Below are 72,089 nucleotides of genomic sequence, written 5' to 3'. Positions count from 1 at the left end.
GTGGGGCTTACCGCACTTTGTATTTCCAGCGATGTATTAAGAGTTTGGAAATGTTGTAAACAAATCTGTTCGCACTTTCAATGTTTTCCCACCGATTTATTAAGAGTTTGAAAGTGTTTTAAAAAATGGTGTTCGCACTTACTTTGGCCCCTTCAGCTGTGAAGACGTCTTCCAACCGTTTATTGGCCGTGGTATCCAAAAACCCTTTACAAGCGGTGTATTGGTTTGCTCCGTTTAAGTGACGTCGCTAATAATGGGGTCTACTCCCACTTTTTCCATGTGCCCCGTGTAACAACCCGGGGCGCTTCTCGGTGCGGCGGCAGGACTCGCGAATCTGGCAAGAAGCCCTCACCCCCCCCAGCCCAGCCAGCCACCCTTCTTTGGGGCGCTTCTCGGCACGGCGGCGGGCCCCAGGAGTCTGGCGAGAAGCCCTCCCGCCGCCCCCCTCATCCCAGCCAGCCGTGCTGGAGTAGAAGAGTGCAGTAGGGAACACATCGGAAACAATTTATTATATAATGTTGTCCAACTTTAAAAAATCCCCTAGAAGGCTGAGTGCGGTAAGGCCCAGTGTCTACAAACAATAAAGATATAATACACCTAGAGAAAATTATGGAAGAGCGAAACTGTAAATACTTTAATAAGAAGACCAAAGAATTATGTTCTCCAAGAGAAGGGCAAAGCTACAGAATGCAAGACCCAAATCTTGATTCTGAACTGAAAAGTACCTTTTAAACTACTTTAGTTTGTGCCAGGAAAGGCTGCTGTAAAAAAAACAAAACCACTGCCATTGTCTGATGAGCTCAGTTTATTTTAAAACTTCACTTTCAAAAAAAAAATTCTGCATGTCATTCATTAACAATTAGTTCTTTTGGCAAATATTTCATTCATTGCTTGATGCAAGAGAACAAATTTGTCAAAAGACACAATGGATTATTCTTAACACCCAAAGTCAAGTGAGATGCATTTTGTTAGTCATTCCCCCTAGTATACTATACATAAACAGAACTCCTGTCAGGTCATTTCTTCTGTGGTTAATTGGCTGTTTTGTTTGTACTAAGAAAAGCTTATTGTACAGGCTGTACCGAGACATTTGTTCATCAGAGACATTTCCAACATGAGGAAACAGAGTGTGGCCAATGAAATGGAAACTGATAAACCACATGTCTCAGGATTTTTAAATTGGGGGAGCAACCCTAGAAACTCTGGGACATTGAGATATTTTCTTTTTATATATTGTTTATAATGTTTATTTATTATCTCTGGCTGCTTTCCTCAATCTTCCTAGCTGACTTCATTTTTAGGTTGGCGTTAATTTTAGAAAAAAAGAGACGCTGGGCATCATTAATCTCTGGATCCTTATCTGTCTCTGAGACCAAGTGTGGTATAATGGCTGGAGTGTTGTCTTAGGATCAAGGGAACCTGGAGTCTGGACTGAAGCATCAGATTAGGGTTGGTGGGTGAGCTGGGAAGAGTTGCATCCTCTCAGTCTCATCCACTTCAAAAGGTTGTGAGGATAAAATAAGGAAGGGAGAGCCATGTAGCCATCGTAGTTACTTGGAGGATGGGTGGAATAAATTTAGAAGCCCTTCTTCCTCATCCCTGATACGTGTGGATTCTCTATACTGAGTTGTGTCAGAAATGCTCTCTGAAATGCTCTCTGTATCAATATCAGTTTCACCTGTTCCATTCCTATGTTCTAGGAATGAGATCCAACATTACAGATTAAGCCCTGGAGTCACACTAACAGAGCCAGTTGTATATGAGCTCCAAAACACAGATAATGTCTGGAATCCCAGTCCTGCCATGATCCACTCCTCCTAATTTTGTGCCAACACAACAGTTTTGCACAATGCTGCTCTCCTGCATCTAACTGTTTTGGCTGCTGCATCGGAACAGCACCAACATGCCCTGTTACTCTGACACAATAATCTCTCTCAGATTGCAGCACCACAGTGTACGATGGCAGCGCAGTGCAGAAGCAACTCCACACCCCATTTTCGGCACAAGGCTCACAGGATCGGGGTCTGGCACCTTCAGGGAGTCACATACTTTTGACACTGCTGATGGCTACTCCATCAATTGCTATCTAAATAAAAGAGTATCACAGTGGACTATCATTGTACTGGCTGCTGGTTTCTCTAACAAAAGCATTTGTACATTATATCTCAGGAAGGAGGCAAAGCATAAAATTAATCAGCAACATAACAGGCACATTGTCTAACAGGGATTCATTGGAAAGAGGTTTCAAGGGTGTTGGTTGTTTTGATGTTAATCAATTTTATAATTCATTAGCAACATAATAAATCTCATGGGCTCTTAAATGGGCCGCGTTCCTATTTCCATATCTTCGAATTAAATATAACAATGCCATTGCTACCAGTGTTTTTTGTTTCCAGACTAATCTAGAGTCTCTGCTGAAATGAGCAAATACTAGAACAATAGTTGATTGGCAGTACAATCCTAAACCATTACAGTCTAATAAGCCCATTGACTTCCGCATAGACTTTGAAGGGTGTAACTCTGCTTAGGACTGCACTATTGTCAGCTCCCTTTGTAACATATTTACTGTTGCGCTTGTATGCTCCAATCCAGTGAGAGATGTGCATGGAGAAGTGGGCTTCTTCCGTGTGCACACCCGTTCATAAAAAACCAAAAGCACACGTTTGAATCAGTATTGAGATGAATAACATTAAGCAGAAAATCAGAAATTAAAAGCAGTAATAATCAGGATTAAAACAGCACTAGAGATTTTTTTATTATAGTATTTGTAAAAGGGATTCTGTTAATATCTAAGAGGTTACTGTTTGATAACAGAATGGGTATAGGCACACTTTGGAAGAGTGGAATAGCAGTATGTATGGGTTGTAGGTATGTGGTATTTGTTTTGTTGTTTCTTTGTAAAAATAATAAAAAATATTTTAAAAAATAGCACACGTTAAATGCGGTGCTCACAGTTCCCTGCACTGGACCTCTGAACTTAGCTCTCGTTGTTCTTTGTGTGTGCACCTCCTGTTTCTGGACTGAACGCTGTTGTGTTCTATGGCAAACAGATGGACCATGCTCTTTGCTTTGACACTCACCTCAAAGGATAGAGGACTGAATCCATCATTCTACCCTTCCTTCACAGTGAGGTATAATAGGGAACAAGGTCTGGAGTTAAGACATCCTAAGCAAGGGCTGGTAGGGTAGTAAAACCTAGCACCAATCACATTTAGAAAACAATTGCGTACAACAGCACACGGACAGCCTGTTTCTCCATGTGCATATTTATGGATGAGATTCATAATTTTAGTAACCAGAAGGTCCTGTGAGAAATGTTTATTTGTTTTCATTTGCTGTACATTGTTTACAGCTAATACATCTGTTGCAAAGACATTTCCCTGTCACTATATTTTATACTTGGAAATGTGGTTCTATGCCAAGTGAATAGCTGTTATGATTTCTGAGTGCAGTGTGGTTGTGTGACTATCATGGAACCTGCCACATGTTCAGGGATGAGCGACACTACCTTTCTCAGATCCTGATTTATTGTACAAACTTTAAAGGAATTATTATAGTTAAAAGCCAGTGTGGTATATTGGTTAGAGAATCTGATTAGGATCTGGGAGACCCAGGTTCAAATCCCCATTCTGCCACGGAAGCTTGCTGGGGGACTGTAGGCCAGTCGCACATTAATCTAACCTACCTCACAGGGTTGTTGTGATGATAAAATGGAGAAGAGAATGACATAGGCCACTTTGACTCCGCACTGGAGAGAAAGACAGGGTGTAAATGACATAAATGAATAAATAAATAATGTGGAGGATGTGAATTTCCACTTCTGTTTGTCTTCAACCAGCTCCTCCCAACTTGGATGGCCACCCTGCTTCCAAAGCCTCTGCAGTGATACAGAGGATAGAAATGCATTGGAGCAATAGTATTTGCAGTTGTCTTCCTCTGCAGGGGGTGCTTGAATCTGGATGTGGGTCCCGTCTACCGCACTGATGCAGTGTGGGAAACTTAGCTTTGTGAATCCATCTACGATCTGTAGAAAAATGAGAAGGAAATCAGTGAGTGATGACAGACAGACAGATTGTCTATAACGGATGCTTGATATCACAGGGGAATCCTGTGCCCAGCAGATGATCCAGCTCAAATTGCTGCCTGCCACAAAAAAACCCCAGCGTGTGGTGATCATTATGGTCAATGGGCTCACTGGGGTGTTAAACTGCTGAAGAGTATCAAAGAGAAAAGGCAAGCATGGGTGAAAAAATTAACAGAAAATTTACTGTTCCAACTGCTTCACTAAAGCACACCATCTTCTGGAGCAGATCCAATTCCAGTGCAAAGCATATCCCCATGACAATTTCTCCCATGGTGGATAGGCCAACTCCAAACCGTTCTTGCACTTCATGGTAGAGATCCTTATTGTCAAGAGACCTAATTGCTATTGCTACACACTTGTCCGCCAGGATTAGTTTCCTCAAATGGGTAGTGATGACATCCTCAATTTCGTATAATGTGCCACAGGTCATTCAAAGGTGTTGTAGCCCCTCTTCACTGGGCCAAGCAAGCCAAACAAGCTCCCAGCACTCTGTGCTGCATGGAATGATCCCACATTGATGGTACCCACCAACTCTGCCAGGACAACCCACTGGTCAAGCAAAGAGCTCCTTTGGGATTAAATTTGCCTCCAAGGGACACCTTTGCGAGCCTGTCTTTTGCAGAAACCAAGATTCACATTAGAGTTATTTGCCCACAGTGCATGCCTTTTTGGTCTGGTTCTCCAGGGCAATTGGTTGGCAGCTATGTAAAACAGTACGCTGGAGGCGATGAACCACTGGTTCTAGCAGGCTCTATTTATTTTATTGTGTCACTGCAAGGAGTCCTATTCTCCACCAAGCAGTTTAATATTAAATTCTGATTGAGTTGCAGGATCAACTTTAAATTCTGTTCTTCTCAGTTACTGCTGTCGTCTGTTCCAAATTGCGAACTACTGATCTGGAAACCTTGCCTGTATCTTGTACAAGCCTGTATCTTGTGCAAGCTAGCTCACTAGCTACAACCCTGATCAAATGCAACATCAATATCAATAATTCTGAACACTTCCCCATGTGGTTTTATAGACCCAGTGAATGGGGCCAGGTTCAGAAGGGAGACATTCTTGTATGAACCCAGGGGACTCCCAGGTTTGCAGAGAAACCTGAACACTTTGCCATTTATGCACAGGAGGTTTTGCCTTGGATTTGCTGCTCTGTAGATGCACATTTTCCCCATCTGAATTCTCAAAACTCTGCATGGGGTGTCAGGCCTGCTCGTTGCTGAGACAGCCAGACTATGCATGTTTTGATTTCGCCAGGTGCAGCCCAAGGTCGGGCCTGTTAACTGTCAAATTCCTCTCACTAACTCTGTGGGAACTGCTCTCATGGGGGGGGGGTGATTTTTGCCATGGCTGCCACCGCTATCTGATATGACCAATGCTCTTCCATATAGGCCTTAGGCTGTGCCTTTAGTTCTCATTCGTGCCAACTTACTTTTTGCTGCTGTAAACCTGTAGACTTTTCCTAATAAATCAACTCTATTTTGGACTCCTTGTCTGTGGATGTTGTTTCAGGGATTGTCACGGGACAAGTGCTCACATTTTGGCACGAATCCCTCTCTATTTTTTACCTGCCTGGCTGGAGCCCTGGAGGGATCGCCAGGATCTCGGATTGGAGCAGGGGATGTGCTCTCCGAGTAAGTTGCCTGTGGCTGGAGCCCCAGAGGGTTCGCCTGGGTCCCGGGTGGGAGCAAGGAAAGTGCTCCCCGGGGAGAGGGTTCCTGGCTGGAGCCCTGGAGGGTCCTGAACATTGGTACCTTCCTTTGGGACCGTCGGACGAGTTCCCCGACGACCCTACCCTGCTGTGTGACATTCTTGCTGAGGCGCTGCGGACTGATGTGGAGATCAATTGCCTAGTTGTACTTGTTCGAGTTCAGTGGTGTTGCCTTGCTGAAACGACCCCCTGGACGACCCACGACCCAGCACGACCTCCGGACACTGGACAGGTTGTTGGAGGAAGTTCAGCTGGCGCAGGAGGATTTAGCAACATTGACCAGCTTGTTAGGGAGATTAACAGTACGTGAGGCACAACAGGAACCGCCGGCGGCCCCGATCCGCCCCGTATGTGACTCTCCCATGGCGGGATTACGGGAGGAGGAGGCCCCGATGTCAACCGTTCCCGATCCCAATGTGTGCCTGAAGGAGGCACAGGATGTGGCGGCCTGGACGGCTTTACAATTTGTGGGACTGACCTCAGCCACGGCCACGGTGGCCGAGATCGCGAAATGACTAACCCCGGAGGTTGGACCAGACGCAGCTGCTCTGGCAGTCCGGGTTCAATTGTTGTTGGACCAAAATTCCTTTGAGCTCCTTCTGCTTCTGGAACAAGAGGCCCTCCCGATCGTCACAATGGTGATTGCCGTTAAGCTCGAGGCCGACCAAGCGCTCGCCGATCGGAAGCGAGCCGAGGAACAGTTGCGGGCCGCAGATGCGGCTGCAGCTCAGACGCTGGCCGATCTGAACAAGGCTGAGGAACTACGTTTGGCTCAAGCAGCCGCCGCTTGAAGAAGCGACGACAGCAGCGGACGTGCATCCCAAAGAAAGCACAGGGTTCGGATTATTCCCCTCGTTTTCCCCGACCTATGGCCCGCCTCGAGACGTGCAACGCGCACGTCGGATCGCTGGTCACTTGATCGAACCGGATTACTCGGATGAGGAGGACTTGTTCTGTGAGGAGTCTCACTGGGCTACTGGCCTCCGAATCAGCCAGGCCCGACGCACTGGGGGAACTGGGGACGAAATGCGTCTCTTACGGGGCCAGAACTGGGACTTGACTGATCGTGTGGCCCGTCTGCAGGACCAAATGGAGCTCCTAATGTGAGAAAATGAATGTTTACAGTGAACTCAAACGCCCCCAGTTCAACCGATGCCAGGGCATCCAACTCAGCCGGCTCCACAACCACAGTTTCCGCCACTGAGACCACCAATTCTGCCCCTCCGGGCCAACCAGGCCAACCGCCTCTGGTATGTCCGGCCCAGCCGGTCCCGGGAGCACCGGTTCTGCTGCCCCCGGGGCAACCGCTAGCGCTACCCCCAGAGCGCCCTCTTATGCAGTGGAAGCAACCACGGTTAAGGGTGACTTACGACGGCTCAGTTGAGGCTCTGCCCTGTTTCCTACACCAAGTGGACAGTTACATGAGAGAACAGGGACAGCACTTCCCCACTGAAGACAGCCGTGTACATTTCGTTGCCTCACTATAGATTGGAAAAGCCGCCGACTGGATGGTCCTCCAGTTTGACACTCGGGCCCGATCCATACGCTCGCTCAACGATTTTATGCGAGCATTGCGGCGACGTTTTGAGGACCCCTTCCTGGGCGAGAAGGCCAAAGCAGCTCTTCTGCAGCTCCGAAAAGGCTCTGCACCTGTGCGAGAGTTCGCAGACGAATTTCAAAGACTTGCCAATAAAATAGTGCATTGGACTGAGGCTACCTGAATACATTATTTCCGGGAAGCCTTACACCCTGACATATTGAACTGGGCTTATATGCAACGAGACCCAGACACTCTGGAAGAATGGATTTTACTAGCTGAAGAAGTGGAAAGCCGCCGCCAATTCATTTCGCTGGCCCGACGTCGAGCCAAGGAAGGGGGCCACCACAAACCCCCATCTAAGGCTGCAGCTCCTACTCCGTGGAGACCGGCTCAACCCCCCAAGACCAAGAGTCTCGATTTCAAAGGGGAGCCTGTCTCGTTTGCGGTGCCATGGGCCATTTTGCTGCCGCCTGTCCGCTTCGACCAGATCGGTTAATCCCCTCTCGACCTGATGGGCCGCCCCGGAATTGGGGGCGAACTCAGCGAAGAGGCACCGTGGCCAACCGTAGCGCTGCACCGGGACGGACTGCACCGTCAGCGCTTCATGTCGGAGATGCACCCAACGAGCCTGCACCAACGGACCCATCGGGGTCCCGGATTACAAGTGCCCCGAGAGGGGACAGCTCACCTTCCTCGGATGAGGACAGAAGCTGGGACCCCCCAGCTTTAAATCTAGTCTCCTTTGGATCTGTCAAAAAATGGGCGGGGTCTGCGGTGAGTGGAGCGACACCGCGGACCCTCGCAGCTGTTCCTGCAAAACCCAAGGCTCCCGTAATGGTGAGTGAGATCGAAGATACTGTGTATGTGGACGTAGTGTTACAACACTACAAAAAGGGCCCCCAATTACAAGTCAAAGCACTAATAGATTCCGGGTGTGCCTGCTCCCTAATCAATGAGGCCACTTTCAAAGCGCTCAAAGTCAAGTCAGAGACTCTGTCAGCTCCCATTCAATTTGCCCAAATGGATGGCAGTGACTTTAAGGGTGGGCCAGTAGATCGTCGTACTCGCGAGGTAGCGATGGGCATTGGCCACCATTGGGAGCAAATAAACTTCACCATAGCCCCAATCAAATACGAAGTGGTGTTGGGAATAAACTGGCTCAAGGGACACAGCCCGTATATTGACTGGGGGGCTGGGACTATAAAGTTCTCTGGTCCTGGTTGCGACCAACACCGTCACGAGGTAGCTGTTGTACCTCCATCAACCCCGGCTTTAGTCTCAGACACCCCCTCTTCCTCTCCACTGCCTGCTGAATATCAGGACTTTGCAGACGTTTTTGATGTACGGGAATGTGATGTACTACCCCCCCCACCGCAAAACCGATTGTGCTATTGAGGTGGTGGGGGATGGGAAACTGCCCAAGAGTAAGATCTACCCCATGAGCGCTTCCGAACGTACAGTGTTACGTGAATTCTTGGACAAGAACTTGGCTCAACGTTTCATCTAACCATCTACCGCCCTTTCTTCGGCCCCCACTTTCTTTGTGCGCAAGAAGACGGGTGACTTGCGGTTATGCATCGACTTTCGGAAACTCAATGCAGTCACCCAGTCCAATGCCTATCCCATTCCTCTGATCTCAGATCTCTTGGGGCAACTAAAGGAGGGGCGTATCTTTACTAAATTAGACTTGGTAGAAGCTTATTACAGAATCAAGATCCGGGATGGGGATGTACCCCTAACAGCCTTTTCCAGTTGCTTTGGCATGTATGAATTCTTAGTAATGCCGTTTGGATTAAAAGGGGCCCCAGGGGTCTTCATGCAATTCATTAATGAGATCCTACATGACTTGTTATATAAAGGAGTGGTGGTTTATTTGGATGATATTCTCATTTACTCCAAAACTATGGATGAACAGGTTGCCCTGGTGAGGGAAGTATTGCAACGTCTCAGAGACAATCAGCTCTATGCTAAGGTGTCCAAGTGCGAGTTTCACCAAAAACAGTTGACTTTCTTGGGCTATATAATTTCACACCACAATCTCACTATGAACCCTGAGAAGGTGCAGTCTGTAACTAGTTGGGAGCCACCCTCAACCCGCAAACAGGTTCAACGATTTCTTGGGTTCGCTAACTTCTACAGAGGTTTCATCCCCAACTTTGCTCGAGTCGCACTCCCCATCACTGATCTCCTTAAGACTAAGGGAAAGGGAAGTGCAGCCACGTTGCCTTCGACTAAAATCAATTGGACCCCCCAGTGCCAAACCGCTTTTGATACTCTCAAGCGACTATTTACCTCCGAACCGGTGTTGAAACACCCTGATCCTGAGCAAATGTTTATAGTCCAGGTTGACGCCTCGGACGTGGCAATGGGGGGTGCACTTCTACAGTGAGGGAGGGACGGTCTTCTGCATCCGTGCGCTTACTTCTCTAAGACGTTCGCGCAGTCTCAGCTCAACTGGCCGATCTGGGAAAAAGAAGCGGCCGCCGTCCACCATGCCCTCATGGTACGGAGACAATTTTTGGAAGGTTCTAAAGTCCCTTTTGAGGTGTGGAACGATCACAAAAACCTGGAGGCGCTCACGGGAGCCCGTAAACTGTTCGCGAAACAGGTACACTGGGCGGACTTCTTTGCTCAATTCCGCTTCGTATTAAAACATGTACCAGAGAAGCAGAATGTCCTGGTGGATGCTCTATCCAGACTACCCCAATACCCTACCAAGGTTGAATGCCCCACAGAGTCCCTGTTCACTCCTGCTCAGAGAGGTCTCCTGCCCACCCTGTTCACTCCTGCCCACTCAAACCCGATCACAAGCCCGGCTCCCGCCATAGTCATCGTGTGGGGGGGGGGACTCCAAGCCGCACCACATCGGTCGGCCCGACCACTCCACCCCCCTCGCCTCCTTCGCCAGCTTTGCCTGCGCCCGGGTGATCCAGCCGTCCGACCCCCCTCAGAGGCGCCAGCTTCCCCTCCGGCAGTGGAGCCCGCCAACACGGTACCCACGACGCCAGATGGGGTGGGTCTGACAGACTCCTTTATGAACTCTCTTCATTCTGGGTACCAAGCCGAACTCTGCGCAAACCCTCCCCGCTTCTCTGATTGAACATAGGGGTTACTGGTATAAAGACTCTAAGCTGTATGTGCCTAAGGGACTGCGAAGGGAGGTTCTGCAGCTAGTCCATGGAGCCAAGACTGTGGGGCACTTTGGATTATTATTGAGTTCTGAGAATTTGGATGGGGAAAATGTGCATCCAGGGAGTGGCAAATCCAAGGCAAAACCTCCCATGAATAAATGGCAAAAATGGAGGGGAGTTAAAAAAAAACCAACCAACAAAGGAAGACAATTGGGAAGGGGAGGAGTCAGGCGACCCCCATGCACCCTGACTCAGCCCACTCCTGTCTCTTCTCTAGAAATTGGCAGGATGGCATGGGGGGGGGGAGGAGCTGGATCCCTCCATGAGAGGGCAGGCAGGGAGGAGCAGGAGCCACTGCTGCCTACCCACTCCCTGCTTTAGGCAGGTGGGTGGGTGGAGCAAGAGCTGCTGCTGCCCCCCCTTCTCCAATGAGGCCAAGTGGCAAGGACAACAGATGTCTGGGCAGGGGAGGAGTGGGTTCAACCCCCCCCACTGTGTGAGCTGTGGAAGGGCTGATCAGTGGGTGAGTGAACCAGAGTGGAAAGGGAGGGGAGGGTTGCCAACCTCCAGGTGGTGGCTGGAGATCTCCAGCTATTACAGCTGATCGAGATCAGCAAGTGAGCTGTGGCTCCCGAAAGCTCACACCCTGCCAGAAAATATTTGTGTTCGTCTTGAAGGTGCGACTGGGCTCTCGCCCTTTTCTGCTACGACCTCCCAAGGTTGGTGGGGGACGGGCAGGTTGGCCCGCAGCCCTGCTGGAAGGTCAGGGTAGGATGATGATTTTTTGGGGGAAAACCCAACCTGCGAATTGACAAACGAGGACAACCGCGCGGCTGCTAAGCGAGCTGCCCAGCGGCGGCGGAGCGGACTTTCTGGCGGAGTCCTGCCCCTGCCAGCAGCGAGAGCCCCCTTCCACACACCCCCCCCCCGACAGGATTCCCGCCGTCGGGCGGGGGGCGGCTGCGCGCTCTCCGGCCCGGCCGGGGCCGCTCAGTCCGCCCTGGCTGACCCGCCTCCAGCCGGCCTCGTGGCGTCTCCGCCGCTGCCCGCCCGCCGGAGTGGGAGGCCCGTCGGGTCGCGCGGGCAGCGGCGGCCGGGCTGGTTCGGCGGGACGCGGCTCGCCCGAAGGGACCGCGAGCCTCGCGCTCGGAGCCCGGGAGGGGGCGAAGGTAAGGGGGAGAGCGAGCGCGGGGGGGCGGGGGCGCGGCGCGGGCGGGGGCGTCCCCTGCGCCGGAGGGCAAGGCGAGCGGTCTCCCTCCCTCCCTCTGGTGCGGTTGCTGCCGGAGCCGGGGCCAGAGTCATTTTTGCGCCCTGGGCGAGGCGAACTACTTGCGCGCCCCCCCCCCCGCCCATTGCTAACCAGTTCTCAAAAACAGATGCCTTGTGGGAAAAAGAAAAGCACAAAACTTTTCATAAGAGATTATAATTAATTATGTTCCATAGAGCACTGGTGTGGTACTTATATATATATGTGTGTGTGTGTGTGTGTGTGTGTAATATTATATATATTATATTATATATTATATTATTTATATTATATATAATTATATATATATATAATATAAATAAATAATAAATATATATATATTATATATTTATATTATATATAAATATTATATTTATTATATTTATTATATATATATATATAATTTTAAGATTAATTTTAAGATTAAAATTTGAAAAATAATATGTGTGTGTGTGTGTGTGTGTGTGTGTATGTATAAAAATCGTCAGTTGCATTTCCCCCCCCAAGAAACTAATCGGTTTAAACGTCTTAAATTAAATAATTTTTAATTAAATTTAAATTAAAAATAATTAAAATAGACATGCAATGATACATATGCAGTATATATGCAAAAATGTATAAATGCAACTAACGACATATCTATCTCGTCAGTTGCATCCCCCCCCCCGCCAGGAAACTAATCGGTTTAAATGTTTTAAATTAAATAATTTTTAATTACATTAAATTCAAATTAAAAAATAATTTAAAGAATAATATACATACATACATACATACATACATACATATATACATAGATGTATCCATCTATCCATCCATCCATCTATCCATCCATCCCAGGCGACCGCCGGGTTCGCCCAATGGCAGCGCCGGTTCCCTCGGGGGGCGCGAGGGCGGCTGTCCCGCGGCTTCCCTGGGCGGTGCTCTGCCCCGCGGACGCTCCCCGGCCAGTTCCCCCCCCCCCCTGTGGTTGTGAAAAAGCACCAGCGCCCCTGGGAGCCCCGACCGTGGCCATCTCGGGTCCGCTGGGGGGGGGGGGGAATCCCTCGAGCCAAAGTAGTCCCTCCGTGGCGCAAGAGGGGGATTGGCCGAATCCCCCCCCCCCATGCCGAATTAGGCTCCCCTTCGCCTCCCGCAGCCGCCTGGCGCCGGCGGGAAACCGCTCGTGCTGGCCCTTTCCTTCTGCCGCCGGGAGATAACCGGCTTGGGGCAGCTGTGCAGGGCGGGCTGAGTCCGTGCTGAGTCCTTCCAGCCCGCAGGCAAGGGAGAGGCGGGAGGAGTGGGAATATGATCAAGGGATTCGGTTTTTTGCCTGGGCCTAGCAAGACTTTTTTTTAGGGAATAACACCTGGCAAGCACGATGTTGGCATATTCATTTGTCTTCTATAAGGAAGGGGAAAAAATGGTCAAAAAGAAAAGGTGCCGAAAAGAGCAACCACAATGATTAGGGGACTAGAGCAACTGCCCTATGGGGAGCGGTTAAGACGCTTAAGGCTGTTTAGCTTGGAAAGAAGGCGGCTGAGGGGAGACATGATAGAGGTCTATAAAATTATGCATGGTTTGGGGAGAGTGGACAGGGAGAGGTTTTTCTCCCTCTCCCATAATACTAGAACACGGGGTCATCTGCTGAAGCTGGAGGGCGAGAGATTCAAAACAGATAAAAGGAAGTATTTTTTTTCACACAACGCGTAGTTAAATGGTGGAACTCCCTGCCCCAGGATGTGGTGATGGCTGCCAACTTGGAAGGCTTTAAGAGGGGAGTGGCCGTGTTCCTGGAGGAAAGGGGTATTCATGGCTACTAGTCAAAATGGATACTAGTCAGGATGCATGCCTATTCTCTCTAGTATCAGAGGAGCATGCCTATTATTTTGGGTGCGGTGGAACACAGGCAGGACAGTGCTGCTGCACTCGTCTTGTTAGTGGCTTCCTAGAGGCACCTGGTTGGCCACGGTGTGAACAGACTGCTGGACTTGATGGGCCTTGGTCTGATCCAGCAGGGCTTTTCTTATGTTCTTAAAATTTATGAAATTTTTAGTTGATTAGGTGCCTTTACTTTTTTTTCAACTCCTCTTGCATTGTTTAATTTAGAATGAATGAGATGTCCTGGAGAGCTGAAGTCTTCTAAAGAATTGTATTTTCTGACCTCAATGCTCTTTTTTCTAGAAAGACAAGGTGGAGAGGACAGGTAACTTTAGTGTGTGCTGCAGATCTGCAGTGGGTTTCAGTTTGTTACCTGCAGTTCTTAATTCTGCATTTGATTTAAAGGTGAATATTTGTAAATGTTAGATTGGATCCTTTGTGTCATCCAAAGTGTGGTGTAGGGTTACCTGGAATTACAGCTGATTTCCAGACTACAGAGATCATTTCCTGTGGAGGAAAGAGCAGCTTTGGAGGGTGGGATCTATGGCATGACCCCCTCTGAGTTCTGTCCAACTCTCCGCTCCCCAAGGACCGCTCCCCAATCTCCAGGAATTTCCCAAGCCAGAGTTGGCAACCTGAGTGTGATGGAGTAGGGATTGGAGTAAAAATATTAATTTCTGGAGTATTTTTTAATATTGCTTAGTTTACTAGAGGGGAGTTCATCACTAATTGCCAGAACTTAGATCTGCCTGGGAGCTGCATCATCTGTCCCACTGGCTACGGCCCCAATGACCCTGACATCCACCATATGTGGAATTGACTTGTCACCGCCTGAAGAGGGAAATGCTCTCTTCATGATTCAAGTTATTATTTTCTTCATATAGCCTTGGCTGAGCATTGGCAATTAGAGGCAGTGTTGTTTAAGTTTTCATGAACTTGGAAAGCCTTTACTGAGGGAGGAAACAAAATGAGGAAAAGGAGACAGTATAGTTGCATTTCAGAAACTTTTCAGGCAGTGTTTGGAAAAAAAACTAGAGTTAATCAAAGTGGCTTGTGTATGTGTATACACTTAGTAAAAGGGATGTGTCTGTAGACAGACAGACAGAGATATAAATGCAGGAACTTTTTTTAAAGAGTATTTGAAATTGCAAAGGTTTAAGTTGAGGAAAGAAGGCAAGGCTTATTAAATGACTATTAAAAATACATTCACAATGACTTGTTTAGAAATATTTTCTGAGTCACCTTTAAACAACAACCCTCTCAGAATAGTTTATTATTGATTATTGGTGGTAACGGCATTGTAAATGTTGAAGTCAAGCACAGTTCATCATCAGTTAAGGTTTGTAAGCAAGGTCCTCATTTTGCCACAGAATTCACCTTTGTGATTCTGCATATTAGAGCTTGATTAGGGACATGACAATCTTATTCTGGAGCTATCTCTAACCCATTAATAACATCTTTCAAATAGGTCCACATAGAAGGATGCATGCATACCAGTGCTGAATATTAGGTGCTTTGGAACACAGGCAGGATGGTGCTGCTGCAGTTGTCTTGTTTGGGGGCTTCCTAGAGGCACCTGATTGGCCACTGTGTGAACAGACTGCTGGACTTTATGGACCTTGCTCTGATCCAGCATGGCCTTTCTTATGTTCTTAATATGCCCTGTGGTGGTGGTTGCCACCATCCATGCTATGAACGATGGAGAATTTGAAGGCATCAGGGTACAGAATATGTACACAGGGAAGTTCGCAGGTAGTCAGTCCATCCAAGCAGTCCCAGTTCAGTTGTGCCCTTAATTAGAAGTACCTTACAAAATTATTAGTCCAGCCTTGCTGCACGTATCTTTTTGCTTACTTTGTTATGGTGATCTGGCAAGGAGGGATTATGACAGAATAATACATGCACAATACTGATGATTCACAATTATGCTGCAATGCAATGGATCTAAAATACATTTTTAAACAGCATATTTATTGAGAGCTTCTGTAAGCAAAAAATAAGTTTATTTTCTGCAGAAGTTGCCTTACAAACTAAGCTGTTCTTTTTACATTTCTGAATACTGCAGATCTGTATGCTAGCATTTTACTTAGTAAAGCTCTGACAACATCAAATTGCACAGCCACCTGGTAATGTCATAAAGATGTCACTAAGGAATTCTGGTTTCCAGAATTTGGACTTCTTATATGCAAACTAGATAGGAGTTGACATGTCTCAACCTATTTGGGAAAAATAATTTAACTAGGTTACTGTAGGAGCAAGCCTCTTCCTTGGAAAGCTTATATCATGATCAGAAAGACTGAACTATTGCTGTCTTCTGTGGCAACAGCGCATGTAATGACAAATCTCTAATTGGATTGTTTTCAAGCAAGTACTTTATGAATGGTGCATTCAGGCTGTTAACAACAGGACAGGGTGAATGGTTGTTTTTATCCTTCATTTCAGGTACCTTTTCCTCAAAGACTGGAGGGCTTGAAAGAATCTTTCAAGGGACAAAAATGGAATTGTGTAAAGGAAGCAACATTCCACATTATATTTGTTTGTGACACAGATGTGTCCCTCCTTCAAATTGCTCTTGAATGTTGGAAACACCACACAGGAAAGGTCATTGTCATTGCGAAATCCATGTGTGTTGCCTAGTCATTCCATGGTCTGTCTTTCTCATGGAATGCTGTAGACCTGTGGTCTTCAACTTTTCTTGTCCTGGGATCCACCTTCCAGGTGGCCACATTGAGCTACATGTGACAGGGAGAGGAGTAGCCGGTTCCTTTCCCTTGTCAAGTACAGATTGGTGAGCAACAGACCAAGAGAACTGGGAACAAGAAATACAATTAGCACCAGGAGGGGTACTGTCATGAGAAACAAGCTGAGGGTCAGAGTTGTGGAGGAAGTAACTACTGAGTGGCCTTGCCTCTGTCCTACTGCTCTTCTCAGCACATGTGCAAAGACAGTCATCAGGAAGTGCCTACGGCCATACCACCCTGAACATGCCTGATCTCGGACAGACAGGAAGCATGGTGCCATTGTCTCTGTGCTTGTAGACTATGCACGTAGATTGTTCTCTGTGCATGTAGATTCTCTATGCATGTAGACTAGCAGCAGCCAGTTCTTCCAAAAATTAGAATGGGTTATATATAAGGGAAATATATTGTATGGCTGATTTAATTTGACAAATAATGAATGAATCCCAAGATTTTTCCTTAGATTTTTTTGAGGGGGAGTGTATATAGTTATGCAGGAAATGAGTTGTGAAGGTGCATGGCACCGATTTTCCCCCATGGATGTTTTTAGGATGAAATATTTATAACTAAGCCCTGACCTGGATGGCCCAGGCTAGCCTGATCTCATCAGATCTCAGAAGCTAAGCAGGGTCAGCCCTGGTTAGTATTTGGATTAGAGACCACCAAGGAAGTCCAGGGTTGCTATACAGAGGAAGGCACTGGCAAACCACCTCTGTTAGTCTCTTGCCTTGAAAACCCCATAAGGGGTCGCCATAAGTCGGCTGCAACTTGACGGCACTTCACACACACACATTTATAACTAAACTATACATAAACAATACATAGATGAGGCAATTCTCAAACCTGTTGTTCGAAAACTGGTTGCTGTAATAAACCAGGTACTTCAACTGGGTATGTGACTGCTGCATCAATGCAGCTATAAGCATGGTGGGCATGACTGCATATTTTGTGGAAGTCCTAAACTACTCCCCCACCCCCGTTCCTGCAAAATTGGTGACATCTCAGAAACTAGAAGGCTGAATGGATATTATTTCCTTTGGTCCCAGATCACAGTATGTGCTCTTTGAATTTATGATCTCAAAGAAATTAGGATAAAAAGAGACAGAAATAGCTATGGGATGAAGGACAACATTCTGTTACTGTGATCTTTTAGAAAGTAAAATGAGCTGTGTGCAGTAAAATTAAAAATATGATTTAAAAAAATTAAAAGGTATACAAGTATTTCCACAATAAGACTATAGGACTCATTGCCACGAAGTTACTGTGAGAAGCTCATAACGTTGTAATATTTATGAACTGTATGTGAGCATCGGACACATACTATACTTTTGTATCTGGTTAGACCCGAGTTCGATCCCGACGGAAGTTTGTTTCAGGTAGCCGGCTCAAGGTTGACTCAGCCTTCCATCCTTCCGAGGTCAGTAAAACGAGTACCCAGCTTGCTGGAGGTAAAGGGAAGATTACTGGGGAAGGAACTGGCAAACCACCCAGTAAACAAAGTCTGCCTAGTAAATGTCAGGATGTGACATCACCCCATGGGTCAGGAATGACCCGGTGCTTGCACCTTTACCTTTTAAGTATAAGATTAAATACCACCAATTTCTAAACTGTGTGCTGGAGTCATGAGAAAACAGCTGATGACCTGTGAGAAATAAATTTAATTCAAGGTTCCTAATGAGCCCCAAGGAGGGAAGGCAGCATGGTACAGCCCGATCTCATCAGATCTCGGAAGCTAAGCAGGGTCAGCCCTGGTTAGTATTTGGATGGGAGACCACCAAGGAAGTCCAGGATTGCTATGCAGAGGAAGGCACTGGCAAACCACCTCTGTTAATCTCCTGCCATGAAAACCCCATAAGTGGTCGCCATAAGTCGGCTGTGACTTGACGGCACTTTTCACACACACAATGAGCCCCAAATTGTTATATACGGCTGCCCTCTGTACCTCTGATTATTTATTCTGTTTACATTTGCATTTTGCCATTCTTCCAGTCATGGGATAGAAGGTGCAGTATCCCCCAGAAGGTCGTAACCTCTGATAGTAAGCACACTTAGGCATCTCTGTTAGGCCTGTGTTTTTTCAAAAAACAAAACAGTTTCATTCCTTCCCAGTGGAGAGACTCGAAAGAATGAATTGCATGTTACTGGTCTGAAGTAGCCTTTCTTTGTTCAAAATGTGTAGCTACAACATTGAGGCCATTTATACAGGGTAAATTTGTACTGGGTTTGCCGCTCTGCAGCCACACAGTTTTCTGATCCAAATTCTCAAAACAGTATGCACAGTGGCTTTTAGCCCCGAAGATATTCATTGAGTATTCACAGAAATTGCCTTGATAAGCTTCACTTTGGGATCAAGGCAAAATTTAAATTCGTGATAAAACAGGTTCCTGAAACCGCGGGACAAGTGAGCGGCGGTTCCAAAGTGACTTCTGATGGTCAGGAAGGTCATTAATAATCCAAAAGAAGCCCCGAAGCAGTCCCTCGGGGATCACGAGGCAAACTTCCCCTGCATAAATGGCCTGACTCACACAGGGTTCCTCCTATGATGGCTAATTTCTTACTTTTCCCCACTGTAGAAGGTATGGATTCTTGCAGGTGTAAAAGGAAAATGTGTTACCCAATTATCATTCTAAAAAAAGATTTGCTTCTGTTTTCAAGAAATTTGGGAAGCCCTAATTGAATATTTTTATAGTTGTCTGAATGCTAAATTGACTCACTACATAGACATGGGATTTCTGTTTGTTTAGTATGCTAAGAAATGTTCAGTAAACTGATGGATATGTGGCAGTTGCATGGAAGGGATTCACGCAACTTAATTGGCACACAGCATTATTTTCTCTGTTCTTGGTAAACCACTACAAACGTGCATTTTTTCAAATATACAAATAATCAATGCTTGATGAACTGCTTAATACAAATCCCATGGAAATCAATAGCTCTACTGTGGACCAAGCAGCCAGAGAATTGCTGCATTGCTTCTTTTGCTGTTTCATTTAACTGAAGGAAAAGTGGCACTAGCATTAAGCGTACCCTTCATGCCTTTTCAGAAGTTATTTTACTCAAAATTATTCCAGGTGGGTAATCAGCTCCAGAGAGATAATCAGAACTGGAGTATTTTTTCTCAGGATATGGCTGTGCTTCAAATATGAAAATGGTAATTTACATTGAACACTGACATGACTTATAGATTCTGTGTGTTACAGAAGAAATATAATATGTATATAATTTGTGTGTGTGTGTATGTAAGTGTGCTTACTAGGGACCTTTTTTAATACCGGGGTGGGGGGAATGAAGTAATTGGCTAGAGATGTGTTTATGCATGTTGCTCGTCAAAATTAGAAATCTCCCTGCTTGTTCACTGTTAGGTAGGGTTGCCAGGTCCCTCTTCGCCACCGACGGGAGATTTTGGAGGTGGAACCTGAGGAGGGCAGGGTTTGGGGAGGGGATGGACTTCAGTGCCATAGAATCCAATTGCCAAAGCGGCCATTTTCTCCAGGTGAACTGATCTCTATCGGCTGGAAATCAGTTGTTATAGCAGGAGATCTCCAGACAGAACCTGGAGGTTGGCAACCCTAGTGTTAGGAGAGAGTAATGTACTTGGGTTTTTCCCCACCTATTAAGCTTAATCCTTTCAACCCTTGGAAGGAAGGCATAAACTAGCTTGCAACAAATTAATTGAGAGTTTAGTTGAAAAAGGGTTTTTTTCTTATATTCATTCCTTTACAATGTTTTTTAAAAATATATATATATATACTGGCCCCATTCCTGAGCATTTAATCATACTTAAATCCTATTGAAGACAGGAGAACAGTGAACATTGACTAGTATGTTCTATTGATTTCAGCAAGTTTTAGGCGCAGCTAACTTCTTCTGGAATCGGGTCACCTTGTATAGCAAGCAGCTCTTTAGCGAACAGTGTCTCATATGCTGATTTTGTAGGGCATAGTCCGTGTTGAAAGCAGTTATGTTTAAATAGTGGTTTTGACTGAAGCAAGACAGAGTTCTTGGCTTGTAAATTAAGTTCTAGGAACTGTGTTTTTTCCCCTTTATGTGCCTTGGCATACATCTGAAAATAATAATTGATTAGAGTAGGTGATGACTTTTTCAACACAGACAAGACAGTTAAATCAATATTTCTATCAGCTTTGCATAACTTGGTGCTCTTCTTCTATTTTATTGGCTTTCCTCAATTACTGCTGCCTTTTTTATATTCTGGAAGATGATTTGAATGTGTTCTGATTCATGGACTTTTAAGTTCTTGGGTATTTCCCCAAAATTGTAATGAGCTTGTTAAGGTTTAATAAATCATCTGTTTGTTCTTGAACACACAGGTTAGTTCATACATTTCTTAAGAAGGCATTGCATGGAAAAACCAGTTTAGCAAACATAGAGGTATCCAAGCAGCAAAGGACACAATCATGTTTGCTGATCCCTCTTCCCACACCCCATATTTCAGCTGAGAAGATAACCTCTGCTGCTTGCTTCTGCTCACGCTAATTTAGTGCCTCTCTTAGAGATGTGAAGACCTGGACAAGCATGGAAAAATTAGGGGGAAACACAAAGGGATAGGGTTGACAGGTGCAGGTTGGGAAATACTTGGAGATTTGGAGGAGGGGAGCTTGGGGAGGGTGGGTTTTGGGAGGGGAGAGACTTCAGTGGGGTATAATACCAAAAATCCACCTTCCAAAGTGGCTGTTTTGTCCAGGTGAACTGATCGCTATCGCCTGGAGATCAGTTGTCAGCCTAGGAGATCTTCAGCCACTACCTGGAGGTTGGCAACCCTAGGCGGAGAGGAAGAAGGATTTTCCCCCAGAGGAAAAATTAGACGTTTTGAGATCAGTGGATGGGAGGGGGGGAATCCTATGCAATATTTATGCTTTTTGAATAAGTGAAATGCTTTTCAGATATTTTATCCCTCAGGGTTAGGGTTACCTGCTCCGGGCTGGGAAGTACCTGGTGATTTGGGGGGTGAAGCCTGAGGAGGGCAGGGTTTGAGGTATAATGCCATAGTCCACCTTCCAAAGCAGCCATTTTCCCCAGGTGAACTGATCTCTGTCGCCTGGAGATCAGTTGTAATAGTGGGAGATCTCCAGCTACCACCTGAAGGTTGCTACAAAAAATCAGTACACGGCCGGCTGTCAAAATGCTCTTCATCATAACATACACAAGTGAAGAAGTGACAACCCAAGTATATACAGTGGTAGGTGTACATGAATAAACGAATTACAAACAGTAGCAACAAGCAAAGAAACCTTACAAATATATATACAAACCCTCAACAGGGGAAAATGAATCTTTGTAAACTAGACTGACAAGCCTCCACAAAGTTCAAAACACAAGCTTAAACAAGCGATGAGTCCAAAGTTCGAAACAATGTAAGAACTTGAGGCAAGGCAAAGGGTGGATGCTCGAACGTTGCACAAAGTGCCCCGACGAAGCACAGGAACACCATCTAGATTAGTAGCGTTTTCGCCAATAAAATTGGCTTCTTCAGCCTTATACTTGGTGCAATTCCAAATAGACCTGACCGTAGCAGGATGAATTCCTTTGTCTCTGTGTGGGATCTGGATCTGTTTTAGGGATGCCAGCCTCCAGGTGGGGCCTAGGGATCTCCTGGGATTACAACTGATCCCCAAACCCCGCCCTCCTCAGGCTCCGCCCCAAAAATCTCCCGCCGTTGGCGAAGAAGGACCTGGCAACCCTACTCATGGTGGTTCTAACTGCAGTTCCACCCCATGTGGCTTTTTGTTCCTACAGGGACCACCACCACCCCCGTTCCCAACACAGCCTATACAGGGATCTCTGCACTCGCATAAAAATACCCTGACAGAATTCATCCAGTCCATAGAATTTTTTTCCTGAATTGAGATGTCAGGCAGATATTGTTTTTAATGTAACAAAAGACAATACATCCTGCTAATGCTTTATGTTACCAGCTTGAATTTCTTTGGACTAGTGACTTGTAACCATTTTGGAGACCTCTGAAATGTGTGTACTGAACCAGCAAAGACTGTAGAAGGAAGGTTATCAAGTAAAAGGGGCAATTAAAACAGAATGCCACAGATGCGCTAACCATTTATGTCGTGAATAGGTTTTCTTCATACAGTGCCTTGTGGCAAAGCAAAATATTTTCTGATCCCTCAAAACATAATAAAAGTTTAAGCCACAGTCCAATGGAACAAAGTGGCAAGGAAGATATCAAAATGATATCCTGCCTTCATAAAAAAATTAGGAATGGTAGAAATGTTGGGTCAGAGCCTAGACTATCTATTGTAAAGCCATTTGGAAGCTAATTATGCTTGTAGTTCCAGTATTGCTCACCATATGAATTATCTTAAAGAGTAACATGGAATGATGCCCATGAAATGAGCTTTAAGTGTTTTAAAGACAACGTTTACTTAGAATGTATAGAATTGTCTTACATGAAAATTCTATATATTCTAAGTAAACATTGCCTTAAAAAACACTTAAAACTCATTACAAAAGAGCCCCCCCCCGGTTTCTCAAAAATCACCCCCAAAATTAGAAAAAATTGGGACAAGGAGTCCTCACCAAAATAATAAAAAAATGTTTCTTCCTCCTGAATGTTTTTGTTTTTTTATCCCAGGGCATTGGGAAAGGAAAGTCATCATGCAACCAATGGCAGGGGAGAAGAACAGTATTGAGTTTGTTCAGTAGTTGGGACTGATAAAGTGGGTTAACCAGAAAGAAAGATGGGAGGAATGAGCCCCCCTAAAAGGGAAAAGAACAAAAAGCAGGTTTTGAGAGGTCAAACACGTAGGCTGAAAATATCATACAACACATAAAGAAAATGACTTTTAGCTATAAATAGGATGAAACAAAGAAGGACAAAACAAGGAAGCCACAATAACTGAATTACACAAATTATTTTCTTTTCAACTTCAGATAATAAAGTGGGCTGGTGTACATAGAGTGACTAAGAAATCATGAGCAGCCACCAGATGCCAAGGTATGCATTGGCATAGTGCAAATCATGGGGAATTTTCTCTACAGACAGGCAGTAAGGAGTAAACTTCAATTCTGGGGTATATTCCCTATCTCTTAATTATGTTTAAGAGATCATCCCATATTTAGTTGTATATGAAGTTAAGAAAAACAGTCTCTCTAGCACACTCCCAAGTAATTCTGGAACAAAGTCCTATGACTGCCCTGCCATTTATTTAGTGTTAATAGCTATTTTCATGAGTCAGAACTCACTTCATCAGGTGCCAAGGGAATGATGATTTCATCTGATGAAATCAGCTCAAACATGAAAAGTACATGCTGGACCAAATTTATGAAAAGTTCTTGCTGACCCATGGAATTATGTCACATCCCGACATTTACTAGGCAGACTTTGTTTACAGGGTGGTTTGCCATTGCCTTCCCCAGTTGTCTACACTTTACCCCCAGCAAGCTGAGTACTCATTTTACCGATCTCAGAAGGATGGCAAGCTGAGTCATCCTTGAGCCAGTTACCTGACTTCCGTCGGGATTGAACTCAGGTCATGTTCAGCCTTGGACTGCAGTACTGCAGTTTACCACTCTGTACAATGGGGCTCCTTACCCTGGGTTAGGACTAGTTAAATCACAGCAACCAAACACCATAAAGCTAAATAGGCTTTGTTATAAAGAAAATGAAGAAAAAGTTTTAAAACAATTCAGTTCCAGTGAGGGTTCAAAGCACATAAAAACAACAATGCTAACTTCCTAAATAAACTTACTAAAGGTTCTTACAGCATAGGTATTAGGTTCTTGAAGCATTGGCAGATTCAGTTGAAAGGTAGTGTAATCCAAAGTGGAAGCCATGGTCAGGTAACACAACAGAGGCATAAAACGAAGAAGAAGAAGAGTTGGTTTTCATATGCCGACTTTCTCTGCCACTTAAGGGAGAATCAAACCAGCTAACAATCACCTTCCCTTCCCCTCCCCACAACAGACACCCTGTGAGGTAGGTGAGGCTGAGAATGACTTGCCCAAGGTCACCCAGCTGGCTTCGTGTGGAGGAGTGGGGAAACCAACGCGGTTCACCAGATTAGCCTCCGCCGCTCATGTGGAGGAGAGGGGAATTAAACCCGGTTCTCCAGATCAGACTCCACCGCTCCAAACCACCGTTCTTAACCACTACACTATGCTGGCTCTCTACACTACACATAGGCACTGAAAGAAAATGTAAGAAGGAAGTGGTAAGGTCTATCAGGATAGTCTACATTTATATGAAGCTTAGGCCACTGGTCTGCTGACCTACAACCAATCAATCAATACATTGTCCAGGGAGCCTTCTGGAAGATGATGAAAGCTTGCCCGCTCCCAACTCTCACAGCTGTGATCAGTGAGTTAGTCGACAGTGCTGTTGGATGCCTGTGAAATGACATTGAGTTCATGATGGCTAGTGCTGAGGAGGGCTGTTCTCACCAGTTGATGACACCTGGTAATTCACTGAGCTGAAAACAGATTTAAAATTCTTGGACATGGAATTTTACTCAAAGAAAGCTCATTCCTTTGACATAAGGAGGCACATTAAACAGTTTGTGTCTTTTTATCATTCTTTCGTATTGGATGTATTCCATTTTGCATGTAGAAAATTAGAAGTGTACAAAATGTTATACCCTTTTAAATCCATTGATTTCAGTGGACTTGGAAGGGTTTAATTCTCCCCCCTCCCTTCCCTTTATTAACAGTAAGCTCCTTTGACTGAAGGTCAACCACCACACAATAAAATCACAGTACAAACCTCAATAACAATTACAGAATGATGATTAAAAAAAATCATACCACTAGTAAAATCGCAAGACTGTGAAATTAATACTTAGTTGAAGAGTGTCTCAAAGATAGCAAAGTAGACAAGAAATTTAGCCGCAGAGTGTGTAACCCCAGGACTAACGTCAGCCAACAAAAAGGAAACTACCTGCAGTTCAGCAGCAAGTGGCTATGCTGGGGAGGGCAGGGTATAAATCTAATGAATAAATAACTAAAGTTGCTACTTTCTCAAAATGGGGTAAATCCAATGCTCTTGCAATGAATACCATTGGTCACAGAATAACAAAACATGGTCAATCGTCTCAGTCATGCCAGAGGCACAACAACAGAGGTGTTCATAGAATGGAGAATTTGCTAATATGATCTGCAAATTTAATAAGCATTTAATAAGTTGTAAGCTTGTTTGTTTTAAGTAAAAAACCAATATCATTAATTGACTTTGCCTGTTTCTTTTATGAACCTTGCATCTAGTATCTGGCATTACATTTTATGGTATTTATTTATTTGGCGCACATGGCCCGACCAAGTGATATTTATGTCCTATCCGCCCCCTCCTAACAAATGAGTTCGACACCCCTGGGCTAAACCAATCATTGCAAAGGGGTAGCCATGTTAGTTTGTTGTAGCAAAATAAAGCAAAAAATCCAGAGGCACCTTAAAGTCTAAAAACATTTATTTCAGTATGAGCTCTTGTGAGTCACAGCCCCACTTCTTCAGACGGATATGTGCCAAGGCTTGGCTCCCATCCCCCAACCTTTGCCGTAAGATTTCCCAGTGTGATTACCCTTCACATTTTGCTCTGAAGAAGTGGGCTGTGACTCACAAAAGCTCACATTGAAATAAATGTTGTTAGTCTGCATGAGGGCTTATTTTTGAGTTGTGAGAATTTGGATGGGAAAAAATGTGCATCTGGAGAGCGGCAAATCCATGGCAAAACCTCCCGTGCAGAAATGGCCTTTAAGGTTCCTCTGGACTTTTGTTCTGTTCTTAAACAGTCATATATGACTGTCATAATTTCTGGAACTCACCTAAAAGCAAGAACGATTAGGAGATGAGAGGATAAACTATCGTTTTTGTTGCTTGGTATTCTATAATAGCTTGTGTGTGTTTTATTATTTGCTACTTACTTGAAAATGGTTGTGAAACTCAGAATGGACCCCACGTTCTAACAAGTCAATGGTGATATGAAGCCAGTGTTTCCTGACATATTAAGTACCTAGATAAATATTAAGTACCTAGATAAATAATTGTGATATTATTACTGCACACACTACCTTAACTGTTAACATAGAGAAGGCATGCCAGGCATTTGCTCCCTTCAGCAGGAGATACATTTATTTTTTATTAGCACTGTTTCATTATTTCATTTTTATCTGTGCTGTATTTTTAGGATATAATCTAGGGTTGCCAGCCTCCAGGTAATAGCTGGAGATCTCCTCATGTTACAACTGATCTCCAGCCGATAGAGATCAGTTCACCTGGAGAAATTGGCCGCTTTGGCAATTGGACTCTATGGCATTGAATTCTCTCCCCAAACCCCTCCTCATGCTCCATCCCAAAAACCTCTTGCCGGTGGTGAAGAGGGACCTGGCAGCCGTAGTATAATCACATGAACAAAGACCAAAAATGAGTTAAATACACTTGTCTGGCTATTCAAATGTACCTGATGCTTTGTAGTTCAAACATGATTAATGCAAATGAACTGAGGGTTTGTGTGTGTGTGTGTGTTGCATTTTTAATTCCACCTTTAAAGAACTGATGGTGGCATATAAGGTTCTTCCCTCCTCCACTTTATCTTCAGAATAACCCTGTAAATTTCAAATACCTTTATTGGCATAGTATTCTTTCTAAGAGTTAACCCTGTAATGGAGGTTATGCTGAGAGTGGCTGGTGCAAAGTGGTCACCACTGAAAATCATGGCTGAGTAGGGATTTGATCCTACTTTCCCCCATCTCTAATTACTCCATATAATTGTGGCTTTAACAGTAATGAAATGAAAATTCTAGTTGTACTTCTTTTTAGATCTGCTTTTTGTGAGGGATTCTAGATACGCTTCAATTAGATTTTTGGGGAAAAACACATTTTAATATTGTAAAAAGTACCTCTTAAGCAAATGTTCTCTTTCCTCCTTAATCTGTTGGTGGTTGCTTTTTAAAAATAATAATCTTTCTTTATATTTTCTTCATATTTGCCACAAGGCTGCCTAGATGCTTACGTGTCATTCTGTCCCTCCCCAGTTGAGCTGCATCGTGAACTGCAGCAGAACTAAAATTCTTCATTACAGAGGTTCTATATGTGAGAGCATCTTCAGATCCTGCTGTTCACGGTCACTTTGGGAAACCCAATAAAATTAAAATGCATCACCTAAGAAATTCAGTACTGATACTTTCCATGCATTTGCCTTGAGCTTCTATAATTTGTGCCTCTTAAATGTGCTGGCTTGAGTAGCTTTTGAAAAATATGCTTCATTGATTGCCCATAATATATAATAGCCGGAAAAAAATACTTTTTAAAAAATAAGCGCTGAAGTGGGCAGCTCAATTCTCTGTTTTGGGCACAGTGCAGCAGTGACATGGGTACAGTGTGATCGTAACTAATCAGTATCCTCTACTCTCAGCAGAAGAAAGGAAATGGCATAAATGAGTCAAGGAACGGAGAGCATAGAAATGCACTGGAGTCCATAGCAACACTGTCTGCACACACCAAGCATGGAGTTGCATGCTGATGACGTCCCTGCAGAAACTATAAATTGAAACAACCAACCAGCACATGGGGATGTCACTAGGGTTGCCAACCTCTAGGTAGGGCCTTAAGATCTCCCAGAATTACAACTAATCTCCAGACTACAGAGATCAGTTCCCCTAGGGAAATGGCTGCTTTGGAGGGAGGACTCTATGGCATTATATCCTGCTGAGGTCTGTCCCCTCCCCAAAAGCTGCCCTCTCCAGGCTTCACCCCCAAATCTCCAGGAATTTCCCAACCCAAAGTTGACAACTCTAGATGTCACTGTAGCTCCGCCCATTGATAGAACACCACAAGGGCAGGAATGAATGCAATCCAAAATGCTCTTTATATGCTCGTATGATTTTTTTCCCCCACACCATAGTGCAAACAGGGAATGCTGTTTGAGAAACATAAACTGACAACTCCTTAGTCATGCAAGACTAGCTGTCCAGTTCATTGAATGCTAAAATATTCTTTGGCTTCTAGAAGACAATACAATTGTATGCACGGTTGTTCTGGAACAAGTCCGACTGGAGTTTGGAAGCCTTTCTTTGGAGAAAACATGCCCATTATCAGGCTTCAAAAGTACTTTAACAATTAGTAATAATAATTGTGTGTGCTGGTCTGCCTGCCTTTTTGGGAGTACACAATAATGCTGTTTAATACCAAAATGTTGTGTAAACATGCCTTTTTGAATCATTTCCCCCTCCCTCTTTTGAACAGATCAGATAATGTTATGGAATCAAGCAAAAGATACAACAGCCACCGAGGGACAATATGGACTTCTGAGAACACCATCTTCTTAGCTGATGATTACAGCCAAGAGCCAAAAGAAGTATGACATTATTGTCACCAGCTGGCTTTGGAAACACGGATGGATAGGAAGAAGATGAGCCTCTTTTTTATCTGTATTGCATTTATATAACACAGGTTTTGGAAGTCAGAGAGGGAGAACAATACCAATCCAGCCATGGGAGACAACTCAAGCTTTTGGGACGGTCTGATATATCCACATCCTGTCTGTATAAACTGGAAGTCAGAAGCAGAAGGATCAATCTACCACTTAGCTAGCATTTTATTTGTGGTTGGATACATGGGTGGAAGTGGGTTTTCTGGCCTGCTCTATGTCTTCTGTTTGCTTGGACTGGGTTTCCTATGCTCTTCTGTCTGGGCGTGGCTGGATGTCTGCGCAGCTGATATTTTCTCTTGGAATTTCATACTGTTTGTTATATGCTTCGTACAGTTTATTTATGTAACCTACCAAGTTCGGAGTGTTGCCTTCGACAGAGAATTCCAAGAGCTTTATAGTGCTCTGTTCCAGCCCCTGGGGATCTCGCTGACTGTTTTTAGAAAGATTGTCCGCTGCTGCGATGAAGAAATTGTTACACTGGAGAAGGAGCACTGCTATGCAATGCAAGGCAAAACACCAATTGATAAGCTCTCCTTGCTTGTGTCAGGAAGGTTTGTACCTGTGCTTATTCTTTACTCTCTCTCTCTCTCTCACACACACACACACAACACCTGTCTGCATTTAAAAGCAGGAAAAGAATACCCAAGAACATAAAGGGTGTTGGCTTTAGTAGGTATTGTTTGCTCCTGATTAATTTAGTGACAGTAGACCCGACATTTCCACACTTTCAGCCTCTGTGTGAAATCTCTAGCAACAAGATGTAACAATTTTACAGCAACAACAAAAAGGGGTTATTTTAATTATCACTTGTTCTCTACAAATTCATTCAAATGCTCAAAAGCATAAAAATGCCAGAACTTGTGGCAAGATTTGTCTTCCTGAGAAAAAACAGCATTTGTCTTCTTTTAAATTTAAAAGGGGGGAAATACACACTGTAAGTACTGTTAGTAATGGGACAACTTCTGAAAATGTATAGGCTACTGAAAGTTCAGGAAACTGAGTAAGAAGAGATGTAAGCAAGGGCTTTCAGAGACCAGGATTTCCTTGCACCGTAGCATCAGGAGAGACAGATATACATCAAAACAATTTACAGTGCCATCTGCTAACTCTATTCTGTGGCTTATTCCCAGGCAAGTGTTCTTAGGATTGCATTGTTAAATCAGTAAGAAAAACATCCTTGGAGGTCAGGAACAGGCTGCCCGTGATCCTTTCTTATTTTATCTGCTCCTCTTCCATTGCCCTGCCTCGTCCAACTAAAAGTAACTAATCTTAACCAGAGGAAAAGGCTGCTGGTACTAGAGAAATAAGGAATGAAAGAATATCCACTTGTGGATGACCACGGTGGTGGTGCTGATCCTCCCCCCCACACACACACTGTGAAGCACAATACATAAACTATTGTGATGTATAACAGATGAAGATGTGTTCCACACAATTCCTTCCTTAATAAAAACTGATTTTTATACGTTTGTAATACAGCCCCGTGGCGCAGAGTGGTAAGCTGCAGTACTGCAGTCCAAGCTCTGCTCATGACCGGAGTTCGATCCCGACGGAAGTCGGTTTCAGGTAGCCAGCTCAAGGTTGACTCCGCCTTCCATCCTTCCAAGGTCTGTAAAATGAATACCCAGATTGCTGGGGGTAAAGGGAAGACAACTGGGGAAGGCACTGGCAAACCACCCCGTAAACAAAGTCTGCCTTGGAAATGTCAGGATGTGACGTCACCCCATGGGTCAGGAATGACCCAGTGCTTGCACAGGGGACCTTAACCTTTTTAATAGTCACAGGTTCTGTTTTAAATAATGATAAATTTCCACTATGTTCAGATTTCATATTAAACCAGGTTGTTTTAAAAAGAAATGTATCTGAAACTTTTTTTAAAAAGTTGTAAGTTTTAGCAACTCTGTTTCCTTATTCCTGTCTGCTCCCATCAAGCTGTGCCTTCTGCTGTCATGATATGTTATGCAAATCCATATGTACCAATTTACATAATTCTGGATATACATTGTGGGTTTCCTGAATGCCAAAATGGCATCTTTTGAAAACATACTTTTATTTATTTTTTTAGAAAAGGTATGTCATGCCTCTCTGTTATGACATAAAGTGCAAGCAGCATAAATAATATCCAATCATAACAGAAAAAATTAAAACAAAACTAATATTTATAGTAAGCAAAAAATGTTAACAAAGCAGTAAAAGATCCCTAAATTTAGACATTTGTCATTATTAATTGTACCCCCGATTCAAAAGTCAACAAAGGCCAAGGGATAAAAACATTAAAATAGGATTCTGGTGTCTGTTCATGGCTACAGCTTCTGTTGTTACTGGTAATACCTTTGATGTGTTTGGCACTTTAACAAAGAAGACAGGTCCTTGCCCCAAGGAGCTCAAATTTGGGAGGGAGATGGAGGCAGAGATGAAAGAAAAATATCCATTCATTTCATCAGGCCTATTCCTGTGCACATAAGAAGAACCCTGCTGCATCAGATATTTAGGTTTTGCTGAGCTGTCATATTCCTTCATGGGCCACTTTTTTAAAAAGCCATTGAAGCTAGTGGCCATCACAACATTTTGTGGTAGAGGATTTAATTCATTATGCAAAACCTATTAAATCTAAAGTACAAGTTGGAGGCCCAGTGTGGTCCAGTGATTAGGAGCAGTGGACTCTAATCTGGTGAACCGGGTTGGTTTCCCCACTCCTACCCATGAAGCCAGCTGGGTGATCTTGGGCTAGTCACAGTTCTCTTGGAACGCTCTCAGTCCCACCTACCTCCCAGAGTGTTTGTTGTGGGGAGGGGAAGAGAAGGAGATTGTAAGCTGGTTTGATTCTCCTTAAAAGGTAAAGCAAGTCGGCATATAATAGCCAACTCTTCTTCTTCTGCAATGTATTTTTTTAACTTTTCAGATTGTTCTGCAAACCTGGGGAGTACTCCAAGTTTGCAGAAAGATCTGTTTAGCATCAGTGTGGCCCCGATCTTCAGATTTAGGTATCCACAGTTAGGGGCCAGACATCACTATTAGATATATAAAGGTAAAGGTCCCCTGAGCAAGCACCGGGTCATTCCTGACCCATGGGGAGACGTCACATCCTGACGTTTTCTAGGCAGACTTTGTTTGCGGGGTGGTTTGCCAGTGCCTTCCCCCAGTCATCTTCCCTTTACTGCCAGCAAGCTGGGTCCTCATTTGACCGACCTCAGAAGGATGGAAGGCTGTCAACCTTGAGCCAGTTACCTGAAACCGACTTCCGTTGGGATCGAACTCAGGCCGTGAGCAGAGCTTGGACTGCAGTACTGCAGCTTACCACTCTGCGCCACGGGGCAGATATATAGATGTCCAGAATTTCATGGGACAACCCAGTGCCTCAGTGCAATTTTTTTGCCCATATCCTTTGTCCTTCTGGCATGGCAGTTTATGAGTCAGGCTTCTCTTGCAGGATGAATGTCTCTGACAACTGCCTACTCATTTTTCTGTCTTGTGCCAGGGCTCTGTTTGGTCCCTTTGTGTTCTGAAACACTTATCTGAGGACTGCAAGGGAAATTCAGGAACTCTTAACAGAAGACATCAGTTGGAATTCTTTTCTGCCTCTTGCATCACAAACGGCATTCTTCTTGCCACTATGCAAGGACTGAAAGATGTGAATTTTTAAAGGCTTCCTTTTGTATGTGCAGTCTGTTATCCAACTGCATACAATAATTGGGCCTAATGATAGAAGCTTGTGAACTGTGAAAGATGCTTACTCTTAGTGAGGTTTTGCTGAACACCTGTATAAACCTTAACAATCTAAAAAGCTCCTTAGTTTAAAATCTTTAAGAGACACACACACAAATTTCTCTGTCTTTTTCTTTCACAAGAAAAAAAATGGCCATATCTTCCATTCCTGTACAGATTTCTTTTCCTGTATGTCCATACTAATGACACCACTATTCTGTTTGTTAGGATCAGAGTGACAGTAGATGGGGAGTTTCTGCATTATATTTTCCCGCTTCAGTTTCTGGACTCTCCTGAATGGGATTCCCTAAGACCCACTGAAGAAGGAATTTTTCAGGTAAGTGAGACTGTTGTGCAGTTCGCATATTTCTTTGAAATGAACACCTTCCCAGAATTTCAGACACTGCAGTTCTTTGAGCATTGCTTAACTTGGCAAGGAGGTGGGGAGAAGACCTGTATCATTCGAGGGGTATTTTAGCAGTGCTCATTTAAGAAAACTCTTTTAACGCTGTAGTTCCTTCAAATGACAGAACAGTTACTCTGGGCTGAAACCTTTGAGGGAATTATGGCATTAGGTACAAACCATTACTTCTGGCTCCTTCCTTGTTTCACCCTCAGTCTCCCTCACCTTTCCTTTTACATGCAGCCACTAAAATCACTTGTGCACACAGGGAAAAGAACCCTCAATATGAAGTTGATATAAAAATCAGGCTGAGTCCTGGAATGGCTTGTATTGATAATTTATGGTGTTCTCTCAGCAAAGGAAGAAGATCTACGTTCCCCTCCCCAACACTCCCCTAATTTATGACTTCTTTCGAAAAGTGAGATAATTTTTGTTGTTGAATGAAATGGTAAAGGATTCTACAGCTAATTTCTCTGATGGGTCTTATAGTCAGATACCCTCTTTTTTTGTTGAAGAAACAAAAAAAAATGTTGTTTCCAGAACTTTGAAAGTTTTGAATTGCTTCCTGTCTGCCATTCACTCTATCAGCCTAACCTACCTCATAGTTGTTGTTAACAGCCAATAGCCAGTATAACCTCATAGTGTCATTGTGAGGATAAAATGGAGAATTATGTTGTAAAAGCTACATTGGGGGAAAAAGTAGGGTATAAATATCTAAATGAATAAAAATAACATAGCTTTGAAGGTGCACAAGAAGAACTGTAATTAGCACTGCTGTTATTCCACTGAGCTCTTTTTAAAAGAAACGAAGTTTTGCTGAGTTGTCATGAGACATAAATCCTTGTTAGTAAACAGGGCATTGTGCATGCAGATATACTGGAGTAGGAATGGGTCCCTGCTGATATGGGAATGAGAAGACTTTCAAAACAACCATATTGTGAAATATTTTTGTGAGAAAAAAATTCTTTAAAAAAATTGAGCTGTTAGGCTGTGTATTTAAGTGCCTTGAACCACAAGGAAAGGCAGGATATAACTATTTTAATTAATAACTAAAATAAATGAAAAATTGCAGAATTCTTAGGTATTTATATAAGCTTCTGTTGAAAGCAATGCAGTGTTGCTAGGCTGCACTCAAGGCGCATATCTAATGTACACATATTCAGATCTCCTTAGAGTGATCAGAGAGAGGAAAATCACTTTTCCTTCCCTCTGAAATTTGTTTGTGGGTGCTAAACAATACTGTAGCTACAACAACAAAAATTAGAGTAACTATACAGCATTGATACTTAGTCCATGGCCACATTCGCCATTATCGTCAGCCAAAAGAGCCACATTAACTTCCATCCCTGGCCTGAGGCCTGCCCTTCAGGGAGCCTCACAGCTTACCAGTTCCTTTGCCAACCACAAGCCCCACCATACAAGGGCCTTTCCCTCTTTTCCTGAAACATGGGTCAGGTACTACACCTGGGAACAGTTCTCAGAAGAGCCACATATGACTCCCAAGCTACAGAGTGAATAGCATTGCTATATGTAAATCATATTTTTTTTTATAGCTCAAATTTAGAGAATGTGAATACAAGATCAAATTTTACCCATCTTTTTTTCCTTCAATTTGTTTTTCAGGTAACCCTCACAGCAGAAACAGACTGCCGATATGTGGCATGGAGGAGAAAAAAATTATATTTGCTCTTTGCTAAGCACCGATTCATCTCGCGCCTGTTTTCAATTCTAGTTGGAAGTGACATTGCTGATAAGCTATATGCTTTGAATGACAGAGTAAGCCTAGGGAAAGGGTTTCGATATGACATCCGCTTACCTAACTTCTATCACGTGTCTGTTCCAGAGATGCCCAAAAAGCGGCTGGGAGATCAGCTTCAGAACAGTTCAACACAAATAGTAACATATGTTCTAAACTGCAACTCTTCTACAAAATGATAACATTACTTGCCTTTGTTGATTCCACAATAAAGGGCAGAAAGACATGAAGCTGATGTCGTGAACATCAATCAGAAGAGTTTATAAAAACAACTTTAAAATAAAAGAGCAAATTCTTTATCTAGCAGGAATTTTTTTTTTTTTAGCCAGGCTTCTTTCACTGTGTTCAGAAACAGTTCATGATTGATTGTGCATCACGGTGCATTTCTATTGACTCCCTTCTGCTCAACTTATTGTTTTGGGTAGGGAGGGGAGGGGAGATGAATCATTACCACATAAAGCTTTATTGTAATTGAGTTGCCTTCTGTATTTTGTGTGTGTGTATAGCTATTTTTCACAGAGCTCTTCATGTTTATTGAGGTTTCCTTTTCATCATGAATTATGCAGCCAATTTTATAGAAAAGCAACAAGGAAACCATCTTTAATCTTGACTCCCTGATACTTCATAATCACAATGCTTAAATTTGGTCTGCAGTATCTTATAGAAGATTACTCTTAAAGCAGGGACCTGCGCAAACTGCATAGTGTGGAAAAAGAAAGCAAACAATTTTTTTTGCATACATTCATGAAATGCTGACTTGAGATTTCTCTCAGGCTGTAGCAGTGGAGTTGTACATGAAAACACAAAGCACGAGAGTAATTGCTTTGACTTCAGAGAATGTAGCAATCACCTTTATTGCTGCACCATATGTAACCGAGAGATTGTTTAGTGATTCTGACAAAGCAGGGTAACAACACTGTCCTTCAGTGTTACTCCTCTGAAGATGCCGGCCACAGCTGCTGGCGAAACGTCAGGAAAGAAAATACCAAGACCACGGTCACACAGCTCGGATAACCTACAAGAACCAATGAACTCTGACCGTGAAAGCCTTCGACAATATTCAGGGTAACAATACTTGAGCTGGAGACAAATTACAATTTTAAGAGAGTTGAAGGTAGTCTGAATGAAGGATTATTGACTGATTTACCATCACTTATATTGCCCCATTGCTGTATCTGGATCAAACAGGTTTTGCAGCTTTCCAAGCACACCACACAGAGAGAGAGATCGATGTGCCTGGGTTCCATTTCCATTGACCTAGCGTTAGATGAAACCCTGGCCTGGATAGCTCCAGGCTAGCCTGATCTTGACAGATCTCAGAAGCTAAGCAGGGTCGGCCTTGGTTAGTATTTAGGTGGGCAACCTCCAAGGAACACCAGAGTCGTGACATGGAGACAGGCAATAGCAAATCACCCCCAAATGTCTCTTGCCTTGAAATCCCTACATGTTTGCCATTAGTCAGCTGTGACTTGATGGCACATAGACACACACAGCATTAGGTGGAGCCACTTTAGAAAAATGACGGTGGTAGGATGGTTTGAATTCACCTTGGAAGTATTGCTGAAGAGCTGAGAAAAATATTGAATTACTTGTGCTGGAATATTTGAAGTCTTTTTAGTTCAAGATACCCTTTCTCCCAATTAATTATCTCGTGGAAGCCAGAGATCAAGATCCAGACAGCTTTATTTATTTCATTTATTTCATCTGTACCCCATCCTGCCCCCCATTGGAGACCCAAAGCTGCTTACATCATTCTCCTCCATCCTCACAGCAACCCTGTGAAGTACCCTACCAGAAAATATTTTTGTTAGTCTTTAAGGTGCTACTGGACTCTTGCCCTTTTTGACTACTGCAAACAGACTAACACGGCTACCCACTGTGAATTACCTGTGAAGTAGTTTAGGCTGAAGTCAGCTTAAGCTGACCGGCCCAATGTCACCTAGCAAACTTCCATGGCAGAGTGAAGATTTGAACCTCAGATTCCCAGATCCTAGTCCGACACTTTATGTATTATATTGTACTGGCTCCAGCTTCAAAAAAATCCACTTGAAAAACAAATGTGTAGTAGTCTATCATTAGAAGGACCTTTGGAAAAGTTTGGGGAGGGTTAACAGCTTTTCTAGAAAGTTGAAGAGATTTTGGCACATGGCTAGCTGCATGGTGTTCCTTTTCACCCATTTTTGTAAGGGGTGGGTGGGTCAACAGGCTACTACTCCAACTTGTGGGCTCAGAAAGAGTAGCAATGTGTACAGCTGCCTATTCCAGGCCCTACTCTGTTACAGAGAAACTTTTTCCAGCTTATCTATCCTCAACCGCAGTTCATGCTAAACATGCAAAGTTCCTGTCCCTCAAACGATAGCCATATATACAAGCAATGTTGGTACAACATGATGTAAGTGATGGGTGTGTTTGATACAGTTAGAAATAGCTGTCTTCAGTAAGGGCAACAAGACACAAACATCAAATGCACCTTGATCCCAAAAAAGTACTTTAGGTATACTTATGTGTTAAGGCAGGGGTCCTCAACCTTTTTGAGCCTGCAGGCGTATTTGCAATTCTGATATAGCATGGTGGGGGCAGCAACGAAATGGCTGCCATAGGAGGCAGAGCCAACCGCAGCTTAACTTAAGTAACAGTGGAGATCCTTATGTTGTGGCAGCTGCTGCCAAAGCAACTTTTTTTAAAAAATCTGCACAGCCAACCAAATCTTCAGTAGTCAAGTCACAAGCCATGCTGGGCAAAAGCCCTACCTGGCCCTGCCTACTTCCTAAAAACACTTTGCAGGTGCCAGAAAAGGTGTCAACGAGTGCCATGGCACCCACGGGCACCACGTTATGGACCCCTGTGTTAAGGATTCTAGTGGGGAGTTTTTTTTCACTTAGAAAAGAATGACCTACCGGTAGTTGCCGTGTCCCAGTCAGCTTGGCTTCAGTTTTAAAACTTACGTTGGACAGTAGAAATATAACCTGAAAAAGTCAAAGTCCAAAGCATTCTCTTTATTTTTATTTATTTGAGTATGCGTACCCTACTTTTCTCCCTGAAGGGACCCAAAGTGGATTACAACGATAAAATAATTATCAGCAAAACAACATAAGATTCAGTGCTTGGCTTATCTGAAGGCAGAGGCTGAGAGCCATGAGCCAGCACCCCCTTTGGCTATGCCCAACCAGTACAGTACCTGTAACAGGCAGGAGAATGGAAACACTCATCAGGATGTTACCGTTGGCAAAGAGGCTTCTCTCAATCTCTCCCTTGGGCATGCTGAGCTAGTTGCCTAGTTCTTTGGAACTGAGACAATGTTTCTGTGATACACACATTTTTATTTATACTTTTTCAATATAAAGATCAGCAAGAAAATGTTGAAATAATAATGAAAACAGGATCAACTTTGTAAACGTCAGTTCTGAATGAAACAACTTAATCTCATCAGTGCTACTGGATAATATCCCACAGATACTGTTCATTTAATTTGACTTTAGAAAAAGATGAGCTTTCGTTTTCCTGAATTTGTCCTGTCGATCTGTATCAAAGAGAACAACCATTATTTTCATATGAAAGAATATTCCAGCATGATAGATTTTGGTAGACTTTGTAAAAAATTGATCTCAAACTGAGACAGAAAGGTTGAGTTTTTGTGATTTACCGTTGGCAGAGACATATCGGAAACAATGCTGTTGTCTTTAGAAAAGAAATGTTCTTACTGTGTAAGAGAAACACTCTCTATAACCAAGTTATAAATCCTGAAACCATTTCAATGGTTTTCAAGGTCTAACTTTAAAAATGTAAATATTCACTACCCAAGAATCTGGCCATTTGGAAATCAAATAGTAGTTTTTTGAATCTGCCTAGCACTTGGCTAGGTTTTTTTAAAAAAAATATATTTTACTGTATTTAAGATCCCAAACTGTACCTTCAGTCATCCTTAAAAACACAACTACATTAACCCAGACATTATTTTCTCCATGCTCTACCTGGTGATAGGAAGTGGAAAGCTAGGATAGTACAAACCTAGTTTATTTAACTACATCAGGAGTAATCTTCCCATTTAGAAAACCAAAGAACTGGTCATCCATTCGGGACAGTTTCATACAGTAATGATGGCAGAAGAACCATAATGAACTTGGAATAGAGTGTTAAAAGTTGCTGTTTTAGAGCATTTATAAACATTTATATTCTGTAGAAACAGAGAGATTAAGTTAAGTATACATAACAGTTTGAAAAAGAAATGTTGTCATATTCCATTTTCTGTACTCAGTATATTTGACCAAAGAAATCAGTCATCTCATTCAAATGCCACAACAAACTAGTATGTTTGTGATAGCCACGGACATGGCTTGTATGCCATACTCACGCTCTTACTCCTTTCTTCCCCAATGTGTGGAATGCATGTGAAAACCTCTCTGTTTGGAAAGCTTTCCACGAGACTTCATTTTGTCATGATTTCTGAACGCAGATGCCTAGACATAGTGAAAGTTATTTCCTACTCACCAATCCAGATTCTAAACTGGGATGAAATCTAGTTGCTGAGGCACCTGCATGTGGATATCATGGGAAATTAGAGTTCCCAAACCAGGAAGTTTTTCATCACGCTCTGCACATGAGAGGAGGGGGAAGGTAGGAGCCAAATTTGGCAAAGATTCATGCCCAACAAACAAATGGGTTTGTCATTCATTATGTTTGGATGCAGCCAAATGTTTAGTAAGAACAGCTGTTTTCTTAGAGCATCTACAGAACTTTGGTGGTAGAAAGTGTCATCAAGTTGCAGCTGGATTATGGCATTTCCATACAGTTTTCAAGGCAAGAGAGGAAAAGAAGTGGTCTGCCATTGCCTGCCTCTGCATATTAACCCTATACTTCCTTGGTGGTCTCCTATCCAAGTATTAAACAGAGCCGACACAGATCATGCTAGTCTGGGCCATTCAGGTCAGTGCCTGCAGAGTTTTACAACTATGGATATAACACACCAACATGTACTGGTAGGGATAGCAGTAGCTTTCACACCATGTGAAAAGTGATAGCGTCAACAGGCACAACAAATAATAAACTATATATCAGCCCATTAACTCCACCTAACTGCCAGTATGCCTGAGCTCAGATAACACCATTCTCTGCTCCTCCTTGAGGGGTTCTTCTGCGATGCCACTACATGTATACCTGATATCCAGACACTTCTATGAAAAGAAAGGAATTGGGATGGGAGAAAAGTAGCCACCCTTTATTTAAAGAAGATAGAACAATATTTTATTAGTGGTAGAAAACTGGAAAAGATAAAGATGCAAGGTACTCAGAATCACTGGAATTAAAAACAGTCGTTGCTGTAAAAATGTAATTGCTATAAAGACAGTACTTTCAAATGGTTATTTATTGACTTTGCATTAATGAGACATGTTGATCCTTTCTCCTAGACAAATGTTTGGTGCCTACTGTGAATAATAATATCATGCACTAGTTTCATTTCCCTGACAAAGATTAAAACTTCTAATAGTTGTAGCCCTGCTGTTACAAGTGTTTTTATAGGCAATAGTAAGTTCAGTGGCAAATACCAAGCCATTGCATGGAAGTAACATCTCTAATATTATTATAAACTATTGTTAACAGTTATATGGATAGACAAGGATTGAAGCAAAATGTGAAGAAAAGGTAATGAAGAACACACAGGCTAAGAAATGGTGGCTGGAAGAGCAGCTCATCCAATATATAACTGAAGAAAAATTGGAAGAAAGAACAAGAAGAAAAGCTAGATAAAAATACATTAAAATGTAAAAAGAAAAATAAGATGAAGACATGCTTCCTGGAACAAATTTATATGAGACAGAACAGAACAAAGGATTGTCAAGGACCTATAACAGATTAGGCATTTATGACAGAAATTACAAAATATATTAAGCAGATTAACTTTTTAAAAGTGCTATATTTAAATTAACGAAATGGGAGTATTATACATGCAGATTACAAAATTACTGTAACGTGAGCAGGGTTGCCAACTTGGTTGGGAAATTCCTGTAGATTTAGGGGTGGAGCCTAAGGAGGCTGGGGTTTGGGGAGGGATGGGACCTCAGCAGTGTATAGTGCCATAGAGTCCAGCTGCATTGATTTCAAATGAGTTTAGACTAGATTAACTGTACGTAGGATTGTACTGCAACTACCTCTTTCAGATTCCCAACAGATTTATGCACAGGCAACATCTATCATGTAACCATGTTCTCTTCATCTCAAACTCACCCTCCCATTCTTTTATGTTGACCTTCCAAGATGTATGTGCAGCACAGAGCACAAATCACACTCCAGTTCATTTTATTTTCGCTTGCCTGGAAGGACTGTTCTTTTTTTAAATCCCATTTCTGTCTACTGAATAGAGCCCAGGTTCTGTACCAATGCCAGAACAATCCAAAGGTGAATATAGAGAGCAATGTTCTTTCTGACCACTGGTTTGTGGATCAGTACTGAATTATAGAGTCCTGACCTGGATGGCCCAGGCTAGCCTGATCTCGTCAGATCTCAGAAGCTAAACCGGGTCAGCCCTGGTTAGTATTTGGATGGGAAACCACCAAGGAATACCAGGGTTACTGTGCAGAGGAAGGCACTGGCAAACCATCTCTGTTAGTCTCTTGCCAAGAAAACCTCAACAGGGGTTGCCATAAGTCGGCTGCGACTTGACGGGCACTTTTTACACACACGCACTGAATTATAGAGGAGCCCTGTGGTGCAGAGTGGTAAACTGCAGTACTGCAGCCAAAAGCTCCGCTCACGACCTGGGTTCGATCCCGATGGTAGATGGTTTCAAGTCGCCGGCTCAAGGTTGACTCAGCCTTCCATTTTTCCGAGGTTGGTAAAACGAGTACCCAGCTTGCTGGAGGTAAAGTGTAGACAACTGGGGAAGGCAATGGCAAACCACCCCGTAGACATAGCCTGCCTAGCAAACATCGGGATGTAACATCACCCCATGGGTCAGTAATAACCCAGTGCTTGCACTGGGGACTACCTTTACGTTTATTGAACTATAGACTGATTTGAGGTGCTTCAAAGCAAGAGGATTAGTTCTGTGTATTTTTCTTCCTTCCAACAATGAGATATTATGCTGCTCTCCTCCATGAAGAACAAGTGAATCCTGCAGGCAGAACTCCAATTAAATGCATGTCATGGAACTTATGGTGGGGATGGAAAGGGCCATCAAGTCACAGCTGACTTACGGCGACCCTGTAGGGTTTTTACAAGGCAAGAGACATTTGGAGATGGTTTGCCAGTGCCTGCCTCCGCATGGGCTGAGAGAGTTCTGAGAGAACTGTGACTAGCCCAAGGTCACCCAGCAGACTTTATGTGGAGATCCTTGTAGTGTGGAGATCAATTGTGATACCAGGAGATGTTGCTGGTTCTACATTAATTACTGGTACCATTATGTACACCTACATAACCTAAACTAGGTAAACCATAAAAATAGATTAACCAAATACTTAGTAAACTAATTTAAAAACAGTTTCTACCAGCACATGAATGAAGACGGTCCCAGGCTAGTATTTGAAACCTACAGCCTTAATGCCACCCCAGAAAAGGCCCTCTCTCTATTCAGTTGGCAGAGACAGACAGAGCAGCAGGACTTCGGTGGAAGATCTCACTGAGCAGGGGAAGACAACGGGGACATCCAGACAGTCCTTCAGATACTGCGGCCACAAACTCTGCTTATTTAGGTAGAATGACCATCGCCCTTTTAAACGGACCAGTGGCTGGAAACAGCAACCTCTAAAGCCTGCTGCAACTAATCCCAGAGGTGTTTGAGCGTTAAAGATAGGACGGGCTTAAGTGTACTTACTACTCAGGGGTGAGAGAGGAAATCCCTCAGTAACTTTATTCGTTTATTCCATTCTTTATGCTTGTGGACCAACAGGTCATAAGCAAAACAAATTCAATACATTCCATTATACATAAATAACCATACATACAAAAATATAATATCAAAACAGTACAATTAAAAAGAGGTATCATTAAAAACCATAGATAATTTTTTTGCCACAGCAAGGGTTACATTTGGGTCAGTATCATCTAATAACTTTGCAACTATCTCTTGCTTTAGGGCAGGTCCCCACCTTTGAATGTATATTGGGATCCATTTGTCTCTGGCGAGATCATGATTTTTCCAATCTACAAAAAAAAAAACGCCAATCGGTGTCCAAAGTCCCTGATCCACAAAGTCGCTCAGAAAAGGGGACCCCTGAAAACCTGCCTGCTAACTCCCCCAATGGCAGTGCCTTTAATCTGGCCTGGGGGGGGGGGGAGAAAGCATTCCGTATCTGGGGACAGTTAAAAACGTCCAGTAAGCAGGGAGAATCTTTGCAACGGGGGAGGCCCGGGTGGCACAAGGCGCATCCCCGGCCAGCTCTGCAGCCAGCGCTCCACGTGTCAAGTTGCAGCACCCTAGATCCAACTAATCTACATGCAGAGGGATATCCCGCAGCACATGCCCAGAAGCATTTAAAAAATAAAATAATCCCCAATTTCCGAGCCAAGTTAACCGCCTCGGGTTAAAGTGCCTTTAATCTGGCCTTGGAAAAAAAAAGCATTCCGTATCTGGGGACAGTTAAAAACGTCCAGTAAGCAGGGAGAATCTTTGCAACGGGGGAGGCCCGGGTGGCACAAGGCGCATCCCAGGCCCGCTCTGCAGCCAGCGCTCCACGTGTCAAGTTGCAGCACCCTACATCCAACTAATCTACATGCAGAGGGATATCCCGCAGCACATGCCCAGAAGCATTTAAAAAATAATAATAATTTTAAAAATCCCCAATTTCCGAGCCAAGTCCACCGCCTCGGGAGCCTATCCCCCTCTAGGGACGACGAGCCAAGCCTCCCCCCGCCCCCGACGGCTCCCCCGCCGTGCCAGGAGGTCAGCGGCGGCGCAAAGCGCGTGCGCGCCGCAGCCGCCCGCTCGATGCCTATGTTTAGGCAAAAGGTCCGACGGCTCGGGCCGCCGCCTGCGTTCCCCGCGCGGGGCCCAGGGGGCGCTCGCGGGCGTCCTGGCGGCCGCTTCCCCCTGCGGGGCTGCCAGTCCGGGAGGAGAGGCGCCCGGGGAGCGGAGGGCGGCGGCGCGCGGCCAGGTAAGTCCGCGGCCCGGGAGCAGGGCGGCGCGCGCCGGAACAGCCGGGCGGGCGGGCAGGGCAGCCGCGGGTTCGAGCCCGGCTCTGGGCTCCGGGGCTGCGCTCCGACCATTGCCGCGCGGGGAGGTTTTGCAGCTCTCTTAGAGGCACCTCACCCCCCCCTTTCCGAATTGCCAAGGCTCCGATCTGGGGGCGGATGGTCGGGTTTGGAGGGTGCGGGTGGGGAAAATGCGAAAGTGCCAAAGCGGGGCTGCAGCCGAACAGCAAGAAAACAAAAGGCATGCCTGCAGGAGAATGACCCAACTTTAAGGTGGGCGATGGGGACGATTGCAATTGTTGAAGGCTTTCTGTTCCTTGGCTCCGCCGTCAACCCAAAGGGAGGCTGCAGCCAAGAAATCAGAAGGAGGTTGAGACTGGGAAGGGCAGCCACGCAGGAGCGAGAAAAGATTTTGAAGTGTAAGGATGTGTCACTGGCCACCAAGACTAGATTAACTCATGCCATCGTATTCCCTATTACTATGTATGGGTGTGAAAGCTGGACAGTGGAGAAAGCTGATAGGAAGAAAGTAGATTCCTTTGAAATGTGTTGGGGGAGAGGGTTACGGATTCCGTGGACGGCCAAAAAAAACAAATCCGTGGGTTCTAGATCAAGTCAAGCCTGAACTGACCCTAGAAGCTCAAATGACTCAACTGAGGCTGTCGTATTTTGGTCACGCCATGAGACGACAAGAGTCACTGGACAAGACCGTCATGCTAGGAAAAGTGGAGGGCAGCAGGAAAAGAGGAAGACCCAACAAGAGATGGACGGACTCAATAAAGGAAGCCACGGCCTTCAGTTTGCAAGATCGGAGCAGGGCTGTCAGAGATAGGACATTTGGGAGGACTTTCATTCATAGGGTCGCCATGAGTCGGAAGTGACTTGACGGCACTTAACACACACGCACACACACACAGAGCGGCAAATCCAAGGCAAAACGTCCCATGCAAAACTGTGCAGGGAGAGGCGAACCCCAAGCCAAAACCTCCCGTGCGTAAACGGCCTGCGCCCCAAAAACTCGCTCGGGACTCTGGAGCGGCTCGCAGATTTTTTTAAAAAAATTATTATTATATATTTTTATATTTTCATAACATAAACACATAAAACAAAACAAATACAATAATAAAAAGAAAATACAAAAGAATATCAGTTATATGATCTACTTGATATAATCAGAATTACAAAATTCATAATATCCTTTTGACCCACCACCCACCAAAAAAGTGACCCGTCACCAGGCTTCCGGGGAAGTGTCTAAACAGTTTGAAAATTACATTATTAACAGTAAAATTAAAAAAAAAAGTTAAACTTATTTCTATCACTCATTAACTAATATAGTAAAATCCAGATTGGAAGGGGGGCGGAAACATTTCGGGCAGTGGGAGAGAGAGGGGGTTGTACCGCACTTGTATTCCCAGCGATGTATTAAGAGTTTGAAAACGTTATAAAAAACATTGCTTTAAAAGGGTTTTTTGGATACCACCACTTATAAATGGTTGGAAGACGTCTTCACAACTAAAGGGGCCAAACAAAGTGCGAACAGTATTTTTTATAATGTTTTCAAACTCTTAATACATCAGTGGGAATACATAGAAAGTGCGAACAGTATTTTTTATAACGTTTTCAAACTCTTAATACATTGCTGGGAATACAAGTGCGGCAACCCCCAGAGAATAAGGGAGCCACCTGGGACGGTAACCACCCTAAGCAGTGGAGAAAGTCGGCATATAAAAACCAACTCTTCTTCTCCACCGGGACGGTGACCACCCTAAGCGGTGGGAAAAGTCGGCATATAAAAACCAACTCTTCTTCTCCTTCTTCTTTTCCAGTTGTCAGCCCCCCTGAACGGGGGGCTGACAACTGGAAAAGAAGAAGGAGAAGAAGAGTTGGTTTTTATATGCCGACTTTCTCCGCCACTTAAGGGAGAATCAAGCCGGCTTCCAATCGCCTTCCCTTCCCCTCCCCACAACAGATACCCTGTGAGGTGGGTGGGGCTGAGAGAGTGTGACTGGCCCAAGGTCACCCTGCTGGCTTCGTGGGGAGGAGTGGGGAAACCAACCCAGTTCACCAGATTAGCCTCTGCCGCTTGTGCAGAGGAGTGGGGAATTGAACCTGGTTCTCCAGATGAGAGTCCACGGCTCCAAACCACTGCTCTTAACCACTACACCATGCTGGCTCTCGTTATTATGCCGCAAGAAGTGCGCCAAGTGTTTTATTTTGATATTTTCATGGTTTTAAATGGCATTGTTTAATAGGATTTATTGGGATTTTATTGAGCTTGTATTCTAAGAATGTGTGAGCCGCCCTGAGCCCGGCTTTGTTGGGGAGGGCGGCATATAAATTTAATAAAATATAAAATAAAGCATTGCAGTCGAATAGTGCAATCCTAAACGGCATTGCTCCTTTCCAAGCCTTTTGAGTTGATATTTCGATATTTTCATGGTTTTACATGGTATTGTTTAATAGGATTTATTGGGATTTTATTGAAATTGTGTTCTAAGAATGTGTGCGCCGCCCTGAGCCCGGCTTTGCTGGGGAAGGCGGCATATAAATTTAATAAAATTAACAAATATAAATTATTGCAATCTAATAGCGCAATCCTAAACGGTATTACTCCTTTCTAAGCCTCTTGAGTTTAGGGGACTTAGAAAAGTGTATCCCTGCTTTAGATTCCCCCCCCCCCCCAACACACACACACCTTTCTCTTGCCCTGAGTGAGGGAGCCATACAGGTCTGGCTGTAATCCTACCAAATTCTTCTTTCTCAGATCCTTGCAGTAGCTATCTGGGGAGGACTGTCTGCTACTCCTTCCTGTAACGGTCTATTTCAGGACCATGCTTTAGGGCGTATTAGTTTATGCCAAAAATGTGCTTACCCTTTCCACAGTGGCTCCCAAGCCCTGCTTGCAAAATGTTTTCCCTCGTCTTATCTGTTTATTTTTGATATTTATTAATGAAAAAGACAACAGGCAAAAGGACACGCACAACGCATCTTGTGTTTTGTGAATCGCATTCTAGGTGGGGGTGTCCTGTGTTCAGTCAATCATGTCAAGGTTGAATGACGAAGCTTGCTGCTACCAAAACTCGTTAAATAAAAAGTTAATTTTCATCTGATATACTGTTGTTCTCTGTTTCTCAGGACAAAAGTCAGCTATTTATAAGGACACCTTTTTTTTGAAGCAACAAAAATCCAGAAGCCACAAAACAGACCATAGTGAGCAGTGGAACCTTTCTTGACAGTGTGCATATGTGCGACACTATGCAATATTTTCAATATTTCATGAATACTGAAACATCCGGGTTTGCTTCCCCCTACCCCAGAACTTGCCTTTAAAAACTATTTTGTGTATAGCTGATACATCTGAAGTACTTAAAATGCTGAAAGAGCTGTAATCCTCAAGACCTCTCTTTCTGGGTCTTTTAACATATTGAGGTAATGCTGTAGTGTTCCTTCTGACTCCAGTGGGAGTAAGAGCAGGCATGTTTCTGTCCATTGCAGCCATTGGAAGAAGACTCCGTTTGATCAAAGCAGTGGATAGGGGGAGAAGGGCGTTTCCCCACAGACACAGCCCATTCCCGAGAGTGGGGGCTGAATGGTTTTAGGAGGCGACATGACCACTACGCCAGCGTCCATGCCACTTGCGCTGTGCAGACTGGCACGGACACCGGCGTGGTGCCGCTTACGCCAGCATCCTCCTAGCACAAGCCCTCGCGCCGGCGTTCTGGGAGGCGTTCCTGGGGATTCCAGGGGATGGAGCTGCCTTTAGTCGGCTTCCTAACCCCTTTCAACCCAGGAACGCCCCCTACAGCAACGCCGTTGCCGCACCACCTTTTTTTGTTGGTGCAGCCTCGCTGTTTTATATGGGGCTTCCCCCCTTTTTCTCAATTTTATTTGAAAAGCCCCTCCTCCCCTCTGCAGCAGCCTCGAAACCTGTCTGGAGGCACCGCAGCAGCGCCACGGCCACGCCGTCCCCAGCCGCTGCAGCTTTGAGGAATGGGCTGACAGCTTCCCGGTCAAAGTATTTCTCCTCTCCACCACCCCTCTCCTCACCTTGCATTGCAGAGAGAAAGCCACCCAGGAGAGAGTTTGATTGGAGTCAGTCTGGAAAAGATCAAGCACCCCTTTTTCCTGTGCCGGGCAGCTTTTTGCCGCGAATGTGGAGCCCAAAGACTTGCAGTACAATAAAAAGTAAACTAATTGGGAGACTCTCTACATGTCTCTTGTACTGTGCTCGATTTGTGTCTCAATGGCTTGCGTTCTTGAGTGAAAACACTCTTGCAGGCCATCCTGTGCATGCTAAGACCCACAAAGATCAATAGGGCTAACTCTAAAGTAAGCGTTGCTGACTTAAAAGCACTTTTTGTGCTTTTTCTTGCATTTTCATAAACAGTTTTGTTTAGCAGAGAAAGTGGAAAATAATTCACTAGATAGAATGTTCTTATTACAGAAGTACAAAAGGTGTTTTAGCTTCAGTTATGCCATTAACATTGAATGATATTTTGATGAAAATGAAATATTTAACATGGTAGTAATACTAGGACCTGGCTAGGGACAAATTAATTCAGATGTATTTATTCTGACTGTAAGAAAACACCTGGCTGGATGACCCTGCCCTCTAAGTAATATAAAAAAAGGTAAAGGTCCCCTATGCAAGCACCGGGTCATTCATGACCCATTGGGTGACATCACATCCCGACGTTTACTAGGCAGACTTTGTTTATGGGGTGGTTTGCCAGTGCCTTCCCCAGTCATCTTCCCTTTACCCCCAGAAAGCCGGGTATTTACCGACCTCAGAAGGATGGAAGGCTGAGTCAACCTTGAGCCGGCTACCTGAAACCAACTTCCGTCGAGATCAAACTCAGGTCGTGAGCAGAGCTTGGACTGCAGAACTGCAGCTTACCACTCTGCGCCACGGAGCTCCTGTAATATACCAGTCCTTATATGTAAATGTAAAAAAGCAGTGGGTCGTGCTTCTGTAAAGTTGAAAGACTGCAGAGTCCAATGGTTCAGCTATAAGTTCTCCAAAGTCACTCTGACAGCCCATTTCTGAGAGCTGCAGTGGCTGGGGATGGCATGGCCGTGGCACTGCCGCTACGCCTCCAATGAGGTTTCACGGCCGGTACAGGAGAAAAAAAGGGGGCTTTATTTGTAAAAACCCAAAAATGGGGGGGGGAGCCCCATGGAGTACAGCGATGCACCACCATAGCTTTTTGGGGTGTCCCCAGGCTGAAAGGCTTAGGAGACTGCCTAATGGCAGCTCCTCCCCCAGAACAACCTGGGAATGCCTCCTGGCACAAGGACTTTCTCCAGTGTCCAAGGGCCATGCTGCTGCTGCAGTCCAAGGGGGCTGCCGTACGTGGCCCTATGCCAGCGTTTGTGCCAGTTTGCATGGCAAGTGACACGGATGCTGGCGTAGGAGTCACGCCGCCTTCTATGCCCATTTGGCCCCCAACCTCAGGAATAGGCTGTGACAGACCTTGAGTAAGAGCTAGGTCCCTATGTTCCACCAGTAGCAATGGTAGCTGCTGCAATATGACTTCTTCCTAGGGTATAACGTAAGATTGTATGAGACATTGTTGTCAACTTGTTACTTCTCATGTCAATTTTGCCCCAGCTGTTACACTAGGATTTTAAGAAGTCGTGTTATCAAGTCTTCCTACAGGATTATGAAATTGGTGCCACTTCAGTAATGCGTCAGCAGAAGCCAACACAATCCCAAAAAGCAGTGAACGCCGCAGTCCCATTTGTTTCTGTTCTATCATCCAATTTTCTCGTCTCAACAATTGGTCTGTATGAGGACTTGCATATGCCTCTTTGTTGAATGATGGCAGTGCTATGGGTAGTAAACAGATCCAACCTGTACATTAACAAGCTGCTACATTAGTAAATAAAACAGCATAATTATTAACGGGGGCGTATAGCAGAGTCAAACCGTAGATCTAATTAAGAAATATATCCCTTGCTAGCGTCCATGCATGGTCAGTTCTGTGAAGGAATCAGAGGTGTTTTTTTCTGTTCTTGTGTCATTTTGAAGATAAGGTAAACTTATTTCTGTTGCACTTGAAAGTTGGCTGTCAGGAAAAAAATGTGCAGTATTTTGCCTTGTATTACCAGCATTGTAGTGACAGTGCTATATTTAGTAGTAGTGCCATGGCTCCGTGACAGCTCGATAGGTGTGGGATAGATAAGATGCTCAGCTACTTTATTTTTAAATGCTCCATGCTGATGGCTCCTTCATGCACAGACTGCCTTACTGGGTGCGTTTTGTGCATGGCTGGGGTAGCCATTTGTATGTTCTGCTTTGGCCATCAAAACGCCTTAGGACGGCCCTGATAAAAACGGGAATGTTTATTAAAAGCTGTTGTGTTGGACTAGGATCTGGGAGATTCAGGTTGGAATCCCCACTCTGGCAGGGAAGCTTGCCTGGGTGACCTTGGCCCAGTCTCACGCTCTCAGCCTGGCCTGCCCCACAGAGTTGTTGTGAGGATAAAAAGGAGGAGAACGGTGTCACTTTAAGTCACCCAACACTCCTACGAGGAGTACGATGTCGGCTGCTTTGGGTCCCCAGTGGGCAGAAAGGCAGGATATAAATGACAAAACAAAACCGTGCATTTACACAAGGCCAATTTTTCACAATATTAAATGTAAGAATGTTCAACTGTGAGAGTCCGACCTCAAGATTTATATCCCAGATCATTTGGATTTGTTGACCAATGAAACTGCTGCAAATATGAAGCTTAATTTTTTTTAATTACTTTTTACCGTTTGTTCACAGGCAACTTCAAGATGAACCCTACACAAGTCAGTTCAATCACAGTGACCCCTTTGGGGTTTTTCCCTGACTTCAGAAATGCCACTTCTGTGCCTTTGAATGAAACGGTGTGTGAAAACTGGAGAGAGATTCACCACCTGGTGTTTCATATGGCTAATATTTGTTTTACAATTGGATTAGTTATTCCAACCACTTTCAATCTTCATATGATTGTCCTACGAGCTATGCTAACGACAGGTAGGACAAGCACTATATCTCTCTCGACATTTTGCTAAAGTTCAGGGTTCTTTTAGAGGTATCCAACAGGTTCTGCTTACCTAACAGGTTTTTCTGCCTTATTACAAATACGGGAGTAACATGCCATCTTTTTCTTTCATGCCACATGGCAAGCTTCCTTTGAAACTCTCGTTTTTCCAAAGCAGCTTCCATGGAGTTCAGAGTTCTGGAGTATAGTAAGGAAGAGTAAACATATAGATAGCATGCACAGTTAGGTACATTCATGTCCTTTCTGGACATTCCCACTTTGGGCCGGGCGGGAAGCATCAACAAACACCAGCTTCAGAGCGTCATAGGTAGTACGTCTGTACGTGTTAATGGTTTATGTAACCTTTCTCCATCTTCTTTTGGCAGGATGTGCACTTTTTATCATCTGGGCAACTCTTTTCCGCTGTGCCTTGGATATAATGGTCTGGAATGCAGTATTCCTGCTTGTCAACCTTCTTCATTTTATATATTTGGTATACAAGAAAAGACCGGTATGTACATTGCCACTAAACCGTATAAGGCTTTAAAGGTCAACAACAGCACCTTGAATTATGCCTGGCAACAGTGTAGATAGGCCAACACATTACTCCGGTGAACATACTGGCTGCGGCATTCTGGACCAGTTTAAGTCACCAAACACTTCTCAAGGGCAGCCCCATGAAGAGTGTATTGCAGTAATCTAATTTAAATGTGTTACCATGGCATGCACTGCAGTGGCCAGATCTTTTCTGCCCAGAAAAGGCCGCAGCTGGCTGACCTGACAAAGCTGGTAAAAGGCACTCCTATCCACAGCTCCCACCTGCTTGTCCAGCAGTAGGCACGGGTCTAGGAGCAGCTTCTTCAAGTGTATTGCAACCCCAACTAGAACAGGTGACACCTTAAATACTCATTGCTTCAGTGGGGGGGGGGCACAAAGCAATGGGGCTGTTTCAGGTCAGAAAAATGACATGCGGAAAGGCTTAAATCATTCTCCCCCTGTGCCAAAGTACAATCTGAATTTGGCTTGGGAGCTCATTCATAGAACTCCACCATCACATCTGTTTTGATCTTCAGATGGCTTTTATAAAATAGTGGCGAATAAGCCTATCAAAGGCTGTGAATGATTATAACTGCAAGATTCTTCCACACACAGACATGCTACCAGCCCATAGCCTGGTTTTGGCCAGGGCGGGTGGGCTAGAAATTTAATTAATAAATAAAAATTTAATTAATAAATTGAATACCAGATAGTGGGGATGCACTTTGGGTCAGGGCTTTTACCTGTAGGATTTTCACAGGTGTCTACCTGACAGTTGTTGGAAACAGAACGGTGGACCAGATGGGCAACTGGTGTAATCTTTCCGGGCTTCTCTTACATTTGTATGGTTTTCAACCATTTTATTCTTCTCCTTCCATGTTCTCATTAAGTACTACTGTTCTGCATTAATCTATTTTAATAGTGGACAAGATGGAACACTGATCTAATTTTTCAGTCTTCTCTGTTTTTATCCATTTTATTCTTCTCCTTCCATGTTCTTACTAAGTAATTTACTATATTAATCTTTCCCCACATTCACATGTGACAGAAAAGCTCATTTGAACCTCTCTTGGTGTTTGTGAAACATGTAGACTCTAATGCATATGGCATATAGAACATCCAACATAGGATTTGAAGCGGTCAGTACTGCTTCAGGTAACTAGGTTTCTAGATTTTGTATTTTGCTAGAAAATACGATACCTTACTTAACCAGTTACCCCATAAGTAGTGATACAAGCTTTGAATTAAGAAATTCCTTTTTACTGTAGAAACTTCAGTATTTAATAAATCTGACAAGATATATGCACAATATATATAATAGAATATAACAAATGAATATAGATCCAACAAAACACAATTACAAATCAGTTATCAACCCATCAATGATCATGCCGGGGATCAAAGTCCCATACAGACTGCACGCAGCATATCTGGGGGATAGTGACCCAATTTCTCTCAATTTTCAAGCCCTTTATATAGGATTTACTATGGGAATTTTTAATCTTGGGGATTTACTTATGGCACCTTCTCAAGGATTTTCATCTATTCTCAAAACATATTGTAATCCTTTTCATCTGTTTCACACCTTTATATGGCCAGATGCCGACAAGGATATTATCAGATATTCAATGTCAAACCCATCTCTCAAGATGTGAAAAAGGTCTTGGAAAGGCCATTTAAAGCATCCTTGAAAAGGATCTAATGCATTCAAATTACCCCCCTTTCAGGTGGCCTTCCAAGATTCAAAAAGATAAGAATTTTTCGTTCTTATCTGGATGTTGATTTAGCCAAGGTTGCTGGGTGCGCATGGTAACAGCTCACCCTCATCTGCTTTCCAGCTAGCTATGAAGCTAAAGCATGGAGGTTTTTTCTACCTGCCGGTTACTGACATGAAAACTAGCTTTTAATTAGCAGATGTTGCATAAATATATTTCCTTTTAGGCTAAAATATGGCTTGTCCACTATATTTTCATTCTAAACTTGTAAGCATAAGTTTATTTAAGCCTTATGTGTGTTGCATGATTTCTTATTTATCACATTTGCATCTTGCCCTTTTTCCAGTTTACTCAGATGGCATAAATTAGGCACGGCATAAAACTTAAATATAAAGCAGGTATTTAACACAGTCGTAAAGACAAGATCCGTTAGGAAGGAACAAAGAAAGTTCACTGGGAGAAAGGGATGAATAAATGTGTCTGAAGGATATAACGGAGTCTAATAACAACTAGGCGTAGCCATATCAGTCTGCTACACCAAAAATGAGTCTGCTACACCAAAAATGAATTCAGCCTTGTGGCATAGCTGCATCCCAGCATAAAATTTTCTTTTGTGTACTACTCTTCTGAATACTAGCCAAAAACCTGATCAGATTTGACTTTCTCCCTGTACTTCCTGCATGTCACATCCCTTTGACCCTGATATTTTTTAAGCCTCATACATAAAATGACTGCATAGAGAGGATATCCCATCTAAAAAGAGAACTCTAGTCCCCAAAACTTACATCCCATTCCTGAAATGACGGCATGCGGAGTCGGCGGGGAAGAGGCGCAGCGGCTCCTCTTACTAAGCCAATTCGCGCACACCATAAAACAAAAAAAGCTGTTTCGTGGCTTTTTTTTTGTTTTACTGGGGCCTTTCGCCCCATTGAAAACAGCAAGGCTGCGCCTGCTCAAAAGCAAGCGCAGCATCGCCGTTCCCGGCACCACTGGCCGAACCGGGATAGGAAGCCGCTCCTCACCCTGAACTCCCCCCTGCGCCGACACCGCCTCTCTACTCCGTGGCCTGCGCCATGGAGAGCCCGCGCTGGTAGAAGGGCGAGGCGCGGTCCCGCGATGCTCGGCCGCCGGCGGGACTGGCCTCGCCACCAGCATAAGTGCATGTAATCACAGTTTTACACGCACTTACGCTGGCGGCAGGGTGACGCCGCCTCCTAAAGACTTTCAGCCCAAATTTTCAGGAATGGGCTGTATCAGTGAAATCCAATTTTGTTAGTCTTCAAGCTGCCCCAGAACTTCTGTTTATAATTTCAGTCTTTGTAAGTGGCCAAGGGCCACCTCCCAGAATCCAGGCTGTGCTTGTCATAGGTGGGGCCCTGAAGCTACTAGTCAGGCCTAGGCGACCACTAGACAGAAGCTCCAGATTTCTGTGTTCCTAACACCCTGTATTTACGCAGTGAAATAATTTCAGTCTTCCATCCTTCTGCCTGCCTGTTGCAAATTCTTTGTCTTATATGATTCGGTGAGTCCTTCATATGTTATTTATCATTGCAAAACCGATTGTAAAACTGAAGTATTAGGGTATAGACAGTATAACAGTTAATCAAGTGGAATTAAATTTAACACACCAAAAGGAATAACATGCCAAGTTAGATGAACCATTTCCCATAGTAATTGCACAAAAATCCCCACATTCTCAGTGTTTTCTTATTAATTTGTTTAAAAATATTTATATGCCCAACTCTCTCCTGAAATATTCCTGAGAATTCTTCCCTTCTTATGCTATCAGACAGGCAGAAAGCCTTAGCTGAGGAAAGTCAGGATTTTGGCTTTTCAGTGACTTAAAACTGTGTTAATATTATGTTGATGCCGTGAAAGTGTTTTTTTTTTTTAAAGGGTTTCTTGTTTTTACTTAAAGAGTAATCCTCCTCTGTTGACACCATAGACTTTATTTGCTAACTGGTAGTTGCAGTTCCAGATCGGAGGCGTACATAGACTGAGATGGCTCATTGATGCATACCCTGTGTGTGCTATATATGGAAATAAACATATCTCCTTCTTTACCAATCAGTTATTTTTTGACTGCAGAAAAACTGTCTTACTCTGCTTCTGCAGATATTTCTTATCAAACAGCTGTTCCTTGATGGCTGTTCCTAAGGAGGCGCAGTACGAACCACAGTATAAAAAAAGTCATGCGTAACGTTTTTGTTTTAAATGCACTGAAATGAGGAAATGAGGGGACGTCTGCTATGTGGTCTAGTTTAGCCAGCCAGTAATATCCTCTGTAGATGGAGAGCAGCATGAAAGTTGACTTTTTTCTCAATTATTATTGTAGATATATGAAGCGCTGATAGAAATACTAAAGTAACAAAGGGGGGGAATCTTTTGAAAGGACAATTCTCTTTTAATCCCCAAGTGTCTTTCAGCATCTCTCTTTTTATAACAGAACACACACCTCTGTTTCCTTAATAAAAATAGTTTCTTGCTTTGGCATCTTCCATCTTTTTTTATAACAAGAAAAAAAAATCTAAAGTTGGGGTCCTCTGCCTTTTTCAGCCTGTGGGCACCTCTGGAATTGTGATACAGGGAGGTGGAGCCAAACACAAAATGGCTTCCACGGGAGGCGGGGCCAACCACAAAATGTCAAGGAGTGCTGTAATGCATAATTGTGATAGTGGATCTTCAGCATTTCAGGCAGAAACTTTTTAATGGGTTGCCTTTTGAAATTAATACGCTCTTTACAATTACTTTCTTTCATATACACAAAATAAGTATACCTATTGAGCTAGGTAAGAAACCCTCATCTGGCTGTATCTGCCCTCAGCTTTGCAGGCATTTAACATATGTATGCAAAAGGGGGGAAATGCTTCTTAGCTGTCCCTTTACACAAGCCATTCACTCTGTTACTCGTAAAAATGACATTTACTGCTGAAGAGCTGGCGAAAGCTCCTTGCGCATGTTCACAGTGTGAGAGAGATTCTGGACAGATTTTGATAGAAACATAAAGGGTTTTTGAAAAGGGAACAAAATTTGGCGTAGTGATGTTATTATCAACTTCCACCTGAATTATCAAAATGCATTAAAACTGGGGAAAGATGCATTAACACTGGGAAGATCTGATGACTTCAATAGAAGCTCGAATTAGGGGCGTTAAGCATTTTGTCTGTGCAGCTCTATCATGTTTAGCCAGAATCAAGTCCCACTGTGTTTTTTTGAATATCACTCTGCTGTTTGTACAGTTAAAGTACTACACATACACTACTGTCTGACTTGTACCATAAACATGAATAAAACTCACAAAGCCCTACCCGGCTCAATCCCCTTTCTAAAAACATTTGTGGGCACCAGGGAGGGTACTGGGGGGCCGTGGCACCCATAGGTGCCATATTGGGGACCTCTATGGGCAAGTTAATTAGGAAGAACTCAGCTTCCAGAGCGGTATCGTTTTTCTTGGTTGTTTTTAATTTTGCTTCTACTATTATTCCTATGTTTATTTTCTGGTGCTCAGCCCTTTCCTGTTTTTGCACTTCTTTCCACCCACTTCCCTGTCTTCTGCAAGCCTAATTGATCTTTGCTCAATCTGCCTGTGTTTTTAGATAGACTAGGACAGAGTGTCCTGGCTAGGAGTTGGATTGATTCAGAAGGACTTCCAGATTTCAGCCAGCTCTCTCGCCCTCTTTCCTGTTTTGGCGCATAAATGAGTGGGGGATGTTTGTCAGACACTGCTCTCTCTCCTTTGTGACAGACTGCCTCTTGCATAGGTCTTCTGGAATTCTCAGGTCAAATTTTGTAACTTAGTAAGGACAACAAAACAAAACCCTGTTTAGCAATTGGGTGCAGACCCAATTTTATTTGAGTTTGCTTCAAAGTAAGTGAGCAAAGTAAGTAAGGGTTGTAGCCTTAGAGTGTTAATGGATTAAAAAGGTAAAGGTCCCCTGTGCAAGCACCAGGTCATTCCTGACCCATGGGGTGACGTCACATCCTGACATTTCCAAGGCAGACTTTAGTTACGGGGTGGTTTGCCAGTGCCTTCCCCAGTCATCTTCCCTTTACCCCCAGAAAGCTGGGTACTCAATTTACCGACCTAGGAAGGATGGAAGGCTGAGTCAACCTTGAGCCGGCTACCTGAAAATGACTTCCGTCAGGATCAAACTCAGGTCGTGAGCAGAGCTTGGACTGCAGTACTGCAGTTTACCACTCTGCGCCATGGGGCTCTTCGTAAATGGATTACATATATTATATTGTTGATGTTACAACAATCTTGAAAGGTAGGTAAATGGGGCTGAGGCAAAGATAGCATTGTTTGCCAAAGGCCAACTAGGGAGTTCATGGGGGATGGGTGGGTAGGGTTGCCAGATCAAGTTGGGAAACTCCTGGAGATTTGGGGATTGAGCCTGGAGAGGACAGGGACCTCACTGGGGTACAATGCCATAGCGTCCACCCTTCAAAGCATCCATTTTTTTCCAGGGGAACTGATCTCTGTAGTCTGGAGATGAGCTGTAATTCCAGGGGATCCTCAGGTCTCACCTGGAGGCTGGCATCCCTAATGTGCATGCACCACAAACACACAAGAGATAGTATTGTAGTCTGTAGATACAAGCAAAGCTGTTACATATATGCCCATGGGGATAATTCTCGGATCACTTAAATTAGTGTAGTCTTGTCAATTTCATTGACAGTATATTGTATAAAGTGGTTACTGATTTGTCCATATGTATGAGTGTTTGGTAAACCACATATTTTTGCAACTAGTATGCAGTTATTCTTTTCCTGTAACCTGCTATATGTAACCTTTTTTTTTCTGTTACAGATAAAGATAGATAAAGAGCTCAGTAGTCTGTATAAGAGAATGTTTGAACCCCTCCATGTGCCTCCAGAACAGTTCCAAAGATTGACTGGACAATTCTGCAATATTCAGATGCTAAAAACAGGTCAAGCATATGCTGCAGAGGATAAAACATCAGTAGATGATCGATTAAGCATTCTGCTAAAAGGAAAGTATGTGCCTTAAAGAGTTTGAATGGGAACCTTTCTTTTTTGTAGCTTAATTGAATAGAGGAAAAATCAATAGCAATACTGAAAGGAAGCAGCATACAGTAACTTTGCACCACTCTCTTTAAATGTGTTTAATCCTTGCCTTTCTTTCTGGCCATGCACTTATATTAACATCTTAACCATGCAAAATAAACTCACTAAATTATCAAGAATAAAATAGGTATCAGTCAAACTTATCATTATTTATATTTCTCTTGAAAGTTCAAGGGTTAGTGCATTCCATGTGCATAGCCTAAGTGTGTTGTTGAGAAGCTAAACTGGAAAGGTGTCTGACACAAAGCAGAACAGTAGCTTATAAATCATTCTTTCAGTTTGGGAAGTATTTTCTCCCTAATTTCTAGATGGGTGAAGGAAAGGCATTCTGCATAGAGTACTTCATTGTTATATTGCACACTCCAATGCCTTGTCCTTATCTTGAAAACTGATTGTGATCCACAAGGCTGTGTAATTTATTTAGAAAACAGTCAGTCTTTGATTAGTCCTTACATGTATCAGACTAATCAGAAGTCAGACTAAAGCAACTAACGGTCATTTTGAGTTAATGGTTGCTATCATTTTAACACGTATTTTTGACAGCAATACCGTCCCATTACATTTTATTTCGTTTCTTTTTGCTAGTGGTCTCTTCACAAATCTATTTTGAATTATCCGTTTTACTGAGGAGGAGGCGGAGCTCTGTTTTTCATTTGTAGCCAGCAAAGTCATTGATCTATATTTAATTTTATTATCATCATTTCATAATTGAGCCATAACAATAACTATATATGCGTGTGTGTATATATATATATACACACACACATATAGTTATTGTTACTGCACAATTTTGAAATGATGATAATCAGGGCTATCTTGTATGCACACAAAGTATTTTTGACTGCTGTCGTAAAAAACAATACCTAAGGCCCATATGTTCAGAAGCACAAGATAGCCCTGATACATCTTGTAGTTCATACTTTGGTTGTAATCCAGAGTTGTCTCATCCCAGGTTTCTACCAGGCTCTTTTTCCTTGGATGAATTTAAGGCTGTTGGAATTTTGTCGTTTTATTAATGAATCAGGGGCAGTGAAATCAGAGGCTAGGCATAAAATGAAAAGTTAATACTTAAAGAAATTTAGAATCTTGAAAGGGCAATTTTAAAATCAATTGTTTTTAGTTGGACACACTAAAGATTTAGGACTACAGACCTACTGCCCTTATTTAGGATTGTAGTCGAGCAGCCCATTCCTAAAGGAGGGGTAGATCCATGGCGGCCGGTAGTGGCGGAGCCGCACCACCTCCTCTGAGGCTTCCTGGCCACCGCGGAGAGAGAAAAAAGAGTAGTTAAAAATTTAAAAAGAGAAAATGGGAAAATTCCCATTGAAAACAGCCACTGCTCAAGGGGGCGTTCCCGGGGCGAACCGGGTCAGGAAGCTGCCCAAAAGCAGCTCTGCTTCCAGGAACGCCTCCGCCATGCCAGTGCGGCTGTTCTCTTCTGGGATTTAGTTCTGGGACTGGCTGTCCTGGCGGCGAGGGCTGGTGGAGCTCTGTCGCTCCCGGACACCGGTGTGTTTGCCTCCATGCTGGCGTGTTTGCCACTTTATCCCATGACAAAGCGGCACCTATGCCGGCGCAGGGTCAGGCCGGGTCCTATGGAGATTCCTGCCCCCCTCCCCAGGATTGCAGCCTTACTGTCCAAATACTAGGAAGTAATAGTTATTAATACGCTGCAAGTGATTTGATACACCATGAGCTTAGTCATTTTTATCCATCGGACACTGATACTCAGGAGCCACATGTGGTTCTTTGACAAGCCATCTGTGGCTCTTCTGGTCACTTCCTCAGTGTGGTGACTGACCCTGTTTAAGAAAAGTAGACAAGGCCTTTTTCCAGTGGAGCTTGTGGTTGGCAGATGGCTTCCATCTTGAAACGACTGCCACCGGAGCTGCAAACCCTCCCTGAGGTGCAGGCCTCATGTCAGAAGTGGAAGTGAATGTGATCCTTCCAGTGGATGATAATCGTGATGGTGGCTTTCCACAAGCTGTAGAATGAGTTTCTAAGAACCACCCACAACCACTGCGAATAGTAGTTACCTGGTAATAGCTAACTGCCATGTAATTGAGCGTGCCATGCTTATTCACTATTTATGTGAATAAATAGATTGGATTGATACAATGATGTCTCTGTGTGTAAAGTGTCGTCAAGTCGCAGCCGACTTATGGCGACCCCTTTTTTGGGGTTTCATGGCAAGAGACTAACAGAGGTGGTTTGCCAGTGCCTTCCTCTGCACAGCAACCCTGGTATTCCTTGGTGGTCTCCCATCCAAATACTAACCGGGGCTGACCCTGCTTAGCTTCTGAGATCTGATGACATCAGGCTAGCCTGGGCCATCCAGGTCAGGGCTGATACAGTGAAAGCATTTACAATATCATAACCGTGGCTAGAATAGAAAATCTGTACTTGATCTGATTCTTTTTCTTGCTTTGCTCCCTTCTTGTTAACAGATCCCCCAAACCATTTTCTTGTGAGGTTTCTTCATACTGCAAGAATACCAGAATTTGTTTTAGTAAGAGTCAGGCTCAGTAGCAAATAATCTGACAGCCAAGCATCGTGTGTATTGGCCATAAGTTATGTTTCCTCGTTGATAATTATATGACAGCATAATTTTGACTGATGTTCCACAGATATCTTTCACTTTTCTATTAAACATTTTTGTCATCAGAATGAAGGTCTCCTATCGAGGGCATTTTCTGCATAATATTTACCCCTGTGCCTTTATAGATTCTCCTGAATTTCGATCAACCCAGATGAATCGGGGTGAGAAGTTTCAGGTATGGTACTATTCTGTTGGGCATACATTTTAAAAGATGCAAGATTTATTGAAGATTTATTGCAAGATTTATTGAAGAGACAAAGATGAGGAATCATAAAATGACTCTCTTTAGATAGCTTACTTTATAATTTAATGTTGGTACATAAAATGTTTATCAGTGCAGATGCAAAATTTCTATGTTGTCTTGCAACTTCTACTGACAGCTTCAAAATCATGTACACGGTTTTGGTTTTCTGGTTGTTATATTTTAATGGGTTAATACCAGTACCTTGAAATACTATTTTGATAAATAATTAAATGTAACTGTTATGGGATCATTGATTTGAAGGCTAGTCTATTCAAAAAGATATTTTTGTAATATTGATGCCTTTCCCTCCCATATTTTGAAATGTTTTTGCACTTGTTTGGCTATACAAGAAAACACTTGTATTTGAAAACAGGAAGAAATCTTGTGGCATCTTAAATGCTAACACATTTTATTACTGCATAAGCTTATTTATTATTTATTTTATTTGTTCCATTTATAACTCGCCCTCCCCGGCCAAGACCAGGCTCAGGGCGGGGAACATCAAACATATCAATATTAACAATAAAAGTAATAATTCTACAATTAAACAATAAAACCCAATTAAAAATCCTTAAAAACTCCAGATGGCGCTTAATTTGGCCAATAGTGCCCGGAATAAGCAGTAGGTTGCACCCCCCCCCCAATAATGAGAGTAACATAGAACAAGGGGGGAAATAGGGAGGCCAGCAGAGGATGATACCTGCAGCTGTCCTCAACTTTAGGCCTGGCAGAAAAGCTCTGTCTTGCAGGTCCTGTGGAACTCTTTAAGGTCCCATAGGGCCCTGATGTCACCAGACAGAGCATTCCACCTGGCTCTCGTTGAGGACAGCCGCACACTTTTAGGGCCAGGGACTACCAGTAAGTTGTTATCTGATGACCGTAAAGATCTTAGGGGATGGGGTGTACCAGGAGAGACGGGTCCCGCAGATGCGAAGGTCCCAGGCCGTGTAAGTACAGCCACTACTTTAGTTGCTAAGAAAATGGGCAAACAATGAAAACTTAATATGGCTAAAAATGCATTTAAAGTAATACAAAGTACTGTTTGTATTCACTGTTACACACATTTACCGAGCTAATCCTTCTGACATTTGTACCTGCACTGTATTGCTGTTTTTCTACCAGGCTTACTTTTAGAAGAGATCTCTCATATGTGCTCACTTTTACTGTGAGTCCTGAAAAATCAACTTTGAGAATGTGCTATAGTGTGGATTATTCTGGAGAACAGAATTAGTCTTGGGTCGTTTATACTTGGGTACTTTCACTCAAGTTCGCCCTGGTCTTATTCAGTTGTTTCTTGGAGTTATGCATGAGTTTTCCGCCCATCAGAGATGACCTCACTGCCAGCCCTCACAAACCCTGGGGCTTCCCATTCCTGTAATAACCCAATTCTTCCATCTCCCCTGAGATAAATCTGGGTGAAATCTCCATGCATAAGCCAAAGCATGCAACAGGGGAGTTGGGTTGGGTGTGATGTTTTTCTCACAGTAAGCACTACAGCCAATTACAAAGCAATATTTAAAGGGGGCGGGGACACAAATGTTTTAAAATGATGCTCTGGTTTCTTTCCCCCCCCCCCCGCCATTCCGTTTAAAGACCACCGGTTTTAGAAATTGTTTTGTAAAACAGCACTTGGGTTTCTGCCAGGAGGAGAGGGGAGCGGGACCTTTTCCTCACAATAAGCATTAAAGCCAATTACAAAGCAGCGTTTTCAAAGGGCGGGGAGACATGTCTGGATTTGAGCTCAGTGACTTTGCTGGTGCATAGCAAAGTTTGGATTCACAACGGAAAAGTATGGGTCGGGTGAGCATAGAACTCCAGGTAAAACTCCCATGCATAAACAACCATAGAGTGCCCTTTTCATAGCCAGCATACCCCGTGCTGTTTTCTTAATGCAAGGGAGTGTGGGAAAGACAAAAGCAAAGCTGAGAAAAACGTCACCGGTGGTTGTTGGAGTTTGTGGGTAAGTAGGGAAACTGATGGGAAGAGGTGACTAGGAGTTGAAGAAACAGAGCAACCTAAAGCAACAATAGATGGTGGCATTTGTTTCTTTTCCAGAAAGTTGAATGGATTTTGAAGGAGGTTGTTGCTTGTGATATGTATAGTCATCCCAGTTTCACCTCTGGCAAGCAGATTTGGCAAGTTTTTGTTTTGTGTTAATGTTTTGTGGGGGGAAAAGAAGAGACTATGGGAACTGAAGACTAGCATGCAAAAAACAGAACCCCACGCTATGGTGGCTGCAAGAGAATACAGAACGGCTTAAGTATCCGAATGGAGGAGGCATAGAGCTGAGCTGTGAGGAAAGCTTATTCTTATTTGCAAGCCTTGTGCACTATTAGTGGAAAGGCAGAATGCTGCCAAGGGATCTTTAGTGGCAAAAGGTCTCTGGGCGAGGGTGTTGAATGGTTCCCCAAACGGGGCTGGAGTAGGCTAGCTGAATTTCATACTTGGTTCGCACTGACCACCAAATCTTGGGCTGCAGGCCTGTAGTGATTTTTTAATTTCTAATGTGAATGTCTGGTAGCTGTTTGATAGTAAGACGGAGAAAGGGGGCTGCAACAGAGGCTAAAATTATTTGTTGATGTAATATGTTCCAGTCAAGGACTGGGCTTAATTCCAGAAAGAGGTAGTTGTCAAGATATATTAAGCTCTACGCTTGAAGAAAGTTATTGGATACCGGTACTTTACCTTATCCATTCTCCTCTTTGGGCATTGATTTGTTCTGTGCTGGACAACATCATTTTAATGGAGTAATATCTGGTAAATCTGTCCGGCTGATCAACGTAAACTGCCACAAAAGAAGTACTGGACAGGATGAGGCAGGTTTTGAGACAGAGAGCAAAGGTAACATAGACGCTCAATAACATGTTTGAATTTAAGATCTTAATAGCAGACACTGGTAGAACCACCAAATCTTTCTTTTGCACAAGCCCCCACCATTTAGGTCCTTCTCCTCCTTCACAGATTAACTGTTCTCTTTTATTGACTGTTATCTGTCCTAAGATGGAAAAAGATGTAACATTGAAAGACCTGCACGCAGTAACTGAAACCTTGCTTATATATTGACCATACATTCTTCCTGCATTAGCTTCATTTTGGAAGTAACATGCTTATAATTCACTTCCCGAAAGGATCACTTATTGTTACTTTGGCTACAGGGTTTTCTTTTGTTGTATGCTGGTGCCATCTGCTGGATATAAGCTTACCATAGCCCTCCTGAATAAACCCAAAGCAGCTGGCTTGCATGAGTGAACCAGTCCTTAGGACTGGGCTGTCGAGCTGCATATATGCCTTAATCCAGCAGTCTGCTGCATGACCACAGACCAAACCACAATAGTGGTGTGAATTATCTCGTTCTGGGATAGGAGAAAGAAGGGAAGGAAACATGATTGCCACCAGTGGTTGACCAGGGCTACGTGAACATACAGTTGGATTACTGCTTCAGGGCAGCTCTGTATGTGTGCTTAACCATTCTGAAACCGTTCTGTTTCTAGTATAAATGGGGCCGTCCCCCCACCATAAATACAAGTACACATGAGAAGCCTTTGAGTAACATACTTATAACTGTGTGCCACTCCTGCACGTCAGGATGTGGATCATATGTTTTTCCCGCATTTCCATTGAAACAGAAGGGTTCTTACACATACGACAGTCCTAAATGTCTGAAATCTGGATCCTAAATTATTTCCTGTTTCTCTTTATAAAAGATGCTATGGTCATCCTTCTTGGCTAAGCCCACAAAGAGGAGGGGAACGGCTTTGTGGACAAAAGGACGTGTGATGGTTGTCCTGAGTGAGGCTTCAGGCCTGAATCCAGCATGTTAGTCACGCCACATCCCTTAATTAAGATATGACCTGTTTCATGCCATCTGTGGGTGTCTCTGTATTTCCTTCTCCCTGAATTGCATTGTTTAAAAGGTGGTTTGTAACCAGTGACTTTACGAAGTTCCAAAATATTGTCAGAAAACTCTTCCATTCCTTGCCTTTGATGGAAAATTTTGGAAAACCCAGAGGTAAGCCCATTTATGTGTCGGACTGTATATATTGTCCACAGACCACTGTTTTCTCTGGTTCTGAGCTCTGAACATCCAACTGAATCCTGTTGTGGGCAGTGGCATCCATTAAAGCAGTGCTAACTTTAAGAATATGCTTTCTTCATAGGTGTCGATTACTGCTGATGATAACTGCAAATTCTTGTGCTGGTCCAGAGAGAGACTTACATTTTTTCTGGAATCTGAGCCTTTTCTCTTTGAAATATTTAAGCATCTCATTGGAAAAGATATTACAAACAAGTTATACTCGTTGAATGATCCAACCCTAAATGACAAAGTGAGTGTTTTCTTTGTGCTGAGTTAGACCCTATGCTTCTCTGACAGTGGATTCTGTTGTGCTCACTTCTTAAAAATGCAGCTTCCTGGTTGTGATTAACTATTATTCTGAGTGTTCTGGGTATCAGCCGTTTCCATTTGTAAGCAGCACAAAATGTCACTGGCAGAGTAGCAAGGGGGGGGGGGGGTTCAGAAGACTGGGGTCAGAAGGCTTCTATCGAAGAAAATTGAGGAGTGCTGGATAGATCTGCTCTGCTTGCTTTCCAGGGCGCTGCAGGATAAAGTAGCACTTTATGAAATATAACTTCCTAGTCATCTGGAGAAACTTTGGACTTGGAAATTGAATTAAGAAGCACAAAGCATGAATTTCTGAGAGAGAGCCAGCGTGGTGCAGTGGTTAAGAGCGGTGGTTTGGAGCGGTGGACTCTGATCCGGAGAACCGGGTTTGATTCTCCACTCCTACACTTGAAGCCAGCTGGGTGACCTTGGGCTAGTCACACTCTCTCAGCCCCACCTATCTCACAGGGTGTCTGTTGAGGGGAGGGGAAGGGAAGGTGATTGTAATCCAGTTTAATTCTCCCTTAAGTGGTAGAGAAAGCCGGCATATAAAAATCAACTCTTCTTCTAAGATGAGACACTCTTTCCCCCAGACTCCAAGTGCAGTCCTTGGCATCATACATACTTTTGGATAGTTCTGGGACTTTGGTACCTGCAGGAGTATGAAAAGTGTTTGCTACTTGAGTTTATTTCCTCCCTTCAGGTCTGCGATTGAATAATAAAATGGTTATCCATTTCCAACAAAGTTATAAGGGGAGCCATTATAGCGTCATGGTTAGAGTCTAAGATCTGGTACACCTAAGTTCAAATTCCCACTCTGCCATAGAAGCTTGCTTGGTGACCTTGAGCCAAGCATTCTCAGCCTAACCTACCTCACAGGGTTGATGTGAGGATAAAATTGGAAGAGGGGAGAATGATAATGTAAGCTGCTTTGGGTCCTCTGGAGGGGGGGGAAGTGGGATATAAATAATGCCCCCACTGGTCATGAAGTGATTGGAGACAGTGGATCTCAGAATGTTAGACGCAGGGAGCAGAAAATGGAGACTCTTGCCCAGAAGAATTTGGCCTGAAATAGAATACTAAACTCAGCAGACCTTTCGGTTTTATCCTGCATTGCTGTTCTTATGTCCATTCAAGATTGTATTAGTGACGGAAAATTCAATATAACTTGCTTCTCTCCAGGCATCCCAAAAAATGGATCAACAACCTAGTCTGTGTTCACAGCTCTCTGTGATGCAAATGAGAAACAGCATGGCTAGCTCAAGTGACAGTGAAGACGGCTTGCAGCACTTTCTCCGGGGCACTTCCACTGGTTCCTCCCTCCGTGAGTCATTGAAATTTTTTCAAGCCCTACTGAACATCCATTCAGTGGCAAATAAATTGTTAACATTGCTCCTTTGCTCCTCCTATTGAGTTTGGGTTGAGCTTTGCATGCCTACCATGTGTTGTGTTTAAAATTAAAGGCATGTTATGTGGTGATCTGTGTCAGTTTGCATCATTAGACTTGACTTTAGTTTACTGTGATATGCTCTCCATGGGGCAACCCTTGAAGACAACCCAGAAACTGGAGCAAAAGTTGACTCCTACTCTGTTATCTGGAACTAGCTGCTGGATCACGTTACCTCTGATCTGAAGTCCTTTCACTGGCTGCCAGTTAATTTCTGGGTCCAATCCAAAGTGTTGGTGCTCGCCTTTAAAGCCCTTTGTGATCTGGGCTCCACATACTTGAAGGAGAACGTGTCCCCTGCATGTCCCCTGCATGTTCCATGTGTCAGCTCTGATCTTCCCAGCAAGGTCTGTTGTCTGTTCGCCCATTGTCTAAGGTGTGTTCTGCAATTGCCTGGGCTCAGACATGCCTCTTGGACAGCCTCCCAGTAGAGGTCAGTGGGTTTCAACCCTCCTGGCAAGGGGACAAAATAGAGCTGTTCTGGAGAGCTTCTGGGGCCACCTGAACCTAGACAAATGGGAAGGGGGGGAAACTCTGCTGGTTAGGGCATATGTTGTTTTAGTTTCTATCTTTAAAGTGTTGTTTTTAACATTGATTTTACTACATTGTTTATATTGTTTTTACATTGTTATCTGCCTAGCGTCTGTGCCTGGGAGAAAGGTGGGTATAAAAATATTTTAAGTAAATAAATATAAATTTGGAGAAATAATTATGAGCAGTCTTTGCATGTATGTTCATTGCAAGACCGTTATAGCATCCGTCAGTGATTTTCATGAGTGGAAAGGCTGTAGAAGCTCCAAGTCCACCAACAGAAGTTTCATATTATCTTGCAGCAGCCTCAAAACAGAGTGGGTTGGATCCCCCAGATATCCTTTGTCCCTCTTCAGCCAGCAGTGCTTTCCAAACTTGGCGAAGTTGTGGAACCCATATGGACTAACAATTGCATGAGTTTGGAGGCTGCAGTGGGAATTGGGAAAGGAGGCAAAATTGCTGCCTCTTCTCTCCTTACAAAAGCGTTGATGGAAGGAGATGGATGGAGAGGGCCATTTTATCCCCTGCAACCTCTCAGCCCCATGGTTATTAATCTACATAGGTCCCACAATTCAGAAATCAGTTTTGCAAGGCTTAGAAAGGCCTTCTAGAGTTAGGGAAACATGGGGGGAAATCACCAATCCTTGTGTTCATAGACTGTGAGATCTAACCTGCTGCTTTTCTGGGGTCAGTTCACATATTCAGCGTCAAGCCGTGTATGCATCCCCTGTTATTTAGAATAGGGCCCCATTGTGCAAAATGTTGAGCCATGTTGGAACTTCTGAAAAATGTTGTTTAAGAGAATTGTGATTTCTCTTTTTTAATAGCAATGATAGAACTCTATCATTTTTTCAGTTACCTGCATTAAGAAAAACTATAGTAAACCGAATGGGTTTTGAATTGATGCAGCATTTTATAAATCCAAGGACTGGCTCACATGTTTGTTTTTTATTTTAAACATTTCTGTGTTACTTTTTCTATCAAATAGGGTCCTCGAGGTGGTGAACATCAAACATTAAAACATCCCAGCATTAAAAATGTTTAAAATAAACTATATATACAGTAATTCAATAAAAACATATAACACCAAATACCAGGAGGAGGCCAATAACAGTTACTGGGTGTATGCCAAATAAAACAAATGTTGTACTGCATGAGTTCTTTACATATGCAGGACTTACATATCAGTCTGTTTAGGAATGTGAGCTGCTAGTTCACAGATGTCAGCCTCAGCAACTTCTGTTTCCAACTTCTGTTCCCAACTTCTGTCTTCAACATTCATGAAAATCTACATCTCAGCTAGTGTTCACCCACATCGTTTTTCTCAAATCAATGTGTGTTAAAGCTTCTTTAAACTTCTGCAATGAAATAAGCCAGTTTGTATTTATTACTAAGGCTCAAAGCGACTACTAATAAAAATCTCTGTTTAATATTTGTTGATGTAAATCTAACTGTCTGCTTTTATGTTAAGGAAATAATCAACAAGAGTTCTATAGTTTCTTGTGGCGTGAGTCGTTTACAGCATGAGGTTTTCTGTTGATAGCATCCTATATTAACACAACATTTTCCAAAAAGGTACTCAGTGAGTCTCTTTTTAAAACTTTCTTCACAGAGGTGATTTTTTCGTGGTTTAAGATGAAAGGGTTAATATGCAACCCCAGTGTCTGTGCTACAGATTAGAATAATTTATACTAATATTGCGTTTCAATATAGTATTTACAAAACAAAATAGAAGAGGAGCGTTAATGGTATAGATGAACACAGTTTAAATGGCATGCATTGCCGTTATGTTTGTTCCATAATATTTCTCTGGATTGCAACTGTTTAGAATATTCAAGGAAGGATGTCTCTTTATATAGGTCGATGGCATCTCGGTGTGATGGGACATTATGGAATCAGGAAGAAAAAGTTCAAATATCTTTCACTTCTGCTTCCTGTATTTCAGTTACCATCTAAAATGAATTTTGGTTGTTCCTATTGCAGTGATGTGCTTAATCTCTTAATGTGAAGACAGCTCACACCCATTCCACTGGGAGAGACTGCACTTGTACTTTCCATTAAAAATAGTCATGCACATGCTGTTGGATGCTATATTTGTAGAACACCACGTTGGTTTACTTGACAGAGAACTTTTTCAGTGGCTGGATACTATTAGTATACTATGTGTAGTGCAGTCCTAAATGTACAAATTTGGAAACAAATGCCACTGAAAGTAGATGGACTTGTTTCCAAATTGGGGGCGGGGCGCCATCTGTATACAGGGAGCAGCCAGTAGAGAGTCCTGTACATGCAGACGCATTTGTTCATAGCTGAATAAAGTCCTCTTGTGTTCACCTTAGGATAGCCTGTTTTTCTCTAGGCTTTCAGTGCATGGGTTACTCACTGCAGCTCTCACAAAGAGCCTAACATTATGACGCTCAGCAGAGTTATTCCAGTCTAAGCTCACTGAAATCAATGGACTTGGACTAGAGTAACGGTGTATAGGATTGCACTGTAAGTAGCTGGTGCGCTGTGCCCTCCGTGGTGTCTGTATGTGAGCTACAGAAGGGTCATTGATCATTATGATGAGCCCAACAAGGCTGAATGTGTGCCTGGATGCTGCTGGAGGAGGGAACTGAGGCAGAGCCTGCTGCCTTGCTGCAGCAGGCTAGCAGTAGCTGAGGGCCGACATCGACCTTCCGCTTTCTGCAGGTATTTAACCTGGGAGAGCTCAAAGCAGTGAGCCCTTGAGCACAAGCCAAAGGGAGCACAAGCCAAAGGGATCTTGGCCCATAGCTCTGAGACCAGTGAAAATCAGTTTACCAGACCGAGACCAGTCAGATTTGTCGGTTTGTTTGTTGTAATTTTGAACCTTTTTGTAAGTTGCTTTGGGATACCCCTTGGGGGGGGGGGAAGCCTGAAAACGGTAAAGTAAATAAATAGAGCCAACATCATAGGGTGGAAGGAGGGTTCAGTAAACTCCTTGCAGGGATTCCCTGTCATGCATGAGACTGCGGAGCTACTCACTGCAGGAGTGTATTGATCATTCTATTGATTTTCACATCATGCACACTTTTGCTTCCTGCAGAAGGAAAAGCTAGCAAATGTAGAACGCTTCCTGCCCTTGTTAGGCAGATTCAGACATGTCCTGGGACTTTAATACATCTATCTCAAGTACTCTGAAGGACAGAGTTAATCTAGTGGACTAATACTTTTCCTGTCTCCTTCCAGTCATGTTAGGGCTGGAATAGATTTAGATATTTTGATAACATGGACCAGGAGGGACAGTGCAGGTGCCTCACCCTTTTCCATATCACCTGAAACAGAACTTTCTCTTTGATCAAGGCATCAGTTATTCCTAGTCTCAGTACAGCTGGTCCCGAGCATGTGTTGCACTACAAGAAATCTGAAAGGAAATGCCTGTTCATTCTGCTCCTATGTAAAAATTAGCATCTGTTTTGTATAAATATTTTCTCAAAAGGAAATACCAACTTTCTGCAAGAAATATCACACTGTTTTAGTCATCCGATTCATGCTGTTAATATAATGCACTTCTCCTAGGCCTGCATTTGTATCAAGCACAAGACTGTATATATCTGTGGCAGAATGAGGTGGTGGAATTCTGATGAGTTAAAAGGAGGCTGCAGGTGGACAGGACCCCTCTTTATACTTCCCCCATGTACCAAGTCCCTGCAGATTAAAAAAAAGAGTTCTAGATTAGCTTTATCCATGTTATTTTTCTAGACCTATTTTGGGATTGGTTTTGGCATGAAGATTAGGACTGATTAGGAGCCCCGTGGCGCAGAGTGGTAAGCTGCAGTACTGCAGTCCAAGCTCTGCTCACGACCTGAGTTCGATCCTGACGGAAGTTGGTTTCAGGTAGCCGGCTCAAGGTTGACTCAGCCTTCCATCCTTCCGAGGTTGGGAAAATGAGTTACCCAGCTTGCTGGGGGTAAAAGGAAGATGACTGGGGAAGGCACTGGCAAACCACCCCGTAAGCACAGTCTGCCTAGGAAACGTCGGGATGTGACATCACCCCATGGGTCAGGAATGACCCAGTGCTTGCACAGGGGACCTTTACCTGTGCTGCTTTTTATTTCCCCCTTTGTGATTTGTATTTGTGACATTTTATTGAGAGAGAGCTTTAAAGGTTTTTGGGTAAATAAAGGGGGTGGGAAGCAGTTGAAGCCACAGTCTCATACTTAGGCTCTGTAGTAGTATTACTAAAATCAGAGAGAGTTGTTGAAACTGCACTGTAGGTGGCACTAGTTTTTACTTTTTCAATCTTTTGCATCCGAAGTTTCCTTTTAAGTGTTGATGGCAAATCATCAAATGTCATGTGAAACATCCCTGTTTCTTAACATGCAGGGAGCTTAATTATTTTGTATAATTGCTGTGGGTTTTTTCCTATGGGTTTTACAAGCTGATCTCACTCTCTCGTCTTTTAAACTGGCAGGTCAACCATCTCCTTATTTAAGAGGATCACAAAAAATGAAACCAATAGAAGAAAGTGTCGAAGATGATGTCTTTGAACCTGCATCTCCCATGAAAGTTAAAGCTCATCCGTGACCGCTCTGGACAGCATTCTGGTGAATAGCAGGAAGGTGACCACCATTGCCCTTAGAAAATATTCTGTCGAGGGCATCACAGCCGATAACTTTACTTTCAAAGGTGTTTTCCACAAATGCCAAGGCAGACCCCCTTACCGCACTGTCTGAAAACTAGTCCTTTTGGTTTCAGTGGGATATCCTTCCCCAGAGATACCCAGGCTCTTTACTTTGATCAGCAGACTGCCCCATCCACACAAGCAATGTAGCCCCATTGAGTGAACTGAGTGCAAGAGCCCTTGTAGCCTTGGTACCTTCATGTG

The 72,089-nt window shown here is 43.5% G+C and overlaps 1 protein-coding gene across 4 annotated transcripts; it reads left to right on the top strand.

Moving 5' to 3' along the window:
- The first annotated feature begins 28,718 nt into the window (after positions 1–28,718).
- On the top strand, positions 28,719–71,829 carry BVES (blood vessel epicardial substance). Of its 4 annotated transcripts, XM_056856702.1 has the most exons (11): positions 28,719–29,246; positions 32,629–32,737; positions 34,427–34,596; positions 45,567–45,571; positions 50,458–50,691; positions 51,085–51,209; positions 57,761–57,948; positions 60,704–60,812; positions 65,039–65,206; positions 66,445–66,586; positions 71,676–71,829. In XM_056856702.1, exons 1-11 carry the CDS (start codon positions 28,756–28,758, stop codon positions 71,786–71,788), a joined length of 1,854 nt encoding a protein of 617 aa, XP_056712680.1. In that variant the 5' UTR covers positions 28,719–28,755; the 3' UTR covers positions 71,789–71,829. The 4 variants fall into 4 exon arrangements, with proteins under 4 accessions (XP_056712680.1, XP_056712677.1, XP_056712678.1 ...); XM_056856699.1 differs by lacking the exons at positions 28,719–29,246; positions 32,629–32,737; positions 34,427–34,596; positions 45,567–45,571 and adding an exon at positions 46,867–46,922; XM_056856700.1 differs by lacking the exons at positions 28,719–29,246; positions 32,629–32,737; positions 34,427–34,596; positions 45,567–45,571 and adding an exon at positions 46,877–46,895.
- Positions 71,830–72,089: the final 260 nt, after the last annotated feature.

The sequence above is a fragment of the Euleptes europaea genome, chromosome 10, assembly GCF_029931775.1.
Source record: "Euleptes europaea isolate rEulEur1 chromosome 10, rEulEur1.hap1, whole genome shotgun sequence".
In the NCBI taxonomy this organism is placed as follows: Eukaryota; Metazoa; Chordata; class Lepidosauria; order Squamata; family Sphaerodactylidae; genus Euleptes; species Euleptes europaea.
The sequence above is the reverse complement of the archived record's forward strand: the minus strand, read 5'-3'. Positions and strand labels throughout refer to the sequence as shown.

What these genes read in the sequence shown, in the direction of transcription:
- BVES (XM_056856702.1), top strand. Translation starts at nt 28,756, where the DNA reads ATGGGAGACAACTCAAGCTTTTGGGACGGTCTGATATATCCACATCCT. An exon ending in TCCTTGCTTGTGTCAGGAAG is followed by an intron (nt 29,247 to 32,628) that starts GTTTGTACCTGT and finishes TCTGTTTGTTAG; the next exon opens with GATCAGAGTGACAGTAGATG. An exon ending in ATCCAACCCTAAATGACAAA is followed by an intron (nt 65,207 to 66,444) that starts GTGAGTGTTTTC and finishes GCTTCTCTCCAG; the next exon opens with GCATCCCAAAAAATGGATCA.